This window comes from Lutra lutra, chromosome 1 (assembly GCF_902655055.1).
Source record: "Lutra lutra chromosome 1, mLutLut1.2, whole genome shotgun sequence".
NCBI classification, from domain to species: domain Eukaryota; kingdom Metazoa; phylum Chordata; class Mammalia; order Carnivora; family Mustelidae; genus Lutra; species Lutra lutra.
Genome location: NC_062278.1, coordinates 196908615 through 196968465, shown reverse-complemented (window position 1 = coordinate 196968465; position 59851 = coordinate 196908615). Strand labels below are relative to the sequence as shown.

The 59851-nt window shown below is 46.0% G+C and overlaps 2 protein-coding genes across 4 annotated transcripts; one reads left to right on the top strand and one right to left on the bottom strand.

Annotated features, from left to right (window-relative positions):
* Positions 1-503: 503 nt before the first annotated feature.
* Positions 504-12042, bottom strand: LOC125105370 (sterile alpha motif domain-containing protein 1-like). The gene is made up of 3 exons (XM_047738843.1): positions 11985-12042; positions 783-1215; positions 504-548 (listed from the first exon to the last, which is right to left on the bottom strand). The coding sequence occupies exons 1-3, from the start codon at positions 11990-11992 to the stop codon at positions 504-506; spliced, it is 486 nt and encodes a 161-aa protein (XP_047594799.1). The 5' UTR covers positions 11993-12042.
* Positions 1061-55931, top strand: ABHD6 (abhydrolase domain containing 6, acylglycerol lipase). Of its 3 annotated transcripts, none has more exons than XM_047690918.1 (10): positions 1061-1215; positions 11985-12048; positions 21271-21414; positions 33387-33543; positions 35603-35716; positions 37168-37300; positions 42640-42797; positions 46159-46213; positions 46428-46528; positions 54800-55931. In XM_047690918.1, exons 3-10 carry the CDS (start codon positions 21296-21298, stop codon positions 54974-54976), a joined length of 1014 nt encoding a protein of 337 aa, XP_047546874.1. In that variant the 5' UTR covers positions 1061-1215; positions 11985-12048; positions 21271-21295; the 3' UTR covers positions 54977-55931. The 3 variants fall into 3 exon arrangements, with proteins under 3 accessions (XP_047546874.1, XP_047546866.1, XP_047546879.1); XM_047690910.1 differs by having other exon boundaries at positions 21263-21414; XM_047690923.1 differs by lacking the exons at positions 1061-1215; positions 11985-12048 and adding an exon at positions 12209-12333 and having other exon boundaries at positions 21263-21414.
* Positions 55932-59851: the final 3920 nt, after the last annotated feature.

The following is a 59851-nucleotide window of genomic DNA, read 5'->3' as shown; positions in this document are numbered from 1 at the left end:
TGTTTGAATTTAATGGGTGGTAATTTTTATGCTATGCTGATTTTATTATTTTTTTCTTTTTAAAAATTTTTTTTCCTAATGAGATGTAACTGTCCTTAAAAAGAAGAAATGACCATAAAATCTTTAAAAAAAAAAAAAGAAGAAGAAGAAGAAGAAGGAGAAGGAGAAGAACAAGAAGAAGAAGAAGAGGAGGAAGAAGAAGAAGAAGAAATGACCATAGGGGGATTTAATCAGTGGTGGCTGAAAGCCTTTCAAGACTGCCATTTTGCCCCCGAAGCTTTGGAGCCAGGTGCCGGGTCTGAATTCCCAATTCTGTCCTTTACAGGCTCAGTCCATGGGCAAGCTCCTCACCTTTCTTCAGAGAAAGGAAGCCAATCACAATGCCCACCTTAGATTAGGTGGATTAGAAGGATTAGAAGAGACAACATGTGTAAGGCAGCGTTGCTAAGCACGCCTGTGAACCTGGGCCTGTCCCTCTGAGCCCTCTGAGAGCAGAGATCCAATCACTTTGACGGCGCGTGCCGGCAGCACCGGGCACACAGCAGGTGCTGGGTAAACAATGAACCAATGCCTCGACGAACTCTGGCATCTCCCGCTGGAACTGTGGCTCCTCGGGTCCCCACCCCTTCCCCGGCCTTCAGCGCTCTTTAGGGGGGCGGGGCGGCGCGGGTCGGGGAGGCGCGGGGAGGGTCGGGGCGGCGCGGGGCGGGTCGGGGCGGGGCGGCGCGGGGCGGGGAGGGGCGGGGCGGCGCGGGTCGGGGCGGGGCGGGGCGGGGCGGTGCGGCGCGGCGCGGGGCGGAGCGGCCGGCTCTGCGCTCGGCTCTTGGCGCGGCGCGCGAACGCAGTAGGCGCTGGCGCTCTGGCCGGAGCTCTTGGGTGCTCGAAGGCAGGTTGCGGAGGTCGGGGTGTGCGAGACCCTCACTTGCCCCTCCGGGTTGAACGCTCGGAGCGGCGGAGCCGAGCAGCTGAGGGTTCTCGTGAGGGGTGGGCGGTAGACCGGACCGGACAGCCGCGGAGTCGCGCGAGGGGCCGGCGCGAGCGGAGCCGGCTTTTCTGTCGGCTGACGCAGGCCGCCGCGCCGCGCCTTTAAGGCGTCCCGCAGAGCCCGGCGCCGGGAACTGAGCGGCGCGGGCACGAGCGCTGCTGCCGGACGCGAGCGGGACTGGGGGCCGAGGACCGGCGTCCGGATCCGGCGGCGCGACCCTTGCGCCTGAGGTCAGAGAGAGTGTGCGCCCGCGGGGCGGGCTGGGGCAGGGGTTGCGCTCCTGAAGGTTGGGGGGGTGGGGTATGTGTCCGAGGTCTCTCCCTTGGGCCCGCTGACACACCCTGCACTTCCCGAATCGGGGCTGCCTGGCCTCCCTCAAGCGGAACACGGGGCGAAATGGGTCGGGGACCTGCACCTCTCTTTCTGCTCGCTTCCCTCGCTCCGGCATCAGCCCTAGCGCGCTCCCCTGCAGTGCCTGGACAGATTTGACATTCCCGAATCTAGATGCCCTCACTCCCCGGGCTGCCTACCGCCTAAGCCCCGGGACAAGGTGAGGATGGGTTGGGGACCAGCACCCTCTTTCTACTCCGCCTCCCACCTCTGGCTCCGGCACCAGCCCCTGTGCGCCCCTCCTCGTGCCTGGATGGTTTGGAGGCTCCTGCACCCTCGTTCTACCACTTTCTGAGGAAAGGCTGTAGTTCGACCTTCCAGCTAATGGTATCTACCCCCGTCCCGCCCCATATATCAGCGCCCCTCGGGACCTCTCCCAGCCAGTACCTACTCCCAGCCGCCTTTAGCTCACCTTTCCTCAGTCTGCCCCAGTTCTCTCGGCCTCATGCCCTCTCCTCCCGCCAACCCTTGAGTTAGGATCCTGGTCCAACCACCCTGACAGCCCGGTGCTGCCCCACAGCCCCCAGCATCCCCCGCCTACACCTTCGCTGCCTTCCTGGCAGCCTTGGAAACTGGGATTGTGTAACGCTGGCTGCAGGGCAGAGCACATGCAAGCTTTGCACCCCTGTACCCGCATTCGAGTGAGGAGGCCAAGTTGAAAGAGTGAATGAAATAGGGAAGAAGGAAGAGGTTGCAGGGGGTGGGGGGTCTAGAGGCTGTGCAAGCTGGGATATGTACCTGGAGCCCTTCTTAAGCCTCAGAGTCTGGTTGATTAAGAGGAGGTCTCAGCTTGGACTGGAGGTCAGCATTTTCCTCTCCTCTTCCTCATGACTAGTCTACCTGGTTGGAAGTTAAGAGTTTATAATATTGTAAGTAATAGCTGACATAGAATACGCAAGTACTGGCTGCTGGACCCTACCTAGGTCCGGCACCTTTAGAAGATTACCTGCTTTTCTTCTCCCAACATCTCCATGCATGAGGGAGGTACCAATGTTATGCCCATCTCTCAGAGGAAGAATGTGTCCCTTTCCCAGGACACACAGGGAATCTGACCTCAAAGCCCCTATTCTGAACCATTAGACTTAATTTTTACCCAATTGTAACTAATACATTTTTATCAACATTTTTAGAACATAGAAAGTTAGAAATATGAGAAATTGATAACCTATGTTCTTAGCACCAATTTTTCTAAAAGTGGGTTCTCAGACCAGCAGGGGGTCCTGGGTGTCCTCCTTGGGTAGACTGATGCCCAGAGAGAAGGGGAATGCTGGAGGCCCCATAGCTAGGAAGTACCAGGGCTGGGATGCTAAGCATGTCCTGGGATGGTCAGTCCTTACTTCCTGCGCTCCCAGTTCTGCCCCAGCCCATCAGCCTAGGCCCCTGGAGATTCTCTTCCCTCCCCTGTTTGCATCCTGATCTCCCCCTTCCCGCTCTGCTTGCTTTGCTATAACCCAGGCAGGTGAGCTGCTGCCTTTGCTTAGGCTGTCCCCTCCTTTAGGAATGCCCTCCTTGGAATCTGATGTCTCAGTCGTACCTAGCCCTTAGCTCCAGCTCAGCAGTTCCCTCCGGGAAGCACCTCTGATTCCTCCTCTTATAACTGGGATCCTTACCTTCTACCCCCATGATGGCATTTGAGAAGTTCTAGCTGCATGTGTCTGCCTATGCTTTCTGGTGCACCTGTGCTGGCAGGATCGGAAGCACTCCCCAGTACCCGTCTAACCATCTGCCCGGTGAAGCCCCAGGACAAAGAGAGAGAGAGAGAAAGAAAAAGAAAGAGGTCCATGGGGGTATGGTGTTCTTTCCAAAGTAAGGATAGGCTCAGAATTTCTGAACCCCACAACACCAGACTCCCTTCATTGAGCTACAGCCTGATCATGGGAGAATGGCTCAGCATGTCACCCAACATTATAATTACATACTTTACTTTTGTTTTTAACCCAGAGGATTCCCACCAGAAAATCAGAAACTTAGGTCCAAATCCCCCTGCTTCCACTGCTAGCTGTGTGGCCAGGGGCCTAGTACCTCACCTCTCTGAGCCTTAACTTCTGGTAATGGCACCCGCTTCAGAAGGCAGTGGGAAGATTTAGATAAGATAAAGCACACAGCCCAGCATGTGCCGAGCACTCAGTGAGCAGCAGCTGTTACGAAGAGTGAGTGTTGGCCCCCACTTTGAATTACTAGAGACATTAAATCATTACTCAGTGACTCACACTGACTCTGCTTAAAGGTGGGCCAGAGGAGTCCCACCAAAGGAGAGGAAAGCAATTTTTTTTTTAAGATTTTAAGTAATCTCTACACCCCACGTGGGGTTTGAACCCACAAACCCACAATCAAGAGTTGTACACTCCACCGGCTGAGGTAAGTGTGTGAGCCTCATGGCTGAGGCTAGGTGTGCTGAGGTAAGCATTTTGTGTGTGTGCTCAGAAAGGCCTGTGACCCTTTCTTCAACTCTAAACCATCCATTGCCTTGGCAAAAAGAATCGTCTTTCTGATTTTTAGCTTTAAAAATCTATGAGCTTTGAGTTTTGTGAGGCTTTGCACACCTAGAGTGAGTGTGTGAATGCAGTTCGTGCACTTGTAAGTAACTGAAACTTACTGATACAAGAGAAAAAAAAAAAAGCTTGTTCTTAGAGGTGACCTTGGTTTGCACTGTGTGTTGGTTCAGGCTTATCTTGGGGGTGAGAGGTTTGAATCAAAAGATTTGGAGGGAAGGAAAGCTGGGGTGAGTGTTTTTCCCTAGTATACTGGTAAGCGGCGCAGAGTAGAAATCACCTTCCCTGTGTCATGTTCTTTAGCAACTCCTGGTTATTTTGGTGATTAGATCACTTTTTTACAGTGATGAGTATTCACTCAGTGAATGTCAGTGAATGTCAGTGATGACATTCACCAGGAATGTCTCCTTCAAAACTAAGTGTTTGGAATATGTGGGGAGGCCAGCTCTGCAGGTTGAAAAAAATTTTTCTTTAATGTCTCCTAATGTGACTTTTAAGATAAGTTAGGATCTCGTTTGATAATTTTAAGACTGTTAAGGTATTCTAAGGCACACATTTTTGTAAATTTTCATTGTTCCATGGCATTTAGCAGGCTTTGGGACTTTATTTCTGTGACCCTGCAGGGACACAAATATTTTTCATGCTATTAATATGGTGGCCATCAAATTCAAATTCAGTGAAATTTAAAATTCTTTTCTTAAGTTACACGGGCCATATTTCAAGTGGTCAATAGCCATGAGTGGCCAGTGGCTACTGTATTAGGGAGAGCAGAGAGAGAACATTTCCATCTTCCCAGAAAGCTTTATGGGAAGGCACCATTTAGATCAATAAGGCCATGGACAAACTGCATGATTACAGGGTTAGGTTCCATTCTTTCTAGCAAGTCATCTGCAGGCCAAGAAATGGAGTGTGCTGAGGATGTCTCCTTGTCAAGGATAAGGATGTTACTTAAATCCCCTTAACCTCATTTCTGGTTTTCTGGTTCACTGGCTTTTAACACTGCCAGATTCAGAGGATGGGGAGATGGAAGCAAATGCAATGTCTTCCGGCAATGCTTCTCCATCTTGGCTGAATGTTAGAACCGCCTAGGGAATTTTTTAAAAAAAATACACCTGTCCAGCCTCTGGCCCAGGTCCATTGAATCTGAATGTGTGGGGCAGGTATCCTGGAATCTATATTTTTAAAAGGCTCCCTGGGAGATTCTGTGCAGCCAGGGTTGAGAACAACTGCCTTCAAGACTGTGAATTTAGGAGGGAAAAAAAAAAAAAAAAAAAAAAAACGAACAAACAACCCTGAGGACTGGAAGATGTCATTTTAAGGCAGGTATAGTGAGTGGCTAAGAATGTTCCTCATTGATTTACTATGGCAGTAAATGCAGCGTTGGAGTTGAATGGTCTCACTTCTCCGGAAGGGCTCTCAACTGAGGGCAGCTTTGCCCGCAGGTGCATTTGTCAATGTCTAGAGACACTTCTACTTGTCACAACTTAGGGGTAGCTTCAAATGGCTAGAGGCTCCCACAGGCCGCTAAATATCCTATTTGCATAGGACAGCCCCCCACAACAAAGAGCTAGCCGGCCCAGAATGTCCATCGTGCCACAGTTGAGAAACCCCAATCTAGATGCAATTTTTGCAAACCCAAGTTGTCTCTGACCTTGGATATAGTTGTCTTCAAAGAAGATCAAGATATTCTCCTAAACTGGGCCCTCAGAAACCCTTTTTGATCCATCTTCCAGGCTTTCCAAACCCAGAAGCCATGGAGGGGGTCGCTGCCTATCTTCGGATGTGTTTGGGGCTGCACCAGGGAGACTGCTGATTCATGGGGACAGGGCAGCCTGTGAAAGGTGTGGGCAGAGTATCTCACACTGCAGCAGGTTGGGATCCTATTCTTTTGTTAAGTAATTATCCATAGTAACAGCAGCCTTTGCCTCAGGCTGTTTTCCAGAGGCTGTGGCTCTGCGACTGTTGGCATGGAGTGTTTGCCATGGGGTGTTTGCCGTGTGATATACTCAGGACAAGATTTAAGCCTTGTATGTGGTGAAATTTGGGACCGGAGCTAGGGGACAGACTCTGGGAGTATAAAGTTAGCGACACAGACGTGTGCGAAGACTCAAGTGTCTGAGAGCCCCCGGCACAGTGGCACTGTGAGGGGAGGGGGGAGGTGGAGGTGTGGCTGGGCTCCCTCCCTGGGTCTTGGAGGGCTGTTGAGATCTTCCCAGCTGTCTAGAGTGAGTACTTGCTATCTGCCAGTCACTGCTTTGAGCAGTCTCCATGCACCGTCTCATATTGTCCTTTTACCGAGGCCCTAAGAGATGAAGTGACTTTGCCAAGGTCACACAGCAGGTCAGTAGCAGAGTAGAGATTTGGACCCAGGTTATAAAACTACAAAACTGAATCCTCAGAAGAGTATTTATAGACGGGCTTTGCTTCATGGCCAAGACTTGTGGAATGAGCTGGAACTCACCAGGCAGGAGGCAGAAAAGGCATGCCAGGGAGAAAAACACCATGTGTGCCAAAGCCTTGGAGATGTGAAAGAGTATGACTGATCAGGGATGGTGGCTCATTCAAGGAAAGAGGTGTAGGGGGTGATAGAAGAGGATAATGCTTGAGAGACAGGCAGGTATTAAGTCCTATCCTACGTAGCCTTGGAAATCATGCTGAGGGCCACTGTGAGCCACTGGTGGATTGGAGGCAGAGAAGAGCTGTGTGATGTTGGACAGCTTGCTTAACTTCTCTGGGTCGCAACCACCCATCTGGAGAAGGCCTCAAGAACTCAGCGCTCTGATGAAGAATGTTCACTTTGTTGGTGACCATCATGAACAAAGTGAAGGAATGGCCTTGATGGCACTAGTGGGCAGTCCTGTTGATTCATGACCTCCTAGCTTCTCATTTGGTATTGACTAAGTGCCCTCCAAGGGGCAAGGCACTGTGTGTCCAGAAATGCTGTGGCAGATGCAGAGATGTAGTGGAGGGTATAGCTGGTGTTCTCACGGGTCCCGTGCTTAAAGGCACAGATCACCAGGGCCACGAGAGAGAAGCATCCCTATAAAATACCTGAGGCATGGAGGTTACTAATGACTGGGGTTGGGGTGGTGGTGGTTGAGGGAAGGTACATTGAGGGAGATAACTACTAGGTCTGCCAGAAAGACTTGTAAAGGAGAAAATAGGGGTAGGTCAAGGGTATCTTCCCAGGAGAGAGAATGGGGGAAATGGAGAGAAATAAAAAGCCAGTTCACAGTCCCCAGAGGGTCAGACTATCAGCATCTCTGGTATCTGATTCCCCACAGTTTCCAGGTCACAGAGGGGAAGCAGAAGTCATCATCAGATGAAGATGTTCAGTAATGAGCTTGCCACTTACATACTGAGGTCCCACGCCATCATGTCTCCCTCTGTTTTCAACCCTGGTGTCTAGCCTGGCTCCAGGAGCACCCAGGTCTTGGTCATCTGTCTCTCCCAGCTCCTAGGATGTTTTGCAAATCCGTACAGGACAAGGAGTGGAAAGTGAAATTGGAACGCTTGTGAGAGAGGCAGGATTTCTTGAAATCAAAGCAAGTGATGTTGGAGAACTGCTTGAATGACATGTCAAGGCAGGGATAGATGAGGGTCTGGCAACGTGAGACCTGATGAAGAGAAGGGGGGAAACTGAATTCAAAAATCAGTTCTTTGAAAATCAAAGAATTAAGCCCTTGAGAGATCAGTAAGGTATGTTTGCAGAAACATCCTCTTTAGCACTGTGATCACCAAATGCTAACCAGAAGGATTTATCATGCTCTAAGACAGTCCACGTGAGACTTATTTTTTAAGAATTAGCACAGGATGGGGCGCCTGGGTGGCTCAGTGGGTTAAGCAGCTGCCTTCGGCTCAGGTCATGATCTCAGAGTCCTGGGATCGAGCCCCGAATCGGGCTCTCTGCTCGGCAGGGAGCCTGCTTCCTCCTCTCTCTCTGCCTGCCTCTCTGCCTACTTGTGATCTCTCTGTCAAATAAATAAATAAAAGTCTTTAAAAAAAAAAAAAGAATTAGCACAGGATTTCAGTTATGACCTCGTTTTCATTTTGTTCGATATTTAACTTGCTTTTAAAATACATTTGGTTGGAGTGCCTGGGTGGTCAGTTGTTAAGCCTCTGCCTTTGGCTCAGGTTGTGATCTCAGGGTCCTAGGATAGAGTCCTATGGAGCCCTGCAGTGAGCCCCACATCTGACTCTCTGCTCAGCGGGAAGCCTGCTTCTCCCTCTTCCACTCCCCCTGTTTGTGTTCTCTCTCTCGCTCGCGCGCGCTCTCTCTCTCTCTCTCTCTCTCTCTCTCGCTGTCTCTCTGTCAAGTAAAATCTTTAAAAAAAATACATTTGATTTTTTTTTGTTTTGTTTTGTTTTTTATTTGGATTAAGTTCTAAACTGAGCTTCGTTTTTCGTTTTGTTTGTTTTCTTCTTGACTGTGAACTTCCCCGTGTGGCTTCACTGCTGGTCCCTTTTTGGGATGCTAATTCTCTGGGGGGCACAGAGATCTCCTATTGGAGGAGATTCTGCTAGAAAGAAGGTGGGCACCAGCTCACAAAGGGCCCCGGATGCTGAGCCTCTGCTGGAAGCCAGAAATCTTGTCCTGATAAAAAAGCTCCTGGCTCTTAATAACAGGGCTCCCTTCTGTCTAACCCAGACTTTGTTCCTGTAGGTAGAAAATGCTACGGACCAACTTCACCTCCTTTAGAAATGACAAAACCCTCTTTAATCTCCTTGCTTTTCCTTTTATTGCGAAGTACAGATTGAGCAATGGGAGACTGTGTTTTGGGTGCTGAGGTTCTATTTTAGGCGCCGTGCCACTGCGTACCCATAGAGAGGGCTATTTTAATTCCTTTCAGTCATGTGGAAAATAATCACTTAAGTGATGCTCTTTCTAGCACTTTACCTCTGAGAGGTGACCTCGGCCGATGACCGTGCATGCAGTCTACAAGAGCCAAGTGCTGGAATCAAAGCTGGTCCTGGGCTCCCTTAGACTGAAGATGCTGGGGTCCTCAGAGGTGAAAGGTCAAGTGACTTTGGGGCTTCTTTGATCCAGCAGGAGATTTGGCTCCTATTTCTGGAGGGTTTTCTTGTTTTCAACATGATTTCAATCAGTTAGTTAGGTCAGACTCTCATCAGTCTAGATCACGACCCCCCCCCCACCACCACCCCAGGCCGATATTTTGAAGGTGCTCCGCTAGGTCAGGTCACATGTTGGGTATGTTATTGCCCTGTTTCTTGGCTAGTACAATTTTTTAGAAGATCTGCTGCCAGATATATAAGCCACTTACCTTCCAGCTGAGCCCCTGATTCTGCTGCCTGCCTTTCCCCCCTCTCTGCCTGTGTCCTTTCTCCAGAGAATCGGGTAGCATGATTATCTGGTTCTCTAATTCCCTGCCCACAGGACCAGCCTGGTTAGGCTGAGTTTCCTTGCCCACAGAGCTGCCCCAGGTGGGAGAAGGAAAGGAGAGGGGCTGTGGGCTTGGCTGGTTCTTAAGTAAGAACCCCCAGAGGGAACCGGTTGCTGGCACTTTGACACCAAGTGGGACCAAGGGCTCCTCTTATTAGTACCTCTCCCAGAGCTGCCAAGGAGCTATGCATTTCCAGTTCATACAAGGGTCTGGTTGCAGGATGGGAATCCTTGTCTTCTTAGGGTGCTGGACTTCGACCTTTGAGGACTGAAGTTCCTGTCAAACTGACTTAACCTTTGGATAGTCACACAGGACAGGAACCCTTCCTGGTCTTTGTTATCTTAGGAGGCAGCCTGGCTTTTTAGCTTGTGTAGAGGGAGAGAGATTTGCAGGCTAACAGCCTTCACATTTGTGCTTCTTCTCTTACCATGTGAAACAATTAAGGTTTGGGCCATTTTAACTAACACAGAGTACAGGACTGGCCAGGAGAACTCTGTGATGATAAAAATGATCTCTATGTCCGCTGTCCAGTTTGGTAGCCACATGGGGCTCTTGAGCACATGAAATGTGGCTAATGCAAGGAGGAACTGAATTTTTCATTTTATTTAATTTTGATCAATTTAAAGTCACAGGTGGATAGAGGCTGCTATATAGGATGGTGCGGGGTAGACCATTCTATTTGAGGATTTTATATTATACTTTGTAATAAAGTAGAGAAAACCTTATACATAGTAGCAACTCAAAAGATACAAAGGGTATCAGTGACAAGTCTTCCTCATCTGTCTCTAGTCTCCCAGTTTCCCTTCCCAGTGGCAGCCAGTTTCTTATGTATCCACCCAGAAATATTTCACACATATATAAACATTACATCTCTTTCTCTTTCTACCTCCCTGTCCTCTTTCACTCCTCTCTCCTTTAATGCAAGAGGTGTTATTCTGTCCACTCTCTAGGTTCCTGGGGCTTTGTTTGTTTACTTGTTTGTTTGTTTTAGAGGTAGGGAGTAGTAGAGGGAGAGAGAGAATCTTAAGCAACTGCCACACCTGCACAAAGCCGGCAGTGGAGCCCAGTCTCATGACCTTGAGATCATGACCTGAGCCTAAATCAAGAGTTGGACACTCAACTGACTAAACCGCCCAGGTGCCCTTGTTCTTTGGTTTTTTGAGTTAATAATGAACCTTGGAGGTCATTATTTTAATGGCTCACATTTAATTTTACTTGTATTTAATGGCTATACCTAATACACCTTTACAAAGTTATGCCATCATTTACTTAACAGGCCCCCCCTTAGAAGTGGGCATATGCATTAATTCCAGTCTTTGGCCATGACAGATACCTGCTGGAACAACTAACTTGCACAAGTGGGATTTCACACATTAGGTATAAAACACAGACTCTTAGAAGTGAGACGATCAGGTCGAAGGAATGGTTTACATTGCCTCGGATTTTTACCGGATCGCCATGCATAGAGCATGTTGATGAGAATAGAAGTTGTGCCTACGGAAGAGCGCCTGTTCCCCTCAGCCTTGGCAGTGGTCTGTTAGTGAACTTTTTATTCGTTGCCAGTGTGATGAATCAAGCCATTACCTTGTAGGTTTAGCATTTTTCTTATTATAAATGAGATTGAGAGTCCTTTTGTATGTTCAGGAGTCTTTTCCTTTCTGGTAAATTGGCTGCTCAGATCATTTGTCCCTTTTTCTGTTGGATTTTTGGTTGTTTTAATTGATACATAGGAGGAACCTTCTTTACATTCAGGAAATTAGTCTGTTGCCTCTGATTTATATTGACAAATCTTGATCTTGGTCAGGGTCTCTCTTTCCCTGTGGCATTATTTGAAAGCATTTCATGTGGTGAACATATTAATCTTCTTGTTATGGCCTCTGTGTCTTATATCTGACTTAGACATTCCCCATGGAGGTATTTTTAAACAGGTCTCTTGTTTTCTTCAGGAACCTCCATGGTTCCATCATGGTTCCTCACTGACTCCCCTGAAATAGTTCAGGGGTTTTGTGGATTTACCTTCCCTTGCCTGGCTCCTCATTCTCTTGCTGTGGTGCCTTTGCCATTGGTTTTCTGTCCAGCCCTGGTTTTGAGGGCCTTCTCACTAACCACTCTGGGAGAAACCTGATCCTCATTTGTCCACTGGTTGCTACCTTCTTCTCTCCTTCCTTTCTCCTTTTAAAAAAATTTTTCCTAAATTTTTAAGTAATCTCTACACCCAACATGGGGCTCAAACTCACAACCCTGAGATCAAGAGTTGCATGCTCTACCCACTGAGCCAACCAGGTGCCCCCTCTCATTCCTTTCTGAGTATAACTTTGAATTAAACCCTAATCCCGAGTGGAGAAGGTGAGAGTCAGTCTTTATTTACATCCCCCCAGCCCGTTACCTTTCTCCCATTGCCTCCCAGATATCACCAGGTCAGTCCCTGCTCTGTCCTCTTGCTGCAGATCCCCTTGACTTTCTCCTTGACTTCCTGTGTGCCTTCCTTGCCCGGTCTCATTATCTGACACACCCTGCCCTTTGTACCGGTTGCTTAATTGGGGTGGGTGACTTGAACCAGAGGTGGGCTATATAAAGCTGTGGGATATTTGTACTCTGCCTGTGCAGAGGAGGAGAGCGCTCCACCTTGCTCTCCGCATTCTGTGGCTGTTAGCACTTCATTCATGTGCTCTAATATGATTTAATGCTTTGTCATTTTCTGTCCTGTGATTCCAGAATCTCATTTTCGCTTCTGCCAGAGCCAGTAGCAGTTGGGAAAGAAGGCCGTGTTCTTTGAAGAGTGAGTATGGATTTTTAACACTGTCAATTACAAAAAAAAAAAAAAAGGCAGCCCTTGATGAGCTTGGGTCCCCTCTGTAATCTTCCTCAAAACCCCTCCCAGGCCAGCTTGTGGTGGGTGATTTTTCTGGTTCAGTAGGTCTGATGGGGAGGGGTTTGGGCCCCTGAAGGGCAGAGACGTGCCCACTAGGGACAGTTCTCAAAGACTGTGCCAGGAGCAGGGCTCTGAGCTTCAAGGGAGTCTGGAAGATCTGAGCCTCTGCGAGGGAATCAGGGTGCTTTCCTGGGGAGTGTGTTGCTTGAATTAGCCCCGAAGGTGGAGAGGAGTTCATCTTGCAGCCAGGACATGGGGTTCCTCCCCATGAAGGGAACAGCCTGAGGAAAGACAGAGCAGGAGGCTGTGCGGGGCTGGCATGGGGACAGGAGCTGGTCACTTGGGGTGCATGCAGAGATGTGGGAGTTGATCCAGGAAGTTGGGTTGGGATCGTATGAAGTGCTTTGAGTTCACATTCGACCAGGGCAGCCTAATGGTGGGAAGTGTGATGGTTGCCCTGGCAACTAGTGTTAGGGATGAGACAGAAGAGGAGCAAGAAGAAATGAGGATCTGGACCCAGGGCCACGGCTGAGGGAGCTGTGGTCTGACTCACACCTGCTGGAGTTTGTCTTCCTCCCCGGCATTGCTAGGTTATGTTGGACAACATCAGCTTCAGGAATTGGTGGCAGGAGGCTTTCAGAGGTATAACCCCCCCCCCCCCCCCCCACAAAGCTATGTTCCTCTTCCTGTGTGGCTCTACCATGCTCTTAAAATTTGACAGGTATGACTGAAGAACTGAACTCTGAATTTTATTTAGTTAAATTTAAATAGTCAGGTGTTGAACGCCATAGTCTGTCTAGACTCCCACAAGTTGGCTCCAGTGCTGGCGCCTCTCCAGCTCTGCGTAACAGGAGTGGGAAGAGTGAAAGATGTATCAGAGTCTGGGAGGCTAGATGAATTGGAGAGACTGTCAGCAGAAATGAATGAGAAGGGGGAGAGATGAGTCTGGAACATGGTGAGACTGTTGGGTCATGCATGTGCTCAGACATGCTTTTAGAAAAGTCTGGAAGGGGATTTCTGGCCAGGCATGTTGAGTTTTGTATTTCCTGAAGGAGGGAATGGAGGAGGATGTAGGGATGGAGAACTCTCCAGGGAAGACTGTGAGGAGAGCATTTTGGGAGTATCAGACGACAGGATGAGGAGAGCATGATGGGAAGATCAGGAGAATGGGAATATCAAGGGGGAGAGAGAGGAGAGCATCTCAGGCCAGGTGTGCTCGTTTCAACAGCAGCGCAGTCAGTGGCACCTGGCTGGCTCAGTCAGTAGAGCATGTTAACTCTTGATCTCGGGGTCATAGTTCAAGCTCCACGTTGGGCATGGAGCCTACTTTAAAAAGACTAATTAATGGTTAATCAATAGTAGGTCTGTGAGAACTGCAAAGCACAGAAGATGAATGGACTCAGCCAGACTGAGGGGGGGACAATAAGACAAGGTGGGCATAGAGTTGGGCACCTTGTGGCAGGAATCCTAGGGGCCATGCCATGCTTTCAGTGATGAGTGGGCAAGCTTAACTGCTTATTTGGAAATTTCAGTGTGATTTTCCTCCATGATGGAGATGATATATATGACAAGAAGTCAGAACTGCCCATTTCTTGGGGCCCCCAGCTTACTCACTCAAAAGAGCATGTGACTCTTGATCGTGGGGTCATGAGTTCAATCCCCATGTTGGGTGTAGAGATTACTTTAGGAAAAAAAAAAAAAAAGCTTCCCATTTCTTGAATTATTGTTTCATCAAGTCCTGGGGCCTCCACATAGGAGAATCCTAACCATCTTAGTATTTTTTCTAGCTGTTGATCATTAGTGATAGTTTTGAGGGATTGGTTTACCTTGACAAGAACCTAGTTTCAAAAAACAGTGTTGGGTGGTTGCAACAATATTTCAGGGCTTGGATATTACACTCAGATTTTAGGAACTTAGTGTTTTCCTTGTGGAAAACATTGTAGGAAGAATTTTCGGCCTCCAGTGGTTACTCCATGAATGGAGGTTGTGGCTCTCACCTCGTTGGCTGTGGTGGTGGTGGTGGTCCTGGTTATTAGCATTGCTGTCATTGTTACAATAATCATTATTTTGAAGAGACCAGGGCTTCAGTCTGTCAGATATGATGGTATAGGGGTAAGATATCTAGGGAAGGGCAAGGTTCTTTGAAAATGCTTCCCATTCTGTTTTTTCTTAGAATTTTGCATTATACCCTAAGATGAACATATTGGAACTCAAGAATTCTCAGTTTTCAAAATCAGGGAGGGCGCCTGGGTGGCTCAGTTGGTTAAGTGACTGCCTTCAGCTCAGGTCATGATCCTGGAGTCCCGGGATCGAGTCCCACATCAGGCTCCCAGCTCCATGGGGAGTCTGCTTCTCCCTCTGACCTTCTCCTCGCTCATGCTCTCTCTCACTGTCTCTCTCTTCTCTCAAATAAATAAATAAAATGTTTAAAAAAAAAAAATCAGGGAGAACATGGAAAGCCAGTCATGATGCATTATGCCTTACTTTTCACCCCAGACTAGGCACTTGGAGGTGCAGTGGGTACGTGGATCCGCTGGTGTGTCCTCTATCCAGTTAGTGTTCACCCCTGTGTTCAGAGACGCACAGCTTGGACGCTGACAGGAGGAGGCCAAGGGGCAGGCTCCAGTCTGGGATGTGAGAGTGTGTTATTCTCCCTGGTGTCCTAGCAGCCAGCTCTCTTCTTCCTAAAGTATCTTCTCTTCACACTGTGCCACGAGGCCACGGACATCATTATCATTAACCCTGGGATGCGGTGTTTTTATTTACAAGATATGTAAAAAGAGTACATTTTTTTAACCACCTTTTTCAGCCTTTCTCGATAATTCAGGCAATATGCATTGTCAAGGCACAGATAGTTTGCCTGGTACTGTTTTAGGTTCTGGGAACATGCAGCAAGGAATAAGATTCTTGAGGGGGGCAAACCAGATCATCCTCTTTAATTGCCTGGCATAATTTCAGAAACATTTTAAGTCTTCAGAATAGGAAAAGACTGCACAGGTGATTTGAATGAACATTCTTACTTAATTGTTGAGGAAACCAAGCCCTTGCAGCTGGTATATAGAAGAACCTGGTAGGAGAGAACCTGCCAGAATGTTCCAGCCCCAGCCTGCTTGGGCCCAGCCCTCAGGTGAATCTGCCCGAGTGGCAGCCATTCTTCTATCTCCATTATGATTGTCACAAGACCCATATATCGCATTTTTCTTAAAATTGACCCCTTTTAACTTAGTTTTCAAAATTAATTTGCGTCCCTACCATGAATTAAAAATATCTCTCCACCTGCAAGATGGGATGCTACCCCATTCATGAATGGCTTAATAAAGACAATGGGATCTTCAAGAAAGAAAGGAAGGAAGGAAGGAAGAAACCCTAAAAGTCAACACAAAGAAACCATGTTATTAAGTAGCTAGGCAGTGTTGCTTGGGGGAGGGGAAGGCTTGGAGAGGTTATCTAATAACACCATACTGAGAGTTCCGTTGACCTCGGCTGAACTGACAAAGAGCCCAAAGCCGACTTCTCAGTATGGATGTCGGTGTTATGTTACCTGGGTAATGCTTTTGTAGCCCTGAGCATTATTTAGCACTCTCCTGCTCCCTGATGTCATCTTGCAGGCATCAGCTGAACGGGGCCCATCCTTCGCTGGCTCCATTTTCCACCCTGCAGCAGACTTTCCATCATGGGTGCTTCCAGGTTCACAGGGGTTCCATTTTTCTGTCTCCAGCTTCTCCTTTGGGTACATAGAGCACCCTATAAACAAACCTCAGCAGGGTAGGAGAGCTGCCTTTTTAAAGGAAAGCTGGGGCAACTCCTTTTCAAAATGAAGAATGATGGGACGCCTCAGTGGCTCAGTTGGTTAAGCGTCTGCTTTCGGCTCAGGTCATGATCCCGGGGTTGTGGGATGGAGCCCCACATTGGGCTCCCTGCTCCATGAGGAGCCTGCTTCTCCCTCTGCCTGCCACTCCCCCTGCTTGTACTCTTGCTCTCTCTGACAAATAAGTAAAATCTTTAAAAAAAGAAATCTTTACTTTTGAAATGGGGCGCCTGGGTGGCTCAGTGGGTTAAGCCGCTGCCTTCGGCTCAGGTCATGATCTCAGAGTCCTGGGATCGAGCCCCGCATCGGGCTCTCTGCTCAGCAGGGAGCCTGCTTCCTCTTCTCTCTGCCTGCCTCTCTGCCTGCTTGTGATCTCTCTCTGTCAGATAAATAAATAAAATCTTTAAAAAAAAAAAAAAAAAGAAATCTTTAAATAAATAAATAAATAACATGAGGGATGATGTAGAGGTCGGGATAGTCACCTACTCCTGACGTGTACAGAACACTCAGGGGGGGCGCCTGGCTGGCTCAGCCAGAACAGCATGTACCTCTTGATCTCGGAGTTCTGAGTTTGAGCCCCACGTTGGATGTAGAGATTATTTTAAAAAAAAAAAAAATCTTAAAGAAAACAAAGGAAAATACAGAAAGCATTAGTTTCTTCACTCGGGGCCAGTCTACATTTGACCTGGTCAGGGAAAGTGTGCAGGCTTCTCCGTTATACGTCAAGCCTTGCTAAACCAGTCACGCTGTACAGAAGCTCTTCATCCAAGACTTCATTCTGCAATGAAACGGAAGGTGGCTCCAAAGAAAACCTTCCCCGGACTGACAGGGCCAGCCATAGCAGGTGTTGACAAAGCTGTGACATCTCTTTTTGACAGTCATACCTTCTGGGGCTGCCATCTCCAGTGTCAGGGCCTATGATGTCATGGCCTTGGGCATAAAATGTTCTCATTCCTCGTCCAAAGGAGCATCATGTAATTAACTTCCTGCAGCTCAGAAATCAGAATTCGTGGTAACCCTCAGCAGCTTTTTTTTTAATTATTTTTATTAGCATATAATGTATTATTTGCCCCAGGGGTACAGGTGTGTGAATCATCAGTCTTACGCAATTCACAGCGCTCACCGTAGCACATACCCTCCCCAGTGTCCATCACCCAGCCACCCCATCCATCCCTCCCTCTTCCCTCCAGCAACCCTCAGTTTGTTTCCTGAGATTAAGAGTCTCTTATGGTTGGTCTCCCTCCCCTAACCCTCACCCTCAGCGTTTTTTTGTTTTTTTTTTTTTTAAGATTTTTTATTTATTTGTCAGAGAGAGAGGAGAGCGAGCGAGCACAGGCAGACAGAATGGCAGGCAGAGGCAGAGGGAGAAGCAGGCTCCCCGCCAAGCAAGGAGCCCGACGTGGGACTCGATCCCAGGACGCTGGGATCATGACCTGAGCCGAAGGCAGCTGCTTAACCAACTGAGCCACCCAGGCGTCCCCCCTCAGCGGTTTTTAAGGACTTTGTGTAATGTGGAAAAGTCTTCCTGAAGCTGACAGGTCCTATTCTCATTGACTCTTTTGTGACCCACAGTGTTCAAACTGATTGGTTAAAATTCCCTTTATCCAGAGAGTAATTTGCTTACCCCTTGACCCTGAGGCCTTTCAGTATTGTAAATCATATCTGGGGAGTTTTGTAATTACTGAAGGAAAAAGTACAGACAGCATCATTGGGAATAGTTGGTTGTCCCTAAAACTAAGAGGATTGAGCCCATTTCGTAACTTTGCTTTTCACTAATTCATTTGTCCCATATTTGTGTCTTGTGCTCTTCTTGGCACTGAGAAAGAATGTGGACGATTGGCCCTACCTTCAAAGAGCTTTCTAGAAGATGAAATAGGTCAATGACTTAAGAGTGCTTGAATGTGTTTATGGTGATTGACAAATTGAGAGGACAGTTGAATTAGAAGCATACACAATACTTCTACCCCTGAGGAGGCTTTCATTCCTACAGTTTCAACACTGTACCCAGATAGAGTGTCTGTCTGACTGAAAAGAGCTACCTGACCCACCTATACTCTCTCTCCCCCTGCTCCCCCTAGCAAGGCTGTGAGGGGCTTGTTCTCCAACCCCTTTGTAGGGGACAAAACATGTAAATGGGAGAAACCAATATTGCATTATATGTTCACTAACAAGATTTAAATTGTAAAAAATTGTAAATAGAGATATTCTATCTTCATGGAGAAATTAGGAGTGACAGTGAGTGTGAGTATTTAACAGCAAATAGCTTACAAAGATTGAAAAAAGGCCATTTGAAAAAAAAAAATTTTAGACACAGTAGAGCTTGGTGCAAAGGGAGTAGGTCTAAGCAGAAACTTGTTTTGTGATCATGACTCTTCCAACTGAGTAATCTTGGGCAAGTCACTTAACCTCTGTGTGCCTTAGTTTTCTCAGCCTATGAAATGGCAGAAACACCCACCTTGCCTGTTGGACAGGGCTTGGTGTGCTTGACCAAGTGTTGATTACTTTTAGCCCGCTGGCCAAATTCAGCATGCAGCCTATTTCTAATAAAGATTGGAATACAATCAGTCCCAACTATTACATGCTGGGTGTGACTGCTTTCTCACTACAGTGGCAGGTCGAGTAGTTGTGACAGACCCTATGGGGCTCCCAATGCCAAAATATTTATCATCTGGCCCTTGTGTTCAGTGATGTCAGTGAGGTCACACCATCACCATCATGAATTCATTATAATATTGAAATATGTCTCAGTTGACAGGGGCACATGGGAGAGATCTCTTCATTTCACAGGGAATACAAGGAAGGGCGGGATTTGCTGGATATTCACACTTTTTCTTAAAGAAGTCTTTGTTTTGTTTGGTGAAATGTAGGTTTGGTCTTAGGCAGCTGGGAACCCTCGGGTTGCAGGCCACCCACCCCCACCCGGCACATGTCCTTGCAGGAGTTCTTTTCTTGATTAGAGAGGATGATGGGACTTGCACAGTTTCTCATTTCATGAGAAAACGAACTGTGTTTGTGAACTCCTAAGACAGGACAGAGTGGGGGCTACTGATTCAACTCTGGTTTCTAGAGCACCTAGAAATGTGTCAGGCCCTCGTCTGGATCCTGGAGACACACAGTAACCCCTGTTCTCCTGGTGCCCGCATTCTAGCCTTGAGATGTGCCCGGTGAGTCTGCTGGAAGACCTCAGGAAGTGCGCTGGAAACTCTGTTGTTGGGATTTGTTCCCTCCTAACTTTTTATTATGTAGTGTTTATTTTTGAATAGGCCGTACATGTGTAAGTGATAAATAACCAAAAGCTTTAAGAGGTAGACAGTGAAACCCAAGTCTTTCTTCTATTCCTGACACCCAGCTTCTAGTTTCCCACCTTAGGTGAACCTCATGGTATTACACACTCTTTTGGTTGATGGTGGCATTCACGTGCACACATACGTTGTTTCCATCTCAGTCTTTTAGGTTCTCTGTCTTCTCTTTTTTTTTTTTTTTTTTAAGATTTTATTTATTTATTTGACAGAGAGAGATCACAAGTAGGCAGAGAGGCAGGCAGAGAGGCAGGCAGAGAGAGAGAGGGGGAAGCAGGCTCCCTGCTGAGCAGAAAGCCTGACATGGGGCTCGATCCCAGGACCCTGGGATCATGACCTGAGCCAAAAGCAGAGGCTTTAACCCACTGAGCCACCCAGGCGCCCCTCTGTCTTCTCTTTTTTTAAAGATTTTATTTGTTTATTTAGAGCAGAAGTAGAGGGAGGGGCAGAGAGAAAGGGAGAGAGAGAATCTCAAGCAGACTCTGCAGAGCGCAGAACCCTGTGCAGGGTTCGATCCCACAACCTTGAGATCATGACGTTAGGCAAAATCAAGAGTCAGATGCCCAACCAACTGAGCCACCTAAGTGCCCCTGTCCTCTCTAACTTCTTTTTTTTTTTTTTTATTTTTTTTTTTTTATTTTTTTTTTTTTATTTTTTTCAGCATAACAGTATTCATTATTTTTGCACCACACCCAGTGCTCCATGCAATCCGTGCCCTCTACAATACCCACCACCTGGTGCCCCCAACCTCCCACCCCCCACCCCTTCAAAATTCTCAGATCGTTTTTCAGAGTCCATAGTCTCTCATGGTTCACCTCCCCTTCCAATTTCCCTCAACTCCCTTCTCCTCTCCAACTCCCCTTGTCCTCCATGCTATTTGTTATGCTCCACAAATAAGTGAAACCATATAATAATTGACTCTCTCTGCTTGACTTATTTCACTCAGCATAATCTCTTCCAGTCCCGTCCATGTTGCTACAAAACTTGGGGATTCATCCTTTCTTTCTTTTTTTTTTTTTTTTTTTTTTTTACAATTTATAAACATATATTTTTATCCTCAGGGGTACAGGTCTGCGAATCGCCAGGTTTACACACTTCACAACACTCACCATAGCACATACCCTCCCCGATATCCATAACCCCACCCCCTCTCCCAACCCCCTCCCCCCATCAACCCTCAGTTTGTTTTGTGAGATTAAGAGTCACTTATGGTTTGTCTCCCTCCCAATCCCATCTTTTCTCTAACTTCTAATTTTTTTAAAAGATTTTTATTTATTTATTTGACAAAGAGAGCAATCACAAGTAGATAGAGACGCAGGCAGAGAGAGAGGGGGAAGCAGGCCCCCCACCGAGCAGAGAACCCGATGACGGTTTCAATCCAAGGACCCTGAGACCATGACCCGAGCCAAAGGCAGAGGCTTAACCCACTGAGCCACCCAGGCGCCCTTCTAACTTTTAATTTTTAAAAATTGCAAACTTTCAGAAAAGTTGAAAGAATACTACCTTGTAACTTTCACCTAGATTCACCAATGGTTAACATTATCATATTTGTTCTAATGTTTTCTCTTCTCCCCTCCTCGCCACATTTTTTCCCCTCAGTTTTTAAAAGTGAGCGGCAGAAGCAAACACTGAGTAGGCGATATCGCTGTTCCTCACCTCTTAATACTTCAGCAGACATCACCCAGGAGCGAAGATATTCTCCTACATGCAGACATTACCACGATTTCATCCCCCTCTCAGGAATTGTGTCTCTGATACAACAATATTATCTCATATCTGGTCCTTACTCAGATTTCCCCAATGGCTTTAACAGTGTCCTTTATAGCTTAAAAAAAAATCCAGGATCTTCTCAGGGGTTCTTTGTTGTATTTATTTGTTATAACAATTTAGATATTTTAAGCACTTGTCAGCTTTTGTTCCCTCCTGACCTTTACTCTCATTCCGTCCTTCTGTCTCCCACTTTGCTGCTTCAACTTTTCTCTTGAGACAGAGTTTCAGTATTGACTCTCTTTAGCCCTGCAGGTGTCCGTCAGTCCTGAAGAGCAGGATGGACCTTGACGTGGTTAACATGTTTGTGATCGCGGGCGGGACGCTGGCCATCCCAATCCTGGCATTTGTAGCCTCGTTTCTCCTGTGGCCTTCAGCACTGATAAAAATCTATTACTGGTAAGTTGATTTTATAATTAAAGTACTCGAGAGTAGCATAGTAACAGTGTCCTCTTCCCTGCTTATCCTTTGGTGGCGGTTTTTCAACATTTTGTCATGAAATATTTCGAAGATACAGAAAAGTTGAAAGACATCCTGTCTTGACTCTGGGGACTGTTCTTGAAAAATTGGTTGTAGCTCCTCACCGGGTAGATCTTTCCGGTTTCTGATTACATCTTTGCCTGGGTGGCCACCCTCACACCCAGAGTCACTGATTCTGTCTTCAGGCAATGATTTGCCTGGTTATGGGAGCTCCTTTGGTATTTTCTTAGTTTTTGGATTCCCACCCAGTGATGTCCTGACAGGTGCAGTGATGTGCACAGAAAAATGATTGGAAGGACCAGGGCCAAGGGATGGCATGGGTAAGACAGAATGGGTTTTAGATTTGTTCTAAATGTGTTCGTTTGTGAAGTGATGGAAAGAAAAAGAAGTTTCCAAAATTTTTTTCATTCTTGTACCATCTTTATGAGTCTTGCCGTATCTGTAGAACAGCTCTACTTTCCTTTAGTATTTTCTTTAGAATAAGTCACTCTTCTTAACTTAATTCGATTTAAGAGTGACACATATATTACTACCTTATGCAGAAAATTCCTATTTGCTGTACTTGCCGTAAATAGTAAATTAATATTCAAAGTAAAAATGATGGGCGCCTGGGTGGCTCAGTTGGGTGAGCCACTGCCTTTGGCTCAGGTCGTGATCCTGGAGTCCTAGGATCCAGTCCCATATCGGGCTTCCCCTGCTCTGCAGGGAGCCTGCTTCTCCTTCTCCCTCTGCCTGCCAGCTCCCCCTGCTTATGCACTCTTTCTCTCTCTCTCTCTTTTTCTCGATCTCTGTCATATAATTATAAAATCTTAAAAAATAATAATAAAAATAAAAAGTAAAAATGAGCACAATGCCATTAAATGGCGTTTTCAAATTCTAGTCTCCCAAGGATTCTGTGTGTCCTTTCTCTTTGTTACAAAGTCCAGAGAGGTGTGAATGATGTAGCAGCCAGAACAGGGCCTTCCTCCTGGATGGAACCAGAAGATTAACAGTTGAAAGGAGATTAGATTTCTCATGATGTGCTTCAGTGACTTTTCATGCTATGGTCCATTTACCAAATAAAACCACCCCTCACGCCCCATGGTGTGTGTACCCTGGCGAAGGCAGTCCCCAAATAGCCCTGGTTCCTCTGTGTGCCACAGGGAGAAGGGCAGCACACTGGGATTTAACCGGGACTCCGGCAGTTAGACTCATCTTCTCTGCACACAGGAAAGAACGCAGTGAGGTTGCGTTCAGCTCGTGCCCTTTATCTGCTCTCCTTTCTGGCTCCCTTTTGTTTCATTGGAGTGTGGAATTTTCCGCCTGCCAGCCAGGCTCTGATCCTTGAAAAGAAGCTAATTGAACAGAAGGGAGCTTTTCATCCTGCACTGTCCCGCTCCCTCTTGGACGGGAAGGGGTAGAAGGGGAGCATGGTGATCCTGTCAGAGGGTCATCCAGGACCCACCGACCTACCTCTGCATTGACGAAGCTGAGATTCTGGCTGTTTCAGTGTGATTGCCCTGCAGCACCAGCAGCCAGAGAGCTTGGGGGCCAAGGCCTCTGTGTGACCCCTGCCATGGAGAGCCCAGAGCCGTGGGCCCCTTGTGGCTTCACAGAGGCACCATGGCCCTCCACACACAGATGCCATCTTTCCTCACTCCAGTCCAAGCAGAGAATGCAGTTAGGTGGTGGGGCCCGTCACCGTGGATACGGCTGCAGACAGAGGTGTGCCGATCCCACCCACTACACACAGAGTCCGGCAGCTTCCTTGGGCTGTCAGGGAGAAGGCTTTCAAAGTCAGGAGTGTCAGGATAATTTTGACATTAGAGCTTTGAAAAGAAAAATAACCTCATAGCAAATAATTCACCTTTTGTTGAATTAAAACTCACACAACATAAAATTCACCATCCTAAAGTGTGTAATTCAGTAGTTTTAGTATATTCATGGCATTGGAACGTCTGGCTGGCTCGGTCAGAAGAACCTATGACTCTTGATCTCGGAATCGTGAGTTCAAGCCCCAAGTTGAGTGTAGAGATTACTAAAAAAAAAAAAAAAAAAATATATATATATATATATATATATATATATATATATATAAAATAAAAACTTCTTAAAAAAATATATATATATAAATATATATACACACACACAGTGTTGTGCAACCATTACCACTATCTAATTCCTATCTAATTCCAAAACATTTCCATCTTCCCAAAAGGAGCCCTGTACCTGTTTGCAGTCACTCACAGTTTCCCCGTCCCTTCATGCCCTGGCAATTTTAATTATATCTCTCTCTCTTTAGATTTGCCTGTTGGGGCCATTTCATCATTTCATATAAATGAGATCAAACAATTTTGGCATTTGATGTCTGATTTCTGTGACTTAGTGTGTTTTCAAGGTGCATCCTTGTTGTAGCATGTGTCAGTATTTCAATATTACGGCTGAATTCTAGTCCATCCTGTAGTTATACAACATGCTATGTATTTAAAAGGACATTTGTATTGTTTCCATATTTTGCCTATTTTGAATAATGCCACATAGCAAATAATTCACTTTTATTAATACCACTAAAATCCTGAGAAGTCCCACAGAGCAGAGCATTCAGTCCCTTATTTAAATGACAGCATAGGGACATCTGGGTGGCTCAGTGGGTTAAGCATTTGCCTTCAGCTCAGGTCATGATCTCAGGGTCCTGGGATCCAGTCCAATGTCAGGTTCCCTGCTCAACGGGGAGTCCATTTCTCCCTCTTGCTCTCCCTTTGTGTTCTCTCTCTCTCTCTCAAATAAATAAATAAAATCTTAAAAGAAAAAAAAAGACAGCATAGATACATGTGATCTTTTTTTTTTTTTTAAGATTTTTTTAATTATTATTTATTTATTTGACAGAGAGATCACAAGTAGGCAGAGAGGCAGGCAGAGAGAGAGAGGAGGAAGCAGGCTCCCCGCTGAGCAGAAAGCCCGGGCGAGGGGCTCGAACCCAGGACCTGGGATCATGACCTGAGCCGAAGGCAGCGGCCCAACCCACTGAGCCACCCAGGCGCCCCAGATACATGTGATCTTAAAGCCTGCCCATGCCTGTCACTCAGCTCAGAGCTGTAGCCAGAGGACAAATACAGTGTTGTTGATTTTATGAACTCAGGCACACAAGCTAAGAAGAAACCCAGCTGGTTGGAGAGAATGAAAATCCTAGAAAACCTTTTGGTTTATGCCAGGTTGAACTGTGGCATGAGGTGTTGTGATTATGGTACTAGAACCCGTGATGCCATTGCAGAGGGCTGTTGGAAATCCTGTGATTTCCTCCTCCTCCCGCCCCCTTGGAAATGCACAGCCTGTTTCCTTCATCTCACCTCACTGCAAGTGACATTTACGCAGTGGGTGGCTTGGGATGAACAGCTTCACCATGAGTCACTTACATCCCTTAATCACAGCTCCTCCTCCAAACACCTTTATTTGCTCAACGATGCATAATGACCACCAGTGAATTCACTCTGCAGAGCGAGGTTGGTCAGGTTGATTTTCAGGGTGGCTACGTGAACAGGAGCAGCAGGTGGTAGAGTTAGCTGGGCCTCCCAGACAACCCAAGCTGCTCTGCCGGATGCCCAGAAGAGTGTGGGCTAATCACAGCAGCCTCTCCTGGACATCTCTGGGATCTTCCCTGAGGAAACTAAGTGGTGACATAATGGTAAGAAGTCATAAATAGAAAAAGATGTACAAGAATTGAAAAAGAAAACGAACATTGTTTGCAGGTGACAGGATTGTATTCATAGAAAGCCCAAGGGAATCTATAGATAATTTTTTGGAATTAATAAGTGAGTTTAGAAGGTTGCTAAATACAAGATAAGTGAACAAAAATCAGTTATATTCTTATATGACAGCAACAAAAAGTAGAAAATGAAAAAAAAAATGTAATGATTCTATTTACTGTTGTATCAACAAATTCAGAATACCCAAGAATAAATCTAAAGAACAATATGGAAGGCCTCTGGACAGCGAACTATGAAGTATTAGAGAAATTTGGAAGACCTAAAGCAACGAAGGTATAGACAGTATTTGTGAGTTGGAAGACTTTCTTATCACTGGGTTGTCAGATTTCCCTAAAATGATATGTAGTTCAGTGTGTACCCATTTACAGTCCCAGCAGGTTGTTGTTGGTTTTTTTTTTTAAGATTTTATTTAGTTAAGAGAGAGAGTGAGAGAGAGCATGAGAGGGGAGAAGGTCAGAGGGAGAAGCAGACTCCCCATGGAGCTGGTAGCCCAATGCAGGCCTTGATCCCAGGTCTCCGGGATCATGACCTGAGCTGAAGGCAGTTGCTTAACCAACTGAGCCACTCAGGCACCCAGGATTTTTTGTTTTGTTTTGTTTTTAAGATTTTATTCATTTATTTGAGAGACAGAGAGCATGGGTCAGGGGGGTTGGATGGGTAGAGGGAGAGGGAGAAGCAGACTCCCGGCTGAGCAAGGAGCCCAGTACAGGACTCCATCTCAGGACCCACGGATCATGACCTGAGCTGAAGGCAGACATTCAATCAACTGAGTCATCCAGGCACCCCCAGCAGGTTTTTTTGTTTTTGTTTTTGTTTTTATGGAATTTAATAAACTGCTTCTTAAATTTATAAAGAAAAGCAAAGAGCCCATTAAGCAAGACAGTCTTGAAGAAGAACGATGTGAGATAATTTACATGACCAGCTGTCAGACCTAATTATAAAGCAATAGTGAATCAAGGCAGCGTAATTGGCAAGGGCCAATATTACGTAAGAAGGGCAAACCAGTGGGACAGGAGAGCCCAGGAACAGATGCACTTAGATACAGTCTCTTCATTGATAAAGGTAGTGCTGCTTTGCAGTGGGGGAAGGGGGCTGTGTCAACTAGATACCCATCTGGGAGAAAAGTTCATCTTGACCGGTTTGGTAGGCAGAATTAGCCAGACCCACAAAGATCCCTCTTTAATCCGCGGAACCTGTGAATATGACGACAAATCACTCCCACAGTCGTTATGTTATATATAGTTGACCTAAGACAAGATTTACCTGAGGAGGCCTGATCTAGCCATAGTAGCCCTTACAAGTGGAGGGGTTTGAAGCACAAGAAGGACTCCGTGCGATGGCGAGTTGGAGACCCCAGGTGAAGGAATGGCAATGGGCTCTAGGAGCAGACAGCCCCTGGCTGACAGCCAGCAAAACAGCAGGGATCTCAATCCTAGGCCACAAAGAACTGAATTCTGCTAATAACCCCTAAATAATAAGCTTAGAAGCTGATTCCTTCCCAGACCTTCCAGATCAGAAGTGGTTGGTGCCTTGATTTCAGGTTTTGATACATTCAGAGGAGAACTCGGCTAAACTCACTCCTGACCTGCAGAACCGTGAATTAGTAAATGAGTGTTGTTTCAAGCTGCTAAATTTGGTAATTTGTAACACAGCTGTAAAAAAGAATACAGCCTCGTCTACAACCTTGTACCATGCACAGAAATCAAATCCAGGTGGATTTTAGATCCAAATGAAACAAAAAAGCTTTTGTAAGAAAACATAGAAAAACCTCACAAGAGAGGTTATCCAGATGGCCAGTAAAAATATGTAATGGTGCTCAACTTCGTTGGTCATACAGGGCATTTAATAAAACCACAACAAGAGGCCATTTTCTACCCACCAGGATGCCTAAAGTGAAACAGGCTTAAATTCCAAGAATGGGCAAGGATGTTGTATTCATATCCTAGTGATAAATGGCTACAATCTGGGTGACCTAAAACAACAGAAATTTAAAACAACAACAATAGAAATGTATCTTCTCACAGTTCTGGAAGTTGGAAATACTAAACCAAGGTGTTGGCAAGGTCGGTTCCTTCTGGAGGCTCTGAGGGAGAATCCGTTCAGTGGCTCTTCCCTAGTTTCTGCTGACTGCGAGCTATCCTGGGCATTCCTGGACTTGTAGTTGTGTCTTTCATATGTAAATGTGTCACTCCACTGTCTGCCTCTGTATGTCACTTGGTGTTGTTCCTTTGGTGTGTTTCTGGGTCCACATCCCCCCCCCCTTTTTAAGATTTTTATTTATTTATTTGACAGAGAGAGTACAAGTAAGCAGAGCAGCAGGCAAAGGGAGAGGGAGAAACAAGCTCTGCTGAGCAGGGAGCCTGACATGGGGCTCGATCTCAGGACCCTGGGATCATGACCCAAACTGAAGGCAGACACTTAACCAACAGAGCGACCCAGGTGCCCCAACATTTCCCTTTTTTTAATAAAGGCACCAGCCATATTGGATTTGGGGCCAACCCTAATCCAGTATGACCTCAGCTCAACTCAATTATATCTGGGAAGACGCTCTTTCCAAATAAGGTCACATCCACAGGCTCCAGATAGACATGAATTTGGGGGAAATACTATTCAACCCCATGTGGATGTGGAGCAATTAGAATCTGGCATATTGTTGATGAAAGTATGAATTGGTTTGGAAAACTTTTTGTCAACAGGACCCCCCTCATTTCACATAAGAGAAGTATGTATATAGTGTGTATATATACACACACATGTGTATGTGGAAAGAGAGATATCAAAAGACATATAAAAGAATGTTACATAGCAGCTTCATTTATAGTACCTCCAAACTGGAAACACCAGTGCCTATTAATACCATAGCAGATACATAAATAAAGGTATAGTTGTACCGCTATTCATATAGTATTCAGTAGGAAGGAAAGAACTTGTGCTATATTCTACAACACAAACATAATACTGAGTGAAGGAAGTCAGATACAAATACTTATCATATGATAAAGTTCTGAAACAGCAGAACTGTCCTGGAGAGATAAATGGAGGCAGAAGTTAATGGGGAAAGGCACAAGATAGGCACCTAGGATGCTGGCCATCTTCTTGGTCCTAATCTGGGTGGCAAGATGCTGGGTTCATTCATTTTGTGCAAATTCATCAGACTGTACACTTAAAATTTGTGCACTTGTCTATATGATTTATATTAAAAGTTAAAAGTTTCTCTAAAAAATAAGGATGTAGAGAAATTGGACTTCTTGTGTACTGCTTGTAGGAATATAAAATTTTGCAGCCACTTTGGGAAGCAGTCTGGTAGTTCCTCAAAAGGTTGCTTAAGAAAAAGCTACCATACGATCCAGCAATTCAACTCCTAGGTGAGGTGAGAACACCCAAGAGAACTGAAAACATATGTCCACAGAAAAAGTTGTATGTGAATGTTTGTAATGGCATTATTTAGCTCCTGAGAGCTAAAAAGGAGAAACAGCTCAAATGTCCATGAACTGAGACTAGATACCAAGTGTGCATATCCATATGATGGATTATGATTTAGCCTTAAAAAGGAATGGAGTATTAATACATCCTATAACATAGATGAACTTGAAAACATTATGCTAAGTGAAATAAGGCAGACACAAAAAGCCACATGCTGAATGTGTCCCCATTTATATGAGATGTCCAGAATAAGCAAATCCATAAAGTAAATGCAAAGAGACATGAAGGAAACCAGTGGTTTCCAGGATCTATAAGGAGAGGGCAATGGGGAGTGAGTGCTAATCAATGTAGATTTTTTTTTTTGAATTGTAGTAAAATGTACGTAACATAAAATTTGCCATTCTACCCATTTTTTTTAAGATTTTATTTATTCATTTATTTGAGAGAGAGAGAGAGCACAAGTAAGCAGAGAGAGAGAGGAGGAAGCAGGCTCTCCGTCGAGCAGAGAGCCCGATGCGGGGCTCGATCCCAGGACCCTGAGATCATGACCTGAGCCGAAGGCAGAGGCTTTAACCCACTGAGCCACCCAGGCACCCGCAATTCTACCCATTTTAAAGTATACAGTGCAGTCTTATTTCTTTTTGATAAAAATGTTCCAGATATAGAGAGTGGTGATGGTTGCACTCCTTTGTGAATATACTTAAAAAAAAAAAAAAATCCTCAGTTGTACGCTTTAAAAGGGTGACTTTTATGGTATGTCACTTAGATCTCAATAGAAAGAGATCTATACTCAACACCCTAGTCATAAGGGCTTGAAAATCAAAACCACAGTGAGCCACCATTAGGGTGGTTATTTCTATGTATATATTTTTTAGGGTGCCTATTTTTGAAAAAAATGGAAAATAACATAAGTGTTGTTAAAAAATAAATAAGTAAGTGTTGTTGAGGATATAGAGAAATCCTTGTTGCTTGCCGTTAGAAATGTGAAATAGTACAGCGGCTGTGGACACATTTAGTAGTTCCTCAAAAAATTACACATAGAACTACCTTATGATCCAACAATTCTACCTCTGGGTCTATACCCCAGAGACTTAAAAGCAGGGACTCAAACAGATATTTGTATACCAATGTTCACAGCAGTATTACTCGGCCAAAACCCCGAAACTGCCCAAATACTCATCAGTAGATGAATGATAAAAAAAAAAAATGTGGTACCTACATAGAGTGGAATGGTATTCAGTTTTGAGAAGGAATGAAATTCTGACAGCTGCTAAACATGGATGAACCTTGAACTCATTATGCTTAGTGGAATTAGCCAGACACAAAAGAGCAACATTGTGTGAATCTACTTATACGAGCTATCTAGGATAGGCAGACTTATAGAGACAGAAAGTGGAACAGAGGTTATCAGAAGCTCAGGGGAGGAGGGGAATGGGGAATTATTATTTAAGGGTTATAGGATTTCTGTTTGGGATGATGAAAAAGTTCTAGACATGGATGGATGATCGTGATGGCTGGCGTACAACATTGTGAATGTATTTAATGCCACCGAATTGTGTGGTCAAAATGGTGAATCTTCTGATGCGTATTTTACCACAATTTAAAAAAAAAGAAAGAAATGTTGAAGTACTTTTCTCCAGAGGTTCTTATAACCTAGGAATGCTGAGACTTAGAGGGTGAAGGGTCTGGACCCTGGAGGAGTGTACGTGTATGTCATGGAGTAACCATCGGTCAGCCTTAAAAAAGAAAGATTGTGCCTTTCGTAACAACATGGAGGTACCTGGAGGGTATTATGCGAAGAGATATTTCAGTCAGACAGAGAAAGAGAAATACACCGTGTGACTTCACTTATGTAAGAAATCTAAAAAACAAGGCAAATAAACAAAAAACAGAAACAGAATCATAAATACAGAAAACAAACTGGTGTCTGCCGGAGGGTAAGTGGGTGGGTGGTGTGGGCGAAGCCGGTGCAAGGGCTTAAGATGTACCACATTCCATTTATACAGTAAATGAGTTATGGAGATGCAAAGTACCACAGAGAACATAGTCAAGAATACTGTAAAAACGGCATGCTGTTACATGGTGTTGTATTATTGTGGTGAGCACGGAGTCATGTATAGAATTGTCCAAGCACTATATGTGTTTACCTGAAACTGATAAAACATCGTATGTCAGCTATAATTTTTTTAAAAAGATCATAGAGTCAAGACATGAATGAATTGGGATATTAATGAATGAATGAATGAAGGGCGGACTTATGTCATATGCCATGATTTAGAATTTTGAAATATGCTTGCTTTGTCATAAGGGCTTTTAAGCTAGCCAGTGTTATTTTTAATGTTTTGAATAGGGAATGCATTTCATTGAAAAAGGAAAGCCGTAAAAGTCTCCCTCCTACCCCTGTTCCCTTTCCAGCTACTTCTCACTAGAATCCCTGCCTCCACTCCACATACTCACCGTCCTAGTGTCTGGTGTATGCCCTCATGCGTTTTGTTTGCAGATGCAAGTAAATATGAATATATGTGTCCTCATTCCTTTCTCCCTTTATTTACGCCGTGTAAGCTATTTGCTTTTTGCAAGACTTGGTTACCTCTCTGGTGCAAAGTGTACCACAAAGTGAATCCCTGATTGAATTAATTATCTTTCATCTTGGAGAGATTCTTCATGCAGAGAGTTCAGTTTGTTGCTAATTCCATACTGAAATCGAATTTGGGCCAAACTCCAGCACTGCCAAGTCTTACGTAACGGACAGACGCTGAGCCTTCAACCAGCTGCCATATGTTGTGAGGAGTAAAGCCAGAGGATGGATGCAGATAGTTCCTAAGAGTCAAGTTCCTCAGAACTGGTGGCTCAGTCGGTTAAGTGTCTGCCTTTGGCTCAGGTCATGATCCCAGGGTCCCGAGGAGCCCTGCTTATCCAGGAGCCTGCTTCTCTCTCTCCCTCTGCCCCTCCCCCTCAACTTGTGCTCTCTCTCACTATCTCCCCCTCTCTCTCAAATAAATAAAGTCTTTTAAAAAAGTCAAGTTCTCGGGGCACCTGGGTGGCTTAGTTGGTTAAGCAGCTGCTTTCAGCACAGGTCATGATCCTGGAGTCCAGGGATCGAGTCCTGCATCGGGCTCCCAGCCCACGGGGAGTCTGCTTCTCCCTCTGACCTTCTCCCCTGTCGTGCTCTCTCTCACTCTCTCTCTCTCTCTCTCTCTCTCTCTCAAATAAATAAATAAAATCTTTAAAAAAAAAAAACAGTCAAGTTTTCACTCTCAAAATCTCTAGGGGGAAGAAACCAGCATATATTAATATATATATATATTATACAGATAATATATATATAATTAATATATATTTTTAAATACTTAAATGTATACATATGTTTGGGAGGTAGGATATGAGCCTCTTTGAGCTTATCCACCAGAGTGGAAATAATGTCTGTATAAAAACAAATGTTTTTATAACAAATGGGGGCACCTGGGTGGCTCAGTGTGTTAAGCCTCTGCCTTCGGCTCAGGTCATGGTCTCAGGGTCCTGGGATCAAGCCCCACATTGGGCTCTCTGCTCAGCAGGGAACCTGCTTCCCCCTCTCTCTCTGCCCGCCTCTCTGCCTACTTGTGATCTCTCTCTCTGTCAAATAAATAAATAAAATCTTAAAAAAAACAAAAACAAAAACAAATGTTTGTTACTATGACTTCTGTATCACAGTTAAAATCCAGTCCACTCAATCAAAATCCACTGGTTCAAAATCCATACTTCTTTGAAGCCACAGTAACACTTAAAAAAAGTTAAGACTCAAAAGCAGAAATTTGGTTGGCTGGAGGGTTAATTTAACTTCCCACTTGCTCAAATAGAATGACAAAAGGACAAAACTGTGTTTTTCGCAGAGATGGAGTCCATGACCTCACCAGCTCTGGACAGCTGTCAGAGGGTTTGGTCCTGAAATCGTCAGGACTCCAGGCACCCTTTAGACAGTTTTCTGTCGTCCTATCTCCCCAGTCAGAAATTTGTGGATATGTGGAGTGACACCACCCCCACCCATAGCCTTGGTGAGAGAGGCTGGTTCTTCATCTCCACAGAGAGTGAGCTGATTTACCTTTAAGTCTTGGGATGCCTTTCCTGCCCGGCAGAGCCCCTCTGCAGTGAGATCCTTACTCTGGGATGGTCCTACATGGGTAGTGTTTGTGATTCTTCATCCTGGATTTCAGATGCCCGTGAATATGGCCCACCAGGAAGTGCAGGCCTGCCCTGTGTGAGGGGAACTGCCTTTTTCTTGGCCTTTCCCGAGTTCTTCCCAGCCTTACCGCCAGCCACTTTGAATTCAGCTGCAGCTCAAGCAGGCGAGGCAGAGAAAGGTCAGTCAGGCAGCTGGAGAGATCCCACCACCTACTCCTTCATCATACCACCATTCAAACTGCTAAAAATAGGGATGTAAATATATAGACTAACAAAAGGCTATGATGTGTCATGCTCCTTCAGAAAACAGTCTTCTTTCTCCTCCTAGTTAGAAGTATCAGAAAAGTACATACCAGAATATTTGTTTAAGGTGCTTCCTGGAATGGTTCTACTTAGTGCTCTCTGAGGGTAAAGCTGGGGAGGAACTCCAGAGACCTGCTGGGAGGAGGAGGAAGGCAGCTGGGAGAAGGGTTTGTCTCTCCATGAAGTAGGACTGTGGACAGGGCATATGCCCCTTCTCTGGAGCTTGCTGATTTTGTCTCGTCTTTCTTTTTTCCTCCCCAGGTACTGGCGAAGAACGCTGGGGATGCAGGTCCGCTACGTTTACCATGAAGACTATCAGTTCTGTTACTCCTTCCGGGGCCGGCCTGGGCACAAACCGTCCATCCTCATGCTCCATGGGTTCTCTGCACACAAGGATATGTGGCTTAGCGTGGTCAAGGTGCGGTTCTAGGTTCTTCTCTCTCAACAGAGTGTCACTCAGTAAAGAAAAGGGTGTCCACTTGAATGTGACGTCCTCAGCAATGATGAAAAGCCACGGGAACCCAGAACTGTGGCTCAAATCATCTGAAAACTAATTCAGCATAGGGGTGCCTGGCTGGCTCACTCAGTAGAACACGCGACTCTAGCCCTCAGGGATTGTGAGTTCAAGCCCCATATTGGGTGTGGATCTTCCTTAAAAACACACACACGCAGACACACACAAACTAATGTGGTATACAGTTAAGCCTTGAACAACATGGGTATTAAGGGAGCCCATGCACGATGCAGTCAAAAATTCGTGTATAGCTCTTTTGCTCCCCCCAAATTTAACTATGAATAGTCTACTGTTGACCAGAAGCCTTAACAATAATATAAGTGGTCAATTAACACATATTTTGTATGTCATATGTATTGTATACTGTATTCTTACAATAAAATAAACTAGAGAAAAGAAAGTGTTTTTAAAAAAATCAGGGGTGCCTAGGTGACTCAATTGGTTAAGCATCTGCTTTCGGCTCAGGTCATGATCCCAGGGTCCTGGGATCGAGGCCCAAGGCCTACTTGGCAGGGAGCCTGCTTCTCCCTCTCTCTCTCTCCCTCTTCTCCCTCAGAGAGAGAGGAAGAAGCAGAGGGAACCTGCTGCTCCCCCTGCTTGTGTGTGCTGTCTCTCTCAAATAAATAAAGTAAAATAAAAAAGAAAAAATCATAAGAGAAAATACATGTACTGCGCTGTATGGAAAAAAAATCCACGTCTAAGTGGAACTGCACGGTTCAAACCCATGTTGTTTGAGGGTCAACTGTATTATTTGAATCCTTTTGCCAGACAAAAGTTACTGAATTCAATGTTATTTGTAAAACCTGCACCTTAGAGAGCATTTCACCATACAAATATTTCTTAGGGAAAGTTTCTGACCCTCAACTTCCTCTAGAACTTGTCATGACGATCAAGATCGGGTTTAGCAAAATCACTTATTCTTTCATATTCCAGTGTCTCCTCTTCCTTCCCTCATCCCCCTTTTTGTTGTTCTTCTCCCTTCCCCTCCCTCCTCCTACTTCTGTTTTTCGCTCTTATTTTTGTGTTTTAATTTTCCTGAGTCGTTTAGAGAGGCTCTCTTGATCTGACAGCTTTCTGAGGTAGTTTTCTAAATCCCTCACCTTCTGTCCTGGTTTCCTTGGGTGTGGCAACTTGCTCTGCTTGATAAGTGACCAGCTGGTACTGGTTGGGCCTGGGAGAGGTCTTGGGAAGAACGAGCCCCAGCCTCCCACCTCAAGCAGAACCATACCTGAATGATTCCAAGTAGGACCTACACTAGGGGGAAAAGGTTCACCCATCCTATAGTTACTTCTGTTCTCACTCCCAAATTCCACTGTAAGGACAGTCATCCTCATGCCTGAAGGAACCTCTCACTTCCCGGCCCACCTCAGATGTTTTTGGTGTAACTGGTATTTGTGTATTGATAACACATGTTTCTCAGCTTCTGCTTAAAAGTGGCACAAATAGGGGCGCCTGGGTGACTTAGTGGGTTAAAGCCTCTGCCTTCGGCTCAGGTCATGATCCCAGGGTCCTGGGATCGAGCCCCGCATCGGGCTCTCTGCTCAGCAGGGAGCCTGCTTCCCTTCGCCTCTCTCTGCCTGCCTCTCTGCCTACTTGTAATCTCTGTCAAATAAATAAATAAATAAAATCTTTCAAAAAAAAAATCTTTAAAAAAAAAAGAAAGAGCAAGAGACTCAAGCCTGCTACCCCAACCTTTGTCTCCCTCTTCCCCCCTTTTCCAGATATCTCCTGGGTCCCCTCTCATCTTTGTATTGGTCTTTGAGGGCCTTGGCTCCCTATGAGGCTCCTGGCAGTGCTTACTCACATCAGATGTAACTAGGGTAAGACACTGGGTAGCCTAGACCCATACATCCCCAGGGATGGCTGTCCAGGTCACTCAGTAAGTGAGGGCGACCTCCCTAGAAGAATGGACGGACATGTCCTGCACACCACAGCCTGACTCTCTGCACCTGTGTGTCTCTAGTTCCTTCCAAAGAACCTGCACTTGGTCTGCGTGGACATGCCAGGACATGAGGGCACCACCCGATCCTCCCTGGATGATCTGTCCATAGATGGACAAGTAAAAAGGATACACCAGGTAAGCAGGAGGCTCTGCCGAAGATTGCTCAGACTGTGTCTTACCCACCTCGTGTGCCCAAATCTGGAGAGCAAGGAAGAGTGTTCCATGCTGACTTGTAACCAGCCTTCAGTGCATTCTGACTGCAGATATTTGCACAGAAAATGGCACCCCAGTGTTGGGGCGCCTGGATGGCTCAGTGGCTTAAGCGTCTGCCTTCGGCTCAGGTCATGATCTCAGGGTCCTGGGATCGAGCCCCGCATTGGGCTCTCTGCTCAGCGGAGAGACTGCTTCCCCCCTCTCTCTTTGCCTGCCTCTCTGCCTACTTGTGATCTCTCTCCCTCTCTCTCTCTCTGTCAAATAAATAAATAAGTAAAATCTTTAAAAAAAAAAAAAAATGGCACACCAATGGTATCACTGGTCAGCTCTGAAGGACCAGGACCTACGGCAGACTGTTCTGGATGCCTGTTTTAGTTACTTCTCAAGAAATAGGATATGGACATTTTTTTTAGCTCTTTAAAAAAGGAGTTTAGAATTCTCAAGACCATTTCCCTAGAGTCTATTTTTTTTGCTTACACCTACATGACACAACATAATGATATCCCCTCTGCCTAGTTGTGGAGGATGGGGACAGTGCTCTTTGCATTTTGTTCTATTTTAGCATCTAGCTTCAGCCTCTCTCTGACTGGGCTTTCAAAGTCATGGGGCTTATGAGCCACTTCAGAATTTAGTAATCTATAAGTTACAGATAGGCATTATGAATTTTCCCCAGACGAGGTTGTTTATTTAATGTCTGCGCCCAGCCTAACCCCCCTTTAAAGTGTGTATTCTGATGAAGTCAGGGACCTTGTCTGTTGGGGTCTTTGCTGTATCCTCAGGAGCTGACCGTAGTTCCTTATACATAATAGATATCCATTAAATATTTTTTAGATGGGTGGATGGTTGGTGGAATGGTGGGATGGATGGTTAGACGGTTAAATAAACAGATAGGTGGATTATTATATGAAATGGGTGGATGGGTGGGAAGGGCTTTAAATGTAGGGCAAGAGTCAACAAATCCTGGTTGGCCTGCAACCTATATTTGTAAGCTAGGTTTTCTTGGAATATAACCATGCTCATTGATTTACATATTGCCTCTGGCCGCTTTTGTGTTACAATACTAGAGTTGAGTAGTTGCCACAGAGAACCTATGACCCAGAAGGCAAAAAATATATTTTCCTTGGGACCTTTGTTAAAAAAAAAAAAAAAAAATTGCTGGCCTCATGAGTTAGGGGAATCCTTGTCGATTTTATACTTATAAATGACCCTTCAACGACCTGTGCCAGGTAAAGAGGATTATGTAAAAGGATTTTATGCCACAGGGTTTGTCTGGATAATGGATCTAGTAGATTTTAGAGGTGTTCCACTGTGTAATCAGTTTTGTTATTGTCTGTAGCTTTGTGACCGAACCTCCTTCTCATTTCCCTCCCTAGTTTGTAGAATGCCTCAAGCTGAACAAAAAACCCTTCCACCTGATAGGCACCTCCATGGGTGGCCACGTGGCTGGAGTCTATGCTGCTTACTACCCATCAGATGTCTGCAGCCTTTCTCTTGTGTGCCCTGCTGGTAAGTTACAAGGCTGCAATAGCCCTGTGTGTGACTTGAGCACGGAGGGGTCTGAATCTCTGAGGAGCCAATGCCGTGCCTGCGCTGTCTTGTAGCATCATGTTTTCAGTGTCTACTTTAGAGAGATGCAATGCTTTAGTGATAACGAACCAACGCTAATTGTAACCATAATCATAACCTTCCTAACTTTTAAAATCTAGAGCCAGCCTTATTCCACAAAGGATTCAAGGTGGTTAATTAAAATGTGTCTAGTACTTTGCAGCATATAAATACTTTGAAATATAATGATAATATTAACATCCAACATATTTTTTTTTATGATTTTATTTATTTGAAAGAGAGAGAGTGAGCAGGGGAAGAGCTGAGGGAGAGGGATAAACATACTCCACGCTCAGAATGGAGCCCAATGCGGGCTCCAATCCCATGACCCTGAGGTCATGACCTGAGCTGTAACCAAGAGTCAGAGCTCAACTGACTGAGCCACCCAGGCACCCCAAACATCCAACATTTATTGAGCTTTTACGAGCTAAGGTCTTTATATGGATTTAATTCTTGCCATATCCTTATAAGATGAAAGTACTATTATGCCTTTCTCCTTTTCTGCTGAAAACTCAGTAATCTTGATACATGACAAGGTTTTTTTTTTTTTTTTAGAAATCAACAAACTTTAATTTCTGTGTTTTTTTGTATATACATGTCAACTTGGGCTGTAATATGTCTCCAGAAATTACAATTTAAAGTTGAGCTTTTTAAAGGATTTTATTGGGAGGGAAAAAAAAGATTGCATTTTTTTTTAAGTAATCTCTACATCCAGTGTGGGGCTCAGACTTAATCCCAAGATCAAGAGTCACATAATCCACTGACTGAGCCAGCCAGGCACTCTTTTTTTTTTTTTTTTTTTAAGATTTTATTTATTTATTTGACAGAGAGAGAGATCACAAGTAAGCAGAGCAGCAGGCAGAGAGAAAGGGGGAAGCAGTCTCCCCGCTGAGAAGAGAGCCTGATGTGGGGCTCGATCCCAGGACCCTGAGATCATGACCTGAGCTGAAGGCAGAGGCTTAACCCACTGAGCCACCCAGGTGCCCCAGCCAGGCACTCTTGAAGTTGGATTTTTAAAAATCATTTTTCTTATAGAAGTCTTCAAATTTGGATTTATAATGTGTTAGAGAGAAAAATCTTAATTTTCTTTTTCCTTCTCCTGTTCCCTCTCTCTCTGGTACTTTATTGGATTTTGATTTACACACAGTATATCACCCACATCTTAAGTGTACATCTCAAGGACTTTTTTCATGGGTAATTACTATCCAGATCAAGGGAGTATGCCCATTTTATAGGTGGGAACATTGAGGCACAAAGAAATTACATTTCTGCTGGAGCTATGATAGGAATGGATCTTAGGCTGTCTGACTCTAGAACCCAAACTGGGGCTTTTTGGAAATCCTTTATTGTCCACTACCTCTTACATGTCACTCTTACGCTCTACCTCCTTTATCTGCTAGAACCTGCTGTCACACCTTCTACTGAAACCTAACTAAATTGACCTTTTAAAATCTTTTAGTCACCGGGGTGCCGGGTGGCTCAGTGGGTTAAAGCCTCTGCCTTCGGCTCCGGTCATGATCCCAGGGTCCTGGGATCAAACCCCATGTCGGGCTCTCTACTCCGCAGAGAGCCTGCTTCTTCCTCTCTCTCCCTGCCTGCCTCTCTGACGACTTGTGATCTCTGTCTGTCAAATAAATAAATAAAATCTTTTAAAAAAATAAAGTAAAATAAAATCTTTTAGTCACCAAAATCGCTTTCATGTCTGTTGAGGACATTGAAATTGAAACTCCCAAAGCGGGGTGCCTGGATGGCTCAGTGGGTTAAAGTCTCTGCCTTCGGCTCAGGTCATGATCCCAGCGTCCTGGGATTGAGCCCCGAATTGGGCTCCCTGCTCAGCAGGGAGCCTGCTTCCCCCGCAACCCTGCCTGCCTCTCTGCCTACTTGTGATCTCTGTTAAATAAATAAAATCTTAAAACAAAAAAACCTCCCAAAGCATTTTCTTTTCTCCTTTTTCTAAGTTCTGTGTCTGAATTCATTTGGTCTTTTAGTTATAAAGTTTAAGAATCAGAGAAACGGCTCCTATGGAAGTTATTAGGAAGGTCAAATCTAACTGGCTTTTTTTTTTCCCCAGTCTATTTTTTTTTTGAATTTTAATTTTATTTTTTATAAACATATATTTTTATCCCCAGGGGTACAGGTCTGTGAATCGCCAGGTTCTCACACTTCACAGCACTCACCATAGCGCATACCCTCCCCAATGTCCATAACCCCACCCCCCGTTTCCCAACCCCCCTCACCCATCGACCCTCAGTTTGTTTTGTGAGATTAAGAGTCACTTATGGTTTGTCTCCCTCCCAATCCCATCTTGTTTCATTTACTCTTCTCCTACCCCCTCAACCCCCCATGTTGCATCTCCTCTCCCTCATATCAGGGAGATCATATGATAGTTGTCTTTCTCCGATTGACTTATTTTGCTAAGCATGATACCCTCTAGTTCCATCCATGTCATCGCAAATGGCAAGATTTCATTTCTTTTGATGGCTGCATAGTATTCCATTGTGTATATATACCACATCTTCTTTATCCATTCATCTGTTGATGGACATCTAGGTTCTTTCCATAGTTTGGCTATTGTGGACATTGCTGCTATAAACATTCGGGTGCACGTGCCCCTTCGGATCACTACATTTGTATCTTTAGGGTAGATACCCAGCAGTGCAATTGCTGGGTCATAGGGTAGTTCTATTTTCAACATTTTGAGGAACCTCCATGTTGTTTTCCAGAGTGGTTGCACCAGCTTGCATTCCCACCAACAGTGTAGGAGGGTTCCCCTTTCTCCGCATCCTCGCCAGCATCTGTCATTTCCTGACTTGTTAATTTTAGCCATTCTGACTGGTGTGAGGTGATATCTCATTGTGGTTTTGATTTGTATTTCCCTGATGCTGAGTGATATGGAGCACTTTTTCATGTGTCTGTTGGCCATCTGGATGTCTTCTTTGCAGAAATGTCTGTTCATGTCCTCTGCCCATTTCTTGATTGGATTATTTGTTCTTTGGGTGTTGAGTTTGCTAAGTTCTTTATAGATTTTGGACACTAACCCTTTATCTGATATGTCATTTACAAATATCTTCTCCCATTCTGTCAGTTGTCTTTTGGTTTTGTTAACTGTTTCCTTTGCTGTGCAAAAGCTTTTGATCTTGATAAAATCCCAATAGTTCATTTTTGCCCTTGCTTCCCTTGCCTTTGGCGATGTTCCTAGGAAGATGTTGCTGCGACTGAGGTCGAAGAGGTTGCTGCCTGTGTTCTCCTCAAGGATTTTGATGGATTCCTTTCTCACATTGAGATCCTTCATCCATTTTGAGTCTGTTTTCGTGTGTGGTATAAGGAAATGATCCAATTTCATTTTTCTGCATGTGGCTGTCCAATTTTCCCAACACCATTTATTGAAGAGGCTGTCTTTTTTCCATTGGACATTCTTTCCTGCTTTGTCGAAGATGAGTTGACCATAGAGTTGAGGGTCTATTTCTGGGCTCTCTATTCTGTTCCATTGATCTATGTGTCTGTTTTTGTGTAACTGGCTTTTTTGAATATATGTTTATTTCCTCAGAGAAGAGTTTCACACCTAAGTTTCAATGGGAAATTTAAAATTAAGATTATTTGGGGGCAGCTGGGTGGCTCAGTCAGTTAAGCATCTGACTCTTGATTTTGGCTTAGGTCATGATCTCAGGGTCTTGAGATTGAGCCCCACATCTGGGTCTGCACTGAGTGTGGAGCCTTCTTAAGATTCTCTCTCTCCTCCCCCTGTCCCTCCTCCCCACTCATGCACTTAATTAATTTATTGATTAAAAATAAATTAAGATTGCGTGTGGAAATGAAAAGATAAGCTTTCTTACTTTGAAATAGTTTTAAATTTATAGAAATGTTGCAAAGATAATACAGAGAGTCCCATAGACCATTCACCCAGTTTCCCCCATTGTTAATGGCGCACCTTACCACAGTAAATTTGTCTCAGCTAAGAGACCAACACTGGTACAGCACTATTAACTGAACTCTAGGGTCTGTTTGGATTTCATCCGTTTTTCCACTAATGTGCTTTTTCTGTTCCAGGCTCCAATCCAGGATACCACATGACATTTAATCTAGGATTATTTTTAAAGTGAAAGGAAATAGATCATGTAATCTGCACCATGGCATCACGAAAGCCACATGATGCTTGTGCTCACTTTAAAGGAACTGCTGAATGTAGGAGATTTATAAAGTGTGGGTTTCTGCAGCACAGTATTGAAGTCACTGCCTTTCTTTGTGAAATGTATCTCGTCAGCTAAGTGAAACACCTAGACTTTTGCTCAGTACTGGAAGTGAAAATGAGTTTTGCCCTCCCGTGCACATGAGTTCGTGTGAATTCTCTCGTGTCTTGCTCCAGGGAGATAGGAAACAGCCAGTCTTAAAGGTATTTGGTCTCAGTGGGCACCTAATGCTGTCTGGAGAAAGAGTGGCTGTGCACAGGGCAGCTACTGCCCCATCATGGGGGACAGCTCACAAGGGGTCTCTTCCTCCCTGTGGTTTATGTATTAACCCCAAAAAAGAGATTGCTAAGTGGCTCCAGGCCAAGGGAAGGAAGCGTTGATCACTCCAGTCCTATGTTCTCTTCCCATAATGTATTTTATCAGCTCTCCTCTTCGTGATACGGATGTGAAGGGGCTTGGGCAAGTTGTCTTCTAGACTGATCTTCTTTTTTTCTTTCTTTCTTTAAAAAAGATTTTATTTATCCATTTGAGAGAGAGAGAGAGAGCATGAGAGGGGAGAAGGTCAGAGGGAGAAGCAGACTTCCCTTGGAGCTGGGAGCCCGATGCGGGACTCGATCTCGGGACTCTGGGATCATGACCTGAGCCAAAGGCAGTCGTTTAACCAACTGAGCCACCCAGCGCTCCCAGACTGATGCTTCTTAAACTCTATCATACATGGGCCTCCCCAGCAGCTTGTTCAAGTGCAGATTCGGATTCAAGAGACTTTGGAAGGGGACTGGGATTCTGCATTTCTTACGGCTTCCACTGCTGCTGGTCCGTGGACCACAGTTTGAGTAACCAGTCCTTAAACCATCCTGAAGGAGTCTTTTTCTGTGTTTCTCAGAGTGGGATTTTGACTTTGAGCAAGGATGGCAATACCAATGAAAAAGAAATCTGGTGAAAAACACCTGAAATATGTTAGCTCTGGGCTGCTATTGGAAGTTTCCTATATAATAATAGGAGTTGGTAAGAAGGTAGCTACGTTGCCAAGCTGTTTTGGTTTGAATCCCGCAGGCCTGCAGTACTCAACTGATAATCAATTTGTACAGCGGCTCAAAGAACTGCAGGACTCGGCCGCCATGGAGAAGATCCCCTTGATCCCATCCACCCCAGAAGAGATGAGTGAAATGCTCCAGCTCTGCTCCTACGTCCGCTTCAAGGTGCCCCAGCAGGTACCGTGCTCCAGCAGCAAGATGCCTGTCCTCTGCCAAAGGCTCAGGCGGCCAGCTGGTGCCCTTCCTCCAGCTGGAGTACCTTCCCTCTTGTCGTCCTCTGTGTAGTCATTTGGCGGCCGTCTGTCCTGTGCCTGTGGCAGGTCAGGCATGGTGTTTGGGCACAGTGGTGACGAAAGAAGACAGAGGGGGGACCTGGGCAGACACAGGCCAGTGCGGGAGGCAGACGGCTAATGAGTAAGCATATCCGTACACAGGGTGAGGAGTCCTGTGGAGGAGATGAAGATGGTATAGTGACTGAAAGCAGGGAGGCAGGGGAGACTTTGACAAGCCCCTCTGAGGAGCTACTGTGGGCAGAGGTGGGAAAAACATAGGTTAAGTTCAAGGGAAGGAGGAGGCTGGGGGGCCTGGCTCTATCTAGAGCGAGAGTAGGGGAGGGAGGCAAGGGCTACAGTGGAGACTTGTTTCTTTTTTTCTCTTCTTTTCTTTTCTCTTCTTTCTTTTTCTTTCTTTCTTTTTTTAATCTCAGGACTGCTTTACACACCTAAGAACTGCTAAGAATCCCAAAGAGCCTTTATTTGTAGAGGTTCTAACAATTGCTATTTACCATATCAGAGAGTAAAACTCAGAAGAAGGTAAGACACAAGAGCTTACAGGCCCTCATTCCATGAGCTACCAGTGTCATGACACTGTCCCTTGACAGGTAGTCTCTGAGGAACAGTGCTTCTGAGAGCATAAAAGTGAAGCAGGCAAGTAACATGCAGCATTACAGAAGAACTAGCTTGACCTCATGAACCCCAGGAGCCGCTTGGAGAACCACGGGGCCAGATCCCATAGCACCTTCCAGGTTTTGGGAAGGAGCCTGGAGTTCTCCTAAGAGGGACCATGGGGGGCACAAACCAAAGCAGAGAACCAGTGGGGTGCTCCCGTGGCCTGGTGAGGACAGTGGTGTAGACGAGGGTGGTGGCAGTGGAGACTAGAGACCCGAGCCACTCTGGGAGGGATGATGGGCAGGCCTTACTGGCAAATTGGCAGTGGGGGATGAGAGGCAGTGAGGATACCCAGGTGACTTCGGTGCTTGAGTTGGATAAAGGCAGCAGTTTCTGAGTAGGGGAAGGAAAGAGGGAGGACAGGTGCCGGGGACAAGCTAAGGGCTCCAGTTTGGCCGTGGTCAGGTTGCCTGTGAGGCCTCCGGGTGCAGATGTCAAGCAGATGGTTGCATATGCAGACGCTGCTGAGGGACGTCTGGCCCGGAGCTGTGCGGTTAGAGCCATCAGCCAGGATGATGTGAAAGGTCGCAGGCTGAATAAAGCCGGGAATCCAGGGAGGTGGTGTGGGAACCAAGAGACGAGAATGCATGGCTAAATTTCATAACGGCAGCCAATCTCTTTGTAGTGTAGGAACTGGACCCTGCCTCGTGGTGGGGCGGATCCTTTTAGAAGTTGAGGGAGTGGGCTGTATGCAGAAGGCCTGAACACGACTCAGTTAGTGGGTGTAGAAGCACCCAGAATCTGATTCTGTGGTACGTTCTATCCCTGAAATCATTTTAGTTGTGAGGTTGCACTGATCCCGTCCCAGCCATGCTCTCTGCCGAGAAGAGTGGCCAACCAGTGCTTTAGGACATTCCATGTTGTAAGCTGTCGGGAATGTGAAAACACTGGGAGAAAGCAAGTGGCAGCTCTCAAAGTCTTCCCTCCTAGGAGACCAGGAGCACCCGAGCACTCTGTGTCATGTTATGTTTATCTGTTTACTTGCCTGTGTCTTCCACTCTGACCTCAGTAAGATCAAGGATTTTGTCTTACCTGCCTGCTCTGTCCGCAGCCTTTTGCACAGTGCTTGTATGAAATAGGTCCTCGGAACAAAATGGGGGAGTCAGAGGGAGGGAGGATGCCTGGATGATGCCGAGGTGGAGACTGGATGTGCCGCGGAGCTGATGGATGCATGAATTGTTGCATGTACGGCACAGGTGATTTCGGGATGCAGGAGAGATGAAGGGCTGAGTACTTGGTTGGATGGATGGGAGGATGCCTGGAGAACGCAGGGGCGGAAGGCAGGTGGATTGGCGGATGCAGGATAGAGGGGTGTATCAGTAGACATGCATGAGAGATTCAGGGATGGAGGAGGCCAGATGGATGGATGTCTGCGTGAAGCAGGGATGGAGGATGGTGGACAGGCAGGTATAAGGCAGGTGGGTGCATAGAGAGATACATGCATACACGAGTCAGAGATGCAAGACGGGTGCTGGGTGGATAGGGCAGAAGTCGAGGATGCAAGACGGATACATGTGCGGGTGCAGGATACCGAGTAGAGCAAACAGAATGGCTGATGCCAAGCGCAGTGTGTTGGACGACTTGCCATTGGTCTCCCCTCCAGGATTTTGCTTCTAGAATGGTCACTTTCCTAGCCATGCTCCAGAGGGTTGGTTCAGAGCAGTTCTGGCTGGATTTTCCCCTTCAGTCAGAGCACAGGACTCCTCAGTGTGCATGTGAGGGGCTCAAACCATTCCCAGGTAGACGAGAGGAGTGCCAGTGCTAAGGGGATCCTGCAGCAGGAGGAAGAGGAGGGCTGTGTTCCTTCTTCCCACAGCCAGTCTCTGGGTCAGGATCCCGGGTCCAGGAGATTGGCCTGCCCACACTGGTGCAACCTTCACCAGCCCTCCAAAAGGAAAGCAAAGATAACACTAAATAATAAACAAAGGACTATGGAACCCATCCCAGAATTGTTTAAATAGTTAATCTCTATTGTTCAAGAGGCCCATCATCCCCAATAATTTGATTTTTTTTTAATAGACCTTGTTCTGCATGTGGATGTTCCTAAACAGTTCCTTGATACTATTTCCAGCCTTCATTGTATCTTAGGCTAAGCAGAGACTATCTCAAGATAAAGTGGCTGCGAGCCCAGGTCAGGTTTTTTGTTTTTTTTTTTTAAACATTTTATTTATTTGACACAGAGAGAGATCACAAGTAGGCAGAGGCAGGCAGAGAGAGAGGAGGAAGCAGGCTCCCTGCCGAGCAGAGAGCCCGATGCGGGGCTCGATCCCAGGACCCTGGGATCATGACCTGAGCCGAAGGCAGAGGCTTTAACCGACTGAGCCACCCAGGCTCCCCCAGGTCAGGTTTTTTTACATGCTTTGGCTTCCCAGTATTACCCGGGTTCCTTCCTAATGACAAAGGAAAACCATCAGATGACCCTAACTTCCAATTACAGTGTATACTTCGTGGTGGAAATTTGGAGCCGTGGGCCCTAAAACCTTGATAGTGCCTTATGTTGCCGGACTTCATTTCCTTCACTGTCCCAGAGCCACGGGGGGCTTGAGGAAACACTGTCTCTTGCCTTCTAACCATGGCTCCTTTCTCCATAGATCCTGCAAGGCCTTGTTGACGTCCGTATTCCTCATAACAACTTCTACCGAAAGCGTAAGTAGCTGTGTTTAAGCTTGCTTGTGACCAGTGAAGCTTTATGGGCAGCTGGCTTCTATATTTTACATTCCTGAGACTTTGATCATTGTCTGGGGCGTCTAAAGGCAGAAGGTGGCAGCCCGACTCCATGGCTGTCCCCAAACTCAGTAGAGTCTGGATGCTTGCTGGCACAGCCCAGCATGTGCTCACTTTGTTTTCCTTTTCTGCAAAGTGTTTTTGGAAATCGTCAGTGAGAAGTCGAGATACTCCCTCCATCAGAACATGGACAAGATCAAGGTCCCAACGCAGATCATTTGGGGGAAACAAGACCAGGTATGTAGTGAGCGTGTCCCTGGGGCACTTGTCCCTGTAGCGTGTAGCGAGTGTGTCCCTGTGCCAGCTACACTGGCCTCTGAGAAAAAGCAAGAGGTGATTTATCAAGTGAGCCTCACTGGCTGGTTTCTGATACCAGGAGGACGTAAAACACACCTGGGGCAGGTGCTGGTGATTATAGAGGGCAGCATTCTCTTGAGTTGAGAGCAGTAGTGTTGATCTTTTTTTTTTTTTTTTTTTTTTTTTTTTTTTAGTGTTGATCTTTTAAAATGAAAGGAAATCAGGGCTTCTGGGTGGCTCAGTCGTTAAGCTGCTGTCTTCGGCTCAGGTCATGATCCCAGAGTCCTGGGATCGAGTTCTGCATCAGGCTCCTTGCTTGGCAGGGAGCCTGCTTCTCCCTCTCCCTCTGCCCTTCCCCCCCATGCTTTCTTTCTCTCTCTCTCTCTAATAAATAAATAAAAACCTTAAGGGCACTTGGGTGGCTCAGTCAGTTAAGCATCTGCCCTCAGCTCACATCATGATCTTGGAGTCCTGGAATTGAGTCCTGCATCAGGCTCCACGCTCAGCAGAGTCTGCTTCCTCCCTCCAACCCTTCACTCTCTCACGTTCTTTCTCTCTCTCATTCTGTCTCTCACGAATAAATAAATAAAATCTTTTAAAAGTTTTAAAAATCTTTAAAAAATAAAGTAAATAAAATGAACGGCAATCTTGAATAATTTTTACAAACTACTTTAATCAAAGGCATGTAGTCTCAGAGTACAAAAAACTTTACAGAGGGACTCCTGGGGGGCTCAGTCAGTTAAGCATCAGCCTTCAGCTCAGGTCATGATCCCAGGGTCCTGGGACCCAGCCCCATTTCGGGGCTCCCTGCTCAGCAGGGAGCCTGCTTCTCTGCCCTTCCCCCTGCTCATGCTTGCTTTCTCTGTCTCTTTCTTGCTCTCAAATAAAATCGTTAAAAAAAAAACTTTAAAGAGTACAAAAAGGTTTGTAATGAAAATCCGATCCCTTTTCCATCCAGATCCCAATTCCTTGAGGAAGCTCTTGCTGTCTTGTGAACCTTTCTTCCATTTTTCTGAGGCAGGGATTGACATGTTTTCTGTGAAGGGCAAGATGGCAAATATTTTTTACTTTATGGGTCCTACTATTTCTGTTGCAACTCCCAAGCTCTGTTGTTGTGCAGAAGTAGCCACGGACAGTACAGAAACAAGTGGCATGGCAGAGTGCCAGCAAACCTTCATTCCTGCCAACCGGCAATGGGCCATTGTCCGCTCACTGCTGTGCTGAGCATACCTGTTTCTGCATAGATCCGTTGTATCTGTAAAGTTTTCAAACATGCATAGTGACACTGTTCACATTACTTCATATAGGTGTGAACTTATGTATCTTGGAAATCATTTCATACCAGCCCGCACAGATTTACTCATTCTATTTTTTTAATATTTTTTTTATTTTACTGACTTTTATTAATATGTTTGGGTAAGTTTTTATAATCCTACACAAAAATGACATGACCAGTGGTTAAATCCTTTTTTTAAAGATTTAAAAAAAATTTTTTTCTTTTCTTTTTTTTTTTTATTAGGCAAAGAGAGGAAGGGGCAGAGGGAGAGGGGGAGAGGGAATCTTTAGCAGGCTCCACACCCAGCACAGAGCCTGATGTGGGGCTCACTCACAATCCTGAGATCATGACAGAAGCTGAAATGAAGAATCGGGCGCTAAACTGACTGAACCACCCAGGTGCCCCAAGATTTTTTAAAATTTTAATTCCAGTTAATTAACATACGGTGTTATAGGAGTTCCAGGTGAACAATATAGTGATTCAGCACTTCCATACAACAGTGCTCATATGACAGTGCTCATCACACGGGTCCTCCTTAATCCCCATCCCCAATTTTACCCCTCCCCCCACTTCCCCTCTGGTAACCATCAGTTCGTTTTCTATAGTTTAGAGTCTGTTTTTTGGGTTGTCTCTCTTTTATCCTTTGTTCATTTGTTTTGTTTCTTAAATTCCACATATGAGTGAAATCATATGGTATCTGTCTTTTTTGACTGACTTTCTTCACTTAGTATGATACTGTCTATCTAGCTCCATTCACATCATTGCAAAAGGCAAGATTTCATTCTTTCTTATGGCTGAGCAATATTGTGTATATCTACTACATCTTCTTTATCCATTCATCAGTCAGTGGATACTTGGGCTGTTTCCACATTTTGGCTACTGTAAATAATGCTGCTGTAGACATATGGGTGCATGTATCCCTTAGAATTAATGTTTGTTTTTTGTTTGTTTGTTTGTTTATTTATTTGACAGAGAGAGGCCACAAGTAGGCAGAGAGGCAGGCAGAGAAGAGGCAGGGGGGAAGCAGGCTCCCTGCTGAGCAGAGAGCCCGACATGGGGCTCGATCCCAGGACCCTGAGATCATGACCTGAGCCGAAGGCAGAGGCTTTAACCCACTGAGCCACCCAGGTGCCCCATCCCACTTTTAATATTTTATTTTGAAATAATTTCAAATCTATAGAAAAATAAGAAGATGAGCACAGAGTATTCTTATATACACTTTCCCTAAATCCATCCATTTTCCCTAAATCCATCCATTCCCTAAATCCAGTACCTTTATTGAGGTATCATCTACCTACCATCAAATTCACCTAGCTGGGCACCCTGCCACAACCCAGTTGTAGAGCATTTCTGTCGCTCCCCAAAGTTCCCTCCTGCCCATTTCCAGTAAATCCCAGCCCCACACAACCACAGATCTGTCTTCTATTTCTACAGTTTTACCTTTTCCTGAACTTTCACAGGAATGCTGTCGTGTAATAGGTCGTCTTTGGTATCTGGCTCTCTTCGCTTGGGTGTTGTGTTCTTGAGGTTCTTTTGTGGAGCTGCCTGTCTCAGTAGTTTGTTTCCTCTATGGCTGAGTGACATTCCATGGGATATGTCTACCGTGTTTTATTTATTACCAATTTTTAAACATTTGCTGCATTGGCTTTATTAAACATTCTCATCTATCCATCTATCTGTCTATATTTGGGACCATTCGAAATAGGTTGCTTACATTGTGCCCTTTACCCCCAATACTTCAGGGTGTATTTACTGCGAGTAAGAATATTCTGTCACATAACCACAGTGTATTGTTACATTCAGGACGTTTAATGCTGGTGCGATGTTTTTGTCTGATCTACTGCCCGTATTCCAAATTCATGGGTGGGGCGCCTGGGTGGCTCAGTCAGTTAAGCGTCTGCCTTTGCTTAGGTCATGATCCCCCAAGGTCCTGGGATCGAGTCCTGCATCAGGCTCCTTGCTCAGCAGGATACCTGCTTCTCTGTCTGCCTCTGCCTGCCGCTCCCTCTGCCTCTGCCTGCCACTCCCCCTTGTGTTCTCTCTCTCTCTCTCTGACAAATAAATAAATAATTTTTTTTTTTTTTTTAAATGAAATAATACCTCAGTGAACTTCAGCATAGATGTGTGGTTGTGGAGTGTGAGACCATACCTGAAAGGTGAGTTCTCCAGTGTGGACTCCCTGGGTCAAAGAGTGGGTGCATTTTATTTTATTTTATTTTATTTTAGATTTAATTTATTCATTTGTCAGAGAGAGAGCAAGAGAGCACAAGCAAGGGGAGCAGAAGGCAGAGGAAGAAGCAGGCTGCCTGCTGAGCAGGAAGCCCGATGCAGGATTTGATCCCAGGACCCAGAGATCATAACCTGAGCCAAAGGCAGATGCTTATCCAATTGAGCCACCCAGGCATCCTGAGCAGGTGCATTTTAAAATTGTAATAGGTTTTGGGGACACCTGGCTGGCCCAGTTGGTAGAGCATACAAATCTTGATCTCAGCGTCATGAGTTCAAGCCCTATGTTGAGTATAGAGCTCACTTAAAAAAATTTTTTTTCTTTAAATAATAAAATCTTAATAGATTTTTATTAGATAACTCTGTATTATTTTGCTGGAACAGTCATAGCAAAGTACCACAAACTGGGTGGCCTAAACAACAGATATTGATCATCTTAAAGTTTTAGAGGTTAGAAGTCCAAGATCAAGTTGTCCACAGTTTGGTTCCTCCTGGGGGCTGTCAGAGAATCTGTACCACGCCTCTTCCCAGCTTCTGGCGGTTTGCTGACAGTCTTTGTGTTCCTTGGCTAATAGATGTGTCATGCTGCCGTCTGCCTCCATCCCCACGCAGCGTTCTCCCTGTGCCTGTGTACCTCTGTGTTCAGATTTTCTTTCCTATGTTTAAATTTTTCTAAGGCTGGCAGTCATATCGGGTGAGAGGCCCACCTGCACCAGTATGACCTCATCTTAACTAATTACATTTGCAACAACTCTATTTCTAAATAAAGTCACCTTTGTATTGGAGGTTCAAACTTCAAAATACGAATTTTGGAGGGGGGACACAAGCAATGACAGACCCCCCAATGAGAGACTGGTTTATACCCCAGAAGCTCCTTTTTTACTTGCAGCTGTTCTTTAGAAATCATATCTTACTCAATGTTGTTGTTGTTGTTGTCATCGTTGTTCTTCTTCTTTTTAAGATTTTATTTATTTATTTGAGAGAGAGAGAGAGAGCACAGAGGGAGAGGGAGAAGCAGATTCCCTGCTAAGCAGGGAGTCTGATGTGGGGCTCTATCCCAGAACCCTGGGATCATGACCTGAGCCAAAGACAGACACTTAACTGATGAGCCACCTAGGTGCCCCAAAGTTCTTCTAAAGTTTAAAGCAAGAAGAGGGGCGCCTGGGTGGCTCAGTCGGTTAAGCATCTGCCTTCAGCTCAGGCCATGATCCCAGGGTCCTGGGATTGAGCCCTGAATCACATCAGGCTCCCTGATCAGTGAGGAGTCTGCTTCTCCCTCTCCATTTGCCATTTGCCTCCTCCCTCCGCTCATGCTCTCTCTCTCTCTTTCAAATAAATATATTTTTTTTTTTTAAGGCAAGAAGAGGCAATGAGAAATGGAGCCTTTATAAGGCCCATGATGATCCGTGGGGAGAAGCAGCCAGCACTGAGTCCCCAGGGTGTCTAGGGAGGGACTGGTGACGGAGTCAGTGTACAGCTCTCCCAAACCAGCCGGGTACAGCCAAGGATGTAGGGTGCAGTGATGTGGGCATGGTGAGGAGGGAGGACTCTTTGCTCCCTTCTGCAGCAGCCAAGGGACTAAAAGGAACTTTGTGTGCACCTGAGTAGAGAAGCGGACACGGAGTAGGCCAGCAGGGGGTTATTCGATCAGAAATCAAGTTAGAACAATGAAGGCCTTTCTTCAGTCTAAAAATCCCAAAGGTGATTTGGGGCTCTCAGGGACCAACACAGAGAGGCAAGGACTCGTTGCCCTGCCCTGCGGAGACAATGCAGAAGCAAGATCTCTGGGCTTAGACTCTGAAAATTCTGGGTTCCAGCCCTGCCTTTGCCCTGTATCAGCCCATGACCTTGAGCAAACCACTCAGCTGCTCCAGATCCTGGGTTTCTCTTCTACTGCTGAGGTGATATGAGGCTCACGTGAAGCAACACACATGAGGGAGATCTTTCTCCAGTGATAAGAAAATACATTACTTATTACTCATGTCCTTTGCCTCTGAGAGTAGGCCTCTGCCTATGGTCCAGAATTTTTTCCAGGACTCTGAAGTCCATTTTGTTCTGAAAAAAGAGCCTAACATTCTAAACATAACAGCCTAACATACTAAAAATATGACCAGATCTTCTCTGTGTTCTATGGACCATCCCTAGTGCAAAATCCAAATAGCAAAGCCTTTAGGGGCTCTTTATTTTATGCCCTTTTGCTTCCCAAGCATCTGGCTCTTTTCCTGTTCTGTTGTCAGCATTTGGGGTCACCAACCCATGCCCGCCAGGCTGAATTCAGCCTCCCTCTTCTTTGGACCCCAATAGGTCAGCCACTGTGCTGTACAGCTGCAGGAGAGCTGTGTGCATTGTTGTCTATGTGAATCATATCCACTGATTTTGGGCAGTATACAGCCTGCATAACTGAACCTGGCAGTCCTCCTTCCTAAGAGGATTTCTGCACATCAGTTCAAGTATTCCCCCTCTGTGTTCAGTCCACCAGAATGGGAGGGCCTTGTGAAGATATACAAGGTCTGTTACTCTTTATGTCCCTTCATCCTGCCATCACAGTGCCTGGGATACAGGAGACCCAGAGTATACAGTGAGGGAGTGAGCCAGCAAGCAAGGAAATAAATAAATAACCTAGCAAAGGAACAAAGCCACCAGCTGACGGCCTATACATTTAAGTCAGCTAACAGATTTATACTGAGCACCTGGTATGTGCCTGACACTGTGGTAGGCCCTGGGGTTACAGCGGGCACCAAGACAGGACCCCCGAGCTCCAGCAAATCCTGATCTACCTGCCATTATAATGCCTGGCAGAATGTGAACTAGTGTGAGGTAGGTCATATGAGTGCAGGGTCGGATTCTGTCTTTATATTTTGTTCATGGTGGGTCTTTTTGCATTAATGTCTGTTTTTTTTAAATACTGCATTAAAATAATCTTCATCTTAATTACCGAGTTTTTTGGAGGCTGCTTAAATTGTGTGCCCAAGGCAAGTGCCTCACTTCCCCCACCCTAGTCTTGGCCCTGGCCTGAAGTGGGATGGAGGAAAATTGTTTTGACTATCTTTGTGAGTGTCTTGCGCAAGAAAGAGCTGATGTGGTTCCCATAGACGTGTGTACCGGTTGAGTGTCCATATAGCTATTTCCTGTATGTCTGAGTGACCATGGGGAGTCCTAGATTTAACCAGCCTGACAGTGTCAAAGCTAGAGACTCATGTGGGCAGCTATGGGTTCTGACCTCTCTGCAGGATAGACATTCAGTTGGGAGTTTCTACTTTTTCATGCCTTGACCCATTGACGCCACCTGCATTTCCTCTGGGGATCGTTCTTTCTTTCTGTCTTTTTTTAAGATTTTATTTATTTATTTGACTGACAGAAAGACAGTGGGAGGGGGAACACAACCAAAGGGAGTGGGAGAGGGAGAAGCAGGCCTCCCCACTGAACAGGGAGCCCAATGAAGGACTCGATCCCAGGACCCTGGGTTCATGACCCGAGCCGAAGGCAGATGTTTAATGACTGAGCCACCCAGGCGCCCCTCCTCTGGAGATTTTTCTACAGATGCTGGGCTTTATTTCTGCACAGTTGCCACAGCAGCCTTCGCTCTGAGTGCAGGCCCGGGGGAGGCGCCCCTCTCACTAAGCTCTCCATCAGCTGCTTCTGTTTGTGGCCCGGGGCTGCTTTGCTATGCTCCGTGCTCAGTGCCTTGGCAGAGACATGGTGCCCCTCCCCTTACCCGCCACTTCCTGGGTGGGAAATCTTGGTTTTCATGATCCAGGCTGACCAGAATGGAGCTTAAACACAGACAGCACTTGAGTTTGTTGGGAGGTCTTGCTTTTGCACTGAGGATGAGAGGAGGGGTTCTCTTGTGCTGGATGAGTTGAGGGTGAACGCAGTGGCAAACGGGGAACAGATGCAAATCTGATGCTTCAGGAGGGTGTTGGGGAGAAAACCCGGGATGGGTGTAAAGAGCAAGGTAACCCAGATGACAGTGAAATTAGTGCATTGTTAGGAAAGGGTCAGCCTGGAGAGTGGTGCTTTTCATATCAGAAGAGCATTCCCCGTTATTCACAAACTCCAGGGCCTGTGGTCACGCAGCTCGGGGGACCCCAAAAGACCCTCGAAGAGACACTGCCCCCTCCCCCAGCTTGGGATAATTAGCGTTCCCCTCCTGTGTCTTCTCTGTGTGCCCTTCCCAGAGCTGCCTTCTCTAGTCCTGCCTGATCATGTCTGTCCCTAAGACAGCCCCATGGCTCCCCACTGCCCTCAGATGGAGGCCTAACCCCTTATCTCTCAACCACATCCTCCCCGCCCCCCCACATGCTGTGTCTCAGCTCAGCTAACTGCCATCCCCTGCGCTTGCCTGACCTGCCCCCCACTCTTGCACGAATCCTCCCCCACCTCCCGCCCCCACCCTGTGCACTCTCAACTCCTGGGATGCTTCCCACTTAGAGCCCTCATCTACTGACCAGTCCTGCTTCCCTATCAGACCAAAAAACTTCCTCCTGGGCAGGGACTGTGTGTTTCCACTTCAGTAATGCTGGCAGCAACACAAGTCCAGGTGCCAAATTGCAGAATGAGGCATGCAGTCATTTCTGTCAGTGAGCCACGTGCCCTGACATGACTCGATCCTAAATGTCTCCCCTGCCAGGCCTCGGCCGTTGTCCGGTCCCCCGAATGCATGCGGGCATCTGAGGCTTTTCTACCTAGCGTCCTGTCTTGTCCTGCAGGTGCTCGACGTGTCTGGGGCCGACATGTTGGCCAAGTCGATCGCCAACTGCCAGGTAGAACTTCTGGAAAACTGTGGGCACTCAGTGGTGATGGAGAGACCCAGGAAGACGGCCAAGCTCATTGTCGACTTCTTAGCTTCCGTGCACAGCACAGGCAACAACAAGAAGCTGGACTGAGTCCCCGCCCGCAGCCTGCACTCGCACACAGCATCCGCCCCCATCTCCAGAATCGGACGCGGCCAGCATTTCTCAGGGATCCTGCCCCAAACGCGGTCGGAGCGCCAGCATCCCTGAGGAGGCCAGTCCCCTGTCCCTGGTCTCAGCGGATCCACAGAGTTTTGGGGGCCACAGGGAAATCTCCAAGATATTTTTCACGATATAGAAACTCCCATGGGACAGAATTAAGAAAACCTAGCCATGAAATCTACCCAGAAGTCTTCAAGTTCATGTTGCAAAGCGGCTGCCTTGGGACCATAATCACTGAGGCCATCTTCTGTAAAACAACCTTCACAGACTGAGACTTGAGGATTTCCTGCTGCTTCGACGTTCTCCCCTGCATGGTCAGTGGCTGTTTTAGGAGCGTTAGTCTCCCATCTGCTGAGCCCTTCTCGTTCATGTCTAGTTTAAGTTCTATGTAGAGGCCCCTATGTGAGTGCAAGTCCATCAGCTGCAAGACCAGGGAGCAAGATGCAAGCTATCCGTGATACTAGCACGCGAGGAGGGGTGCGGTCCCACGCCTGCCGGCCCTCCCAGCTGCCAGAGCAGTGGAGAACACAGGTCGAGGGGTGGATGGGATGGGCCCCTGCGTGTCAGCCCTGTCATGAGGAAGCCCGGAACGGATGCCGTACGACGACCAGGGTGGGTTTCCTGGGAATCATTGATTATTTTTAAAAGTAGGACTAATGAAGCAATAATGTTCTATCATCAGACTCGGATTCCACACACAAGCACCTCGTGGGCCTCTTTTCTATCTTGCTGTGCTACTGAAGACCCTTGGGTGTAAAATACTAGTTTGTTAATGAATTCTGTGAATTCTGTGAACAGTCATGTGATTGAAAATAAGTCTAAACAGCTGTAAAAGTGACCACAATGACACGAAATAAGTTTAATAAATCTAGATCAGCAACATGCAGGTGGTTTCTGTCACTAAGTTCCTATTTAAGTACAATGTGGGCCGATTTCCTGTTAACTTTAAGAAGTGTTTTCTCAAGTAAGGCTTCTTCAAAGACACTGGAAGACCTTATTTGGGTGAGTTATTAGTTTTCTTCTAAGAAATCATGTTTGTCATTTTTATTCAGCTGAAACCGTGTATCAGAAACAGAAGGCACGAGTCATTAGACTGTTCCTTTTGGCCCTTGTCTGTTGTACTGAGGAGCCCTTAAAATTCCCAGAGCTTCAGGGCACCTGCGTGCTCAGTCAGTTAAGTGTCTGACTCTTGATCTCAGCTCAGGCCTTGATCTTGGGGTCGTGAGTTTGAGCCCTGCACTGAGCTTCCTGCTGGGCGTGGAGCCTATTTTTTTTTTTTTTTTTAAAAGGGGATGCCTGGGTGGCTCAATGGGTTAAGCCTCTGCCTTCGGCTCAGGTCATGATCTCAGGGTCCTGGGTTCAAGCCCCGCATCGGGCTCTCTGCTCAGTGGGGAGCCTGCTCCCCTCCCCTTCCTGCCTCTCTGCCTGCTTGTGATCTCTGTCAAATAAATAAATAAAATCTAAAAAAAAAATAAAGTTCTCGGAGCTTGAACCCTCCAAATCTGTTTACAGAGACTCTGCAGCCAAGGAGTTCTAGAAATAAAGTGAGATAAACTTTATAGTTTAAATTAAAAACTACAGTTATAGTTTAAATATAGTGTAAGTTTATATGATAATTTATCAGAGAGGAGTGGAACACAGATCTTAGAAACAAGAAGATACAAAAATGTGATGTCTAAAATGGGGGGGGGGGCTGCAGCTAACCCAGTGCTGGGAGAGAATGTTAGAGGCCTCGGTACTCGTATGAGCAAAGAAGAGGGGCGCCTGGCTGGCTCAGCCGGTGGAGTGTGTCACTCTTGATCTTGGGGTTGTGAGTTTGAGCCCCATGTTGGGTGTAGAGATTTCTTAAAAATAAAATCTTTTTTTTTTTTTTTAAGATTCTATTTATTAGAGAAAAAGTACACAAGCAAGGGGAGAAGGAGAGGGAGAAGCAGACTCCCAGCTGAGCAGGGAGCCTGACATGGGGCTCGATCCCAGGACCCCAGGATTGTGACCTGAGCCAAAAGCAGATGCTTAACCAACGGACCCACTGAGGTGCTCCTTAAAAATATAATCTTAAAAATGAGAGGCGCCTGGGTGGCTCAGTGGGTTAAGCCTCTGCCTTCGGCTCAGGTCATGATCCCAGGGTCCTGGGATCGAGCCCCGCATTGGGCTCTCTGCTTGGCGGGGAGTCTGCTTCCCCCTCTCTCTCTGCCTGCCTCTACCTACTTGTGATCTCTTTCTCAAGTAAATAAATAAAAATTTTTTTAAAAAACCATAAATCAAAAATAAACCTAGAGGCACGCCTGGGTGGCTCAGTTGGTTAAGCAGCTGCCTTCGGCTCGGGTCATGATCCCAGCGTCCTGGGATCGAGTCCCACGTTGGGCTCCTTGCTCATCAGGGAGCCTGCTTCTCCCTCTGCCTCTGCCTGCCATTCTGTCTGCCTGTGCTTGCTCTCTCTCCCTCTCTCTCTCTCTGACAAATAAATAAATAAAATCTTAAAAAAAAATAAAAAATAAAAAATAAAACCTAGAAAAAAATGGAAGGAAATAATACACACTGCTTGTTCCAATCTTTCATGTTCATCAAGAACTCTGAGCTTTGTGCGGTCCTGAGGACAGACGTCAGTCTGGGTGGGTTTGGGTGAGGGGGGACGGTGTCCAGGGTGGCTGAAGATGTCTCCAGCCTGGGATGAGTCCTGCAAATCGGAAAGCGTACGAGCTGCAGGAATGTCATGCCCTGGGTGAACAGCCAGTGGGAATCCAGTTGCTGCAGCATCGCCCACACACTGGAATCATCCAGGCAGGGGTGTGGGCTGCCCGTCTCACCAGGAGGACAGCTGGCAGGGTCTGCAGCAGCGGGAGGCAGCTCCTGCCTCCTCAGCTGTCCTGGAACGCGTCAGCTGGAAGTCACAAGAAGAGCATTATCGAAGAGTCCTTTGGACAGACCTTGGGTTGCCTTGGGCCCGCACCTCTGGCCCCACTGTGTTAGGGAGACTTGAAAACAGACACGCACAGCTCCCTCTTAGCACCCCACTTTTTGCCCTTGTGATGATAGCGAGCTTGCTGGTGACTGCCACCTGGCGGTCCCCCAAGCCACAGCCCACTGGGCCCTGTGGTAGTCGCCTTTAATGGCAGTCTTGGAAAGAAGAAAAGGATCATTCAGAACAGCCTTGCCTGAAAGACTGCCAGAAGTTTCTGAAGTGACAGTGGAAAGCCCCGAGAATCACAAGGGGACTGGCTCTCCCACTTCCTGGAGTGGGGCCTTCAGGGCTGCCGAGAATGGACTCTGCTGGGCACGTACCAAGGGCACTGAGGGACAGGCCGTGTTCGCCATCAGTCTGGGCTTCCTGTCCAGCGCAGATGCAGCCCCAGGAGTGACTAGTGCCAGGAACACAAGTCTGATGGTGCTGCCCATGTGTGTAAGTCTGCCTTTCATTCGAGGCCCCGTGAGTACTCCCCATCCCAGGGAACCGTCCTTGTTGCTTTTTCCAAAGGAAGTTCTCAGAAGGTACTGGGAGACTAGAAGGTGGGTCAGGTCAGCTGATGCTCTTCAAGTATGTTCCCTGCATCCCCTTATGAAGTTCTCACACCCCTGAAAGGTACATACAACCTGCGCCTGTTTTATTTTTATTGCTTTAAGTTGTGCCCATTTTCAGCCCGAAAACTGAGGCAGGAAGAGGTGAAGTATCTTGCCCAAAGTCACACAAATAACAGGTAGAGAGATCCGCCTGGCTCTCTGACTCGGAGTGGAACGTGCAACTCTTGATCGCGGGTTGTAGGTTCGAGCCCCTCATTGAGTGTAGAAATGACTTAAAAATAATAAAATAAAATCTTTTTTAAAAAGATTAAAGAAAAAGTAGAGAGATGGAGACAGCTTATGATGGAAGGTGACTTGCAAAAACGATGTTTTTGCCGGTTCCAGTAGGAGCTCTCTCCAACTTCCGGTGGAGGCTGGGGCCCTTGTTGGCTCACCTGAACCAGCCAGCGTGGGGCAGCTCTGGCCACGATCACTGAGGCCACACCTCAGGCCCCTGCTGAAGAAGGTGACCTAGTTGTTCACTCAGCAGTTAAGGCTATCCCAGTGCTGAGCCTCTGCTAGGTAGGAAACAAGCTTACCTACATTCAGGCATCTGAGGGGGCCTCAAGGGACAGCCTGAGCATCTCCCAGTATCTTCAATAACTAGGACACGTGTCATGTCCACCCTGGAAGGGCTCATTCACCTTGTTGATAACCCTCATCCCTCTGCCACACTCTGGAAATGATCATCAGTGTTGTTTGCCCAAAGGAGTTTTCTGGAGGGGAGGTCTCCTCTGCATCTTGCCCCTCGGGGGTCAGGCTTGGCAAATGGTCAGTTGATTTGGCTCTGCTCCTAGCTGCCATTCCAGAAGTGGCCCGAGGCTCTGCCTGGGATCAAGTTCAGTCTCCCTTTGAAGAGGGTCAATTCCCCAGACTTCATACCAGCCAGGGCTCTCCCACTGCCTTCAGAAAAATTTTAGGTTTTAATTAAATATAAATGCTAGCTTTGGGTCCCTCATTTACTTCCCAAACCCTGGATATATTGATCTCAGGACAATTATTAGTTGATTAGTTAAACACACATTGTTCTAAAATGATGGATGCAAATTTTAATATCCATACGTACCAACCTTCTGCTTTAGTGACTTCCTGTCTTAGATCGAGAAATCTTTTATTAAAAGTGGCAGTTCACTGGGTCTGTTCCAAAAATGTTAGCTGAAGTACTCTTTGGCCAGGTTTGGGAGTATTTTTTCTTTTAAATTCTTAGTCTGTCTGTCTCAACTCCTCTCCTTCCTCACCCCATCTGTT

Excerpts from the sequence above, each read along its gene's own strand:
- ABHD6 (XM_047690918.1), top strand. The coding sequence starts at position 21,296 with ATGGACCTTGACGTGGTTAACATGTTTGTGATCGCGGGCGGGACGCTG. Across the intron at positions 21,415-33,386 it reads CTGATAAAAATCTATTACTG|GTACTGGCGAAGAACGCTGG; the intron begins GTAAGTTGATTT and ends TTTCCTCCCCAG. Across the intron at positions 37,301-42,639 it reads TTCTCTTGTGTGCCCTGCTG|GCCTGCAGTACTCAACTGAT; the intron begins GTAAGTTACAAG and ends TGAATCCCGCAG.
- LOC125105370 (XM_047738843.1), bottom strand. Across the intron at positions 549-782 it reads GCTCCGCCCCGCGCCGCGCC|CACCTGCTGTGTGCCCGGTG; the intron begins GCACCGCCCCGC and ends TTGTTTACCCAG.